At 38.7% G+C, this 72089-nt stretch overlaps 1 protein-coding gene across 3 annotated transcripts; it reads right to left on the bottom strand.

Moving 5' to 3' along the window:
• Positions 1–47553: 47553 nt before the first annotated feature.
• On the bottom strand, positions 47554–71717 carry CCDC34 (coiled-coil domain containing 34). Of its 3 annotated transcripts, none has more exons than XM_005578354.4 (6): positions 71355–71717; positions 66380–66518; positions 59079–59186; positions 50445–50603; positions 49735–49876; positions 47554–48077 (listed from the first exon to the last, which is right to left on the bottom strand). In XM_005578354.4, the coding sequence occupies exons 1-6, from the start codon at positions 71693–71695 to the stop codon at positions 47863–47865; spliced, it is 1104 nt and encodes a 367-aa protein (XP_005578411.4). In that variant the 5' UTR covers positions 71696–71717; the 3' UTR covers positions 47554–47862. The 3 variants fall into 3 exon arrangements, with proteins under 3 accessions (XP_005578411.4, XP_073870127.1, XP_073870126.1); XM_074014026.1 differs by having other exon boundaries at positions 69237–71401; XM_074014025.1 differs by lacking the exons at positions 47554–48077; positions 49735–49876; positions 50445–50603 and adding an exon at positions 50753–51208.
• Between the last annotated feature and the right edge of the window lie 372 nt (positions 71718–72089).

Below are 72089 nucleotides of genomic sequence, written 5' to 3'. Positions count from 1 at the left end.
GTCTAACTACATGTATTCCATCCAGTTATAAGGAATGTTTTCTTTTGTCCTGTGCCCAAGCACCGCTCTCCCTGTTGTGACAGCATGGCCACCAGATGTTGCCTTCTCTGTGGGTGGCCACCCTGGGAAACTCTATGAATTTTTGCACACTGATGTGTTTATCCTGAAAGCAGCATTTTGGCATCTTTTTATTCCCTCTGTCCCTCCAAAAAAGTTTCATGGGGATGCCCGTTAAGAAAAATGTGGCAAATCTAAGCACAGATACAAATGCACCAGTCCAAGGCTGACACTATAGAGCCTTGGTCATATAAAGGTGATGAACCCATCTTGCCTTCTGAGAAACAGCACAGAGATATCTCAGTCACCCAGCTCCCACGAAGTCATGCCATGCTTCCTGCACCAAAGAGCTAATGAAACTGTTCTTCTCCTGAAAAAAGAAAAACCACATATACTTGGAAACACAGTTCTTTTTAATTGGCCCCAGATGGGATTTGTTAGTATTCTCCCTCCCATTCCATAATAAATTCTTATTATTAAAAAACAAATATTTCTTATTCTTGTGCATGCAAAAGTCAGAAAAAGCCTTTCTCAGCATAGAAAACTGGGAGAGGTGAAAGCTGAGAGAACAGGGAAGAGCAAGGTGGTAGTTTTTTCACACTTAGATGAAGTAGGAAGGTTACATTCCAAGTGGACAAAGCAGGGCTTGTCTAAGGAATCTCACTAATCCTGGGTTTCTGTTCTTTGGGTGATCAGAGAAAAGATGGCCACATGGGGTTCAGTCAGACAGACCTTGGTGACCCTGTCTCTGCAATGTAGTAGCTATGTGATGATAAGCAAATTACCTAACCTCTCTGTCAGGTTCTAACTGAGGTCCAAGGGGAGTTGGTGGGCAAGTGGCAGGTAGCTGGAAAAACACTTGAGGAAGTGTAAACAGTTTTGACATGACTTTATTCTCTCTCTGGACATGAGCGAGCCTGGGCACAAGCTGTATGTACAGCATCAGCAGGGTAGTTATACCTTTCACATACAATAGTGGCTCTAAGCCAAGCAGGAACTCACGTGGGTGATCACCTAATGTGCTTCATGTGGTGTGGTTACATAATGTGCGGAGCTGTGCACCTGCACTCCAAACCTGCTGAGTCATGCTGCACCAGAAGGCCACCTCAGCCTACTCCTGACTAAAGCACAACCATTTCCTTATGCTCTCTGAACTTCAGTTTGCTGTAAAATAAGAATAATTCTTCGTACATGGCAGGATGTTGTGAACATAAAATGAGAAATCAGTTAAGCCCTGGACACAGTACCTGGAACATAGCAAGTAGCTGTAATTAATAATCACATGTAATAAGAGCTGTTATTGTTGTTTATAGAGACTACTATGATATAATGAGGGAAATGGATGATGTGAATTTGTACTGAGGGACACACAGACCAAAACATTTTCTCATCCATGACCTTATCATGATACCTATCCTTCCTCACTATAAAGCCATTCCATATGGGTCATCTGGAAACACATGTTTGACAGGATTAAGAGATTATGACACTGAGGTAGACAGATAAAGCAAGGGCTATCTTACACATTATGAAGGATTTGTTAAGGGGAGAAAAACCCATTGGCAAGCAAGGTCCCATTGCATAAAGCCAGCTGCTGAGAGAGTCAGACAGTGGAAACAGGTAAGTTTTGAGGAGGAAAGAGGAAATGTATGCTCTAAGGCATAGATGACACTGCAAGGGAGAATCCCTGGAGATCAGATCACCCATGGAGCATAAAACAGGAGGGGTGGAAAGGTTCCAAAAGAGGAATAGGAAAGGAGGACCAAAGTCCAACTTTGCCAGTTTTAAAATTTTGCATTAGGTAAGGACTAAAGAAAAAACAAATATTTTATAAATTGACACCATTTTAAAGATTCCTATTGAATGATCTGGTTGTGTGAAAATTCATGAGTAATCATGAATCTTCATCCTGCATTTGATTTAAGGCTTAAGTCAGGATGGGTGTAAGAAGGAAATGCAGGAAATGGTAAACCCCTGTAATCAAGCAGGGTAAAGTCCTTATGAGGAGTGACTATTTTACTTCACCCTGGCTCAGGCAATTTCTGGCAGTGCAGCTTTGGACTTTGCCCGGGTTTATTCCTCAGCTCGGGAGTTAAAGGCTACTCTGCTGCCTGAGGAACTGCCATAGGCACAGAGAACACCACATCCTGGGCCTGAACAAGTCATTATCCAACAATATGCATTAAGTGTCCACACTCTACTCAAGACAAAAGAATTGCCCTCAGTCAATAAAACTGGGCTAGTGGACAAAAGCCACAGGGAGACCACTCTAAATTCAATAATAGAAAAGCTTTCTCACACTCAGAGCTGTTCAAAAGTTAGGTATAAAGTAGTAAGATCTCCATCACCAACTATATTTCAAGCAAACGCTGGCTTGTAGAAATTCAAATATTAAAGAGAAAATGGGACACGATGAGTTTAAAGCTCACTTCCAATCTTCCAGTCCTATAAAGATAGAGGCATGACCTCCAACTACAATGAACTTACAGTTTCACCAAGATAAGACAAACTGTAAAAATAACAGCAGCTCCAAAGCAACATAAAATGGGCCAAATTAATGGTCTAAAAATTCAGCATAACAATTCCCAAATCCAGCTCTCCAGAGAATATTCAAGAAAAACCTGAAATTTCTCACCCCTTTGCATAAGCAATAATTGGATTGCTTCCTGGTAATAAGAGAAAGAAGAAGAAAACAGATAATTTAGGGCCAGAGGAATTGGTAGACTGAGTCTCATGCTGTCCTCCTGTGTTCCTGCATAAATGTGGTATAGAATGTGATGCCTGCCGATGAAAAACAACCTCAAATAGGCTGGGCATGGTGGCTTACGCCTGCAATCCCAGCACTTTGGGAGGCCGAGGCAGGCAGATTACTTGAGGTCAGGAGTTCGAGACCAGCATTGCCAACATGGAAAAGCCCTGTCTCTACTAAAAATACAAAAATCAGTCAGGTGTGGTGGCGTACACCTGTAATCCCAGCTACTCAGGAGGCTGAGACATGAAGATTGCTTAAACCCAGGAGGTGGAGGCTGCAGTGAGTGAGCTAGCCTGGGCAACAGAGTGAGATGAAAAGAAAGGAAAAAAGAAAAGAGAAGAAAAGAAAAGAGAAAAGAGAAGAGAAGAAAAAAGAAAAGAAAAGAAAAGAAAAGAGGGGGAGAAGGAGGGGAGGGGGAGGGGAAGGGAGGAGAAGGGAGGGAAGGGGAGGGGAGGAGAGGAGAAGGGTGGGGAAGGGAGGGGATGCTCAAATAAACAGTTGCTTTGCAATCTCATGAGAAAAACCAGATCTGCTTGAAGTGTTAATTCAGAAGACAGAATCTGTGACCTCATGATTTTTCATATGCTTTGCAATCATTATTTATTCATTCTTCATTTCTGACAGATAGGAGGATAGGTTATAAAATGTATTCTTCATCCTACTAACATCGTGCATCAGCTTGAAACAGGAAACACAAGACATAAAAATTATTTAAGGCCTTGCTGCTCAGTGTAGTCCAAAGACCAGCCGTACTGGATCACCTGGGAATGCCTTAGCAATGCTGAATCTCAGTTCTTCTACCCACTGACTTCACTCCCAGACCTATGGAAGCAGAATTTGCATTTTAACAAGAACTCCAGTGATTTCCATGTACACTAAAATTTGAGAAGTCCTAAACTGGGCAACAATGATTCTCTTGTCCACTTCCTGACCTTCCCCACCTGATATGGGTTGGATGCTTGTCCCCTCCAAATCACATGTTAAAATGTGGCCTCCAGTGTTGGAGGTGGGCCTAGTGGGAGGTGTTTGAGTCATGGAGGTGGATGCCTCATGAATGACTTGCTGCTGCTGTCCTCACAGTAATGAGTGAGTTTTCTCTGAGTTCACAAGAGAACTGGTTGTTTAAAAGAGCCTAGCACCTCCTCCCGCTCTCTCTTGCTTCCTCTCATGCTTCCATGTGACATGCTGCCTCTCTACCTCCTTCTTCATGATTATAAGCTTCTTGAGGCCCTCGCCAGAACAAATGCTGGCATTATGCTTCATGTATAGCTAGCAGAACAATGAGCCAAATAAATCTCTTTTCTTTGTAAGTTACCCAGTCTTGGGTATTCCTTTATAGCGGCAAAAAAGGACTTATACACCACTTGAAAGCTTTAAGAAGAAACAACCTGTGAAAAACAAAAAGAGGAGAAAATTACTTGGACTATAATCATGAATGGAATCATTGACCAATCCATTTGCCTTGTTCTAGAAAATTTCCTATTGCTAACATGGTACAGGCATGCTTTAAATGGGCTAGCAGAGCCTCTGGCTTGTTCTGACCCAAGTCAGCTGATTAGTCTCGGGTAATTATTACACTTCAGGGGAAAGGAGAGGAAAGCCTTAAACAAGTGCTTCGACAAAGAAAGGCAGCTGTTTCTCATAAACTTCAATGAACAAGCCTAGCAGGGCTTCATTCATCCTTTATAACCTTCAGTCTCCTGCCTTTGTCAACAGACAGAAATCCCTTCCTGCTGGGATGACTTTGGAGACACTAATAGCTGCAATGCAAGCTCGAGCTTAAATGTGGTAGTAAAGGAGAGCTTATTGAACCTCCACGTATGAGAAATATACAAAACAAATATCAAGTATTTCCAAAAACACTTGCTGAATTCAAAAAGGCCATTGACTGTAGGAAACACAATAGATTTAATAATAGCTCTTCAGGAGGGGTAGTCGATGCTTCCTTAAATGAGACACAGACATGTCCCTGTTTTTAAAAGAAGTTAAATTGAGGAGGGGAGGGTTTGTGGGAGTATGTCTTAGAATCAAGGAAACTTGGCAGATCAGTGCTTGACGATTTCATTGGCCAGTTTTGCTAACAAACATTAGCAATTAAGTTTTTACATTGCTTCTGTTAGGCAGGAATCTAGACCCAACATGGCGGCGTTACCTGGCGTAGCAGGCCTTTTGTTAAAGACTCCCTTCACCCTTGTACACACCTGCAGACTTACATGCGTCAGAGTTCTGGCTGGGCAACCACACTCCCCCATGACCTGCAGCTCACCTGCATTCCACAAGTTCGTAAACAGCAGTTTCGGTTAACAGTTTCCAAAGACCCCTTCCCGTGACCCTTACTCAACTCCCGCCCTAGTAGTTTCAAGACCCCCCAGGCCCTGTTTGCACAACCAGCTTCCCTACCTCTCAGGCTATAAGAAGCCCCTACCCTCCTCCCTCAGCGTGATTTCCTCGGCCCGCACCTTTGGACCAGGGAACCTCGCCCGTGAGTCCTAATAAAGGCTATTCTCACTGCCATTTGCCTTGTGTCTTGGTTCCTGGTTCGGCTCCAGCCTCAGTTTACCTTTACAGCTTCCTGCAAATGTATGTGAAAAAATGAAGTTCACTGTTTTTTGAAGATATTTGTTGTACTGCAGAATGAAAACACAATCTGAAGGGCCATAAAGAAAAATATTAAGACTCCACCTTCTCCAAATACATTTGGGTTGAAAATCAGATAAATCTAGGACCTTTGTGCCCCTGCAAGACACTGTCTTTCACAATCTGGGGCCTGAGTCTAATCACCTAATGTCCCGTACTTGATAAGGAATGCTCATCAGACCATGAGTATATACATGTGGAGTACATGGGATAGGGTATTGGTCAGAATCAGAGAGAAAAACTGAGGTCCCAAAGGGGGACAAATATTATCTTCAAAATACACAATGAGTCAGTGAAATTCTGATTCCCTGAAGTACAAGTTCAGTATCGTTTTGTAAAAAAAGATGGAGTCTCACCCTGTCACCCAGGCTGGAGTACAGTGACACGATCTCAGCTCACTGCAACTTCCACCTCCTGGGTTCAAGTAATTCTCCCACCTCAGCCTCTTAAGTAGCTGGGATTACACATGCATACCACCAGGCCCAGCTAATTTTTGTATTTTTAGTAGAGACAAGGTTTCACCATGTTGGCCAGGCTGGTCTCAAACTCCTGACCTAAAGTAATCCACCTGCCTTGGCCTCCCAAAGTGCTGGGATTATAGGTGTGAGCTGCCACGCCCAGTCTAAGTCCAGTATCTTTCATTATCTCATACCTCCTCCTTCAGACTGTCCCAGCGTCCTCTGATGTAACATTCAAGCTCTTTTTGAATGAGTAAGATTCCTCCCACTCTAGCACCAGCAGGAGGAAAACACACCAGTTAAGAAATTCAGAAGGTCTGAATAGGACATCAAAAGCCAAAGTTAGACAATGTACTTCCCCTGTCCTGCCTGGATACAAAAATCCTCTAACAGCATTGCCATGTGCCATGGAATTTACAATGGATTGATTTGCTAGTGGAAAAGTACTTTTTTCCTATGGCCTTCTGGAAAGTTGTGTTTTCTACTTTCTTTTTCTTGCGTTAAATTGATTCTACATAAATATTGCAATTTTCCACAAGCTAAATTTATCATAGAGAAAGTTAAAAGGAAGAATCCTGTGGGTTAATGGTGGGAAAATCTGTGTCCCAAGGAACTGTGGTCATATTTGCTTTTATAGACCTTTCTCTGAATTTTCTAAAAAATTGAAGTGGATATTTATAAAGCGCAAGTTTTTTAAAGAATTAATTCCTCATAGAGGCCTCAAGCTTTCAAGAATAAGTATCACTGGCTTATTCTTCCCCTGAATGCTAAAGCTCCCTCTAGTGACCAAGAACATACACCGACTACAGGTATGACAGTAAATGTGATCTAACTTCTCTTGCTTTTAGATAATGCCTTGAAGTTTCAATAGCATTTCCACATACATCTGATCATTTAAAACAAAGCCACATGAAGTATGGATTCCTCCATTTAAAAGATAGTCAAGCTGAGGCTGAAATGGGACCGACACTTATGCAAGGTCACATGGCTGGTAACTAGGAAACTAGAGCTAGAGATCAGGTCTGCTGATTCCTAGGCCCTATTGTTCTGTTGCACTGCCTCATATTCTATGACAGTTATATAAAGTCATGGTCATAGTCCATTTTCTGTGGCTTAAAACAGAATAACTGAAATTGGGTAATTTATAAAGAAAAATAATTTATTTCTTACAGTCATGAAGGCTAAGAATTCCAAGGTTGAGGGGCCATATCTGGTGAGAGCCTTCTTGCTGATGGGGACTCTCTGCAGAGTCCCAGGATGGCACAGGGCATCACATGACAGGGAGGGCTGAGAGAGCTAACTCCAGTCTCTATTCCTCTTCTTATAAAGTCACCAGTCCCACTCCCATGATAACCCATTAACCCACTAATTCATTAATTTACGAATGGATTAATTCATTCACGAGGACCAAGCCTTCATGATCCAATCACTTTTTAATGACCCTACTTCTCAATATTGCCACATCAGGGATCAAACTTCAACATGAGTTTTGGAGAGGATAAATATTCACACCATAGTGATTATCCATGAATACTCTCATAAATGCTACTATCATTTCTACCTTCATGAAATCACTTTCAGGGAATTTATAGAAGTGATTCTTGATTTTCAAGGGATCCCATTAGAAATCAGATGAGAGCTATGAGCCCATACTTACAAATGTTTCCATACAATATCAGGAAATTTGTGGACCACATTGAAAGGCGTCCACTTATCCTCCATGACTCCAAGGATCCCAAGTTAAGGACTCATCAACATCTACTGGTACAATCTTGAGATGTCAAGAACCTAAGGAAGATTAACTTTGTAGCTCTTACTCTTTCCCTTAATTATGGTGTTTTCCATGCTTATCCAGTAATCTCTTCAGCCCATTATTCAGAGTATTTTCAAAGAAGGAACAAATCAGTGTATATTTACTAACATTTAAGAAAAAGTCTGTGGATATTGCAATCAAGGAAGGCATTCTAGCATTTCCACAGGCATGCCTAAGATTAGTAGCAAATTGAGATGTTTCTAGGAAAGTAGCAATTTGGAAGCATTTTTTCAAATGTAGGAGCTCACCACAGTCTCACTGGCTAGCTCTGAGAAGAGCCTAAACAAGCAACACAGTGAATATAGGAAGGGCTTTTTTCAGTCAACAAAATCAAACACTGACTCTAAATTCTTAGCTCTTTTCATCCTGGCATTTCTAATGGCTTTGGAAAAGCATGAATGAACAGTGACTAATTCACTAATTAACATGAGTCTCTTCCAGGTAAGCTTCATGAGGGTAGGAAGCATGTTTATATTGTTCATTCAAATTCTGGACACCCAACACCACCCCTGGCACTAGTGCACACTCAACAAATACTTAATGAATGAATATGTGAATGGTCCTCATTGAGTCAGTCCTTCTGGGAACCCTCTCATTTCCCCCTAATCAATGGCCTCTGGTTATCTGGGATGTTCCCCTAGAATTCTACATACAGACTACCTCAGCCTCTGGATACTGGGCCACTCTTATGAAAAGTTCTGTTCTTTACCTCGTGATCCTCTCCTGCAGTCTAGTTTGGGTGACAAACCAACCTAAGTAATAATAACAGCTTCCTACCTTAAACCTCCCAGAAACGGTATCACAGTTTAAAAGGGATATTTTAAAATTTGAGTAAAAATGCAAGATTCTATTGACTAGAAGAACATTTCAGTATCAAGGCAGACTTCTAAGCATTCCTCTGAATTAGGAAGGCTTTTTTGGATCTTATTATGTACTACCTACTCATCATGCCTTTCCATGTGTCTGAGCTTCTATCATATAACTTTCCCGAGTTTCTCATAGACTCTGTCCACCTACTGAAATGTCACCTCAAAAATGTCTTTTCCAGCTCCTCTGGTTGGCAACTCCTGCTTGTTTCCATAGCAGAGTTCATACCTTTATGACTGTGCTATGATACTACCATGATTATATATATTTTTCCCCTTTTTCCCCATATGGCAGAAATCCAACAACAGGAGAGGGAGGTACTGAGTTCAAGAACGAACTATACCTCTCATTCTCCAGCTTATTTTGCTTATCTTGGTTGCAAATTCAATTTTTTATTTTGATTCTGACAAATCCAATTTTGTTTAGCAGTTACTGGCAACACTGTCATGAAGGCACAGACGCTTCTCAATGAAAAATTAAGGTCTAAGCCACTACAAGGCTGGGATTTTAAGTGCAGTTGGGTCCTAACCATCACTCACCAGACTTTTCACCCATAGTGCTTCTCTTTTCACAATCATTGGTTATCTTATTTAAATCACAATTTCCCAAATTTTAGGTGTTTGAGTTCCACCTTCAGGATTTTTGCCATATTAAAGTAGCACCTGAGCTAATATTTACTGAAAAGCTTTCTTTAACTCAACTTTTAAACATCATTTTTGCTTTGTAAGTACTGTAATATTCGTGAAATATGAGATTTGACACGCCATTTTTCATGAATACACATTAAACAAAAACTATTAAAATGAAAAAATGCATTAAAATAATCTCATAACTGTTAAAAGTTTAAAAACACCTATGTAGCCATGATAATCACCTCCAAGTATTATCCATGGCACACCTGCTCCACTTTGTGAAATACTCTTTAAAGCCCCCACTACTCACCTCATGCCTCCTACTCAAACTATCTCTTCATTCTCAGCAGACCACCCCACCTTCTTGAAAAAGAGAGTCCGTCAGATTTGAATTCCCTCAACTTGCTTCTCGCCATATCTTCCTACTCTATACACAGACCTGAAAGCATTCTTTCCTCTGGTTCCCATCCTTGCATCTACTTGCTCTCTCTCAGAAATTGTCCTTCTTTCTGTTCAAGAAATGTCCACTTGCTTGTGTTCTGAAGCTTATCCCAGTGGACTGCCTTAAGGACCTTACTCCATCAAATAACTTCTCTCTTGCTTGTAGTTATCTTAATTATTTTGAATTGTGAAATGTTATGCATAGAAATGAATATAAACATATTTGTTCAAATTAAATAATAATGAAAATACAGGCTGGGTGTGTTGGCTCATGCCTGTAATCCCAGCACTTTGGGAGGCTGAGGCAGGCAGATCACGAGGTCAGGAGATCAAGACCATCCTGGCTAACATGGTGAAGCGCCGTCTCTACTAAAAAATACAAAAAATTAGCCGGGCGTGGTGGCGGACTCCTGTAGTCCCAGCTACTTGGGAGGCTGAGGCAGTAGAATGGTGTGAACCCAGGAAGCAGAGCTTGCAGTGAGCCAAGATCGCACCACTGCACTCCAGCCTGGGCGACAGAGCAATACTGTGTCTCAAAAAAATAAATAAAATAAAATAAATAAAAAAGGAAATACAAGCACCCATATACCCATCACTCAGGTTAATAGAGCACTACTGATACCTTCAAACATGCTTTGTGCATGTCCTCATTGTATCTCTCCCCCTCCCATCCAAATGTAAGCTGGCCATTCTTTATAGGTTTACTACCTGTATATGTAGACTTAAGCAGTGTATCCTTTAGTTTTGCTTAGTTTTAAATTTTATGTAAATTGAATCATACTGATTATACTCTGACTCATTTCTTTTTCTCAACGTTATGCTCCAGAGGTTTATCCATGTGGGTGTGTATGGTGATAGTTTCCTTATTTTCACTTCTGTGGAGTATTTCATTTCATGACTGATCCACAAGGTTCTTTCATCTGTAGAATATTCCATTACATGGCTAATCCACAATATATTTATCATGTTACTGTTGTTGGGTATTTGAGCTGTTTTGAGCTTTTAGTTATTATAAGAAATACTATTATTTATGACATTCCTGTATTGTTTCCTGATGCATATGAAGATTTCTCTAGGGAGATGGCTTTCAAAACTTCTCGATCACAACTCACACTAAGAAACACATTCTATAACATAACCCAAAAAGATGAACAGAACAATACAAAACGTGACAATTAGCAACCCAAAAGATTAACAAAACACTGTAGTAATGCATTCTGATATTTTCTGTTTCTTTGTTTTTCTGTTTAACGCTATCATATCCTGTTCTAATTCAATTTTTTAAATGCTGGTTAACCCACCAGTGTGACCTGATCCCAATTAAGAAAAATTAGAAAGTGCCGCAGGACATACCTAGGAGTGACATTGCTGAGTTGTGAAGCACATGTATATTTTAACTTTTCGATGAATCATGTTCCAATGGCACACTCTCAATTTATACTACCATCAAGAGAAAACGTAAGTTACATTGTTTTATGGCCTTGCTAATTTTTTAATTTATACATTTTTTTCCATTTGTTGTTATTACATGATATTTCATTGTGGTTTTAATTTGCATTTTCACAGTTAGATAGAGCATATTTTCCTATATTATAGGCCATCTGTGTTTCCTCTTTCATGAAATGCCTGTTTATATTTTGGCCATTTTCCTATTAGGGTATCCACATCTGATATTTTCATAGAAGTCCTAAATATTTTCTGGGTGCTGATTGTTTTTTGGAAATAAATTGAAATATCATTTCCTACTTCATGGCTTGTCTTTTGATTTTATTGTGTTTCTTAATTAATTGCAGTTATGTAACATGGTCGAATGTAACAATCTTTTCTTCTATGATTTGCGTTTTTTGTCCTTGTTTAATGTCAAAAGGCCTCTTTCTGTATCAAAATATTATATTCTACTACCTAGTCTTGTAAAAACACTAAGCTTATGCTTTCACATTTAAATCTCTTATCCACCAAAATTGATTTTTATGTATGGTGCAAGGTTGAGATATTTATTTTATTAATACACACCTTTTATTTAATGGTTCATCTTTTCTTTAGTGATCTGCAGTGACTTCATCATGAATCAAGACTGCATGTGTGAGTAGTTTGTTTCTAGATCTTCTCTATTCTGATCCATGAATCCATTTGTCTACCTCTGGGGCAATACAATGTCTTCATCATTATAGCTGTCTAAGGAGACTTAAATCTTGGTAAAGCAATCCCCCCATAACTTGTTCTTCTTCACAAGTTTCTAGTCTGTTGTTGACTTTTTTCCTTCCATGTACATTTTAAAATCACTGTTTCAATTTGCTCACAAACCCATTTGGATTTTTATTGGAATCACATTTACTCTATTGGTGAATCTAGAGATGCTTGGCATCTTACAACACTGAGTTTTTCTACTCAAGATTATGGTATATATATAATTTAGATTATCTGGGTCAATTAATAATTTAATAATTTTCAATATGTTCATTAATAGTTAATAATTTTATTCATAAAGAGGTATAGTCCTTAGAACTTTGTATTTTGCATTGCTATTATAAAAAGGCAACTAACTGATTGCTACTGGTAAATAGAAATGCATCTAATTTTTCTATGTTGAGACTATATCGAGCTTTGCCCACTTCTCTCATTAGATAAAATGTTTTACCTGTAGGCTCTTTTAGAATTATTGGCATTAATGATGATCTTTTGTTTTTATTTTCTAGTCTTTATCATTTTATTTCTTTTACTTATCTTATTGTACTGGCCAGGATCCACAGTGCATTCAGATCCTAGCTGACCTCCCTGTTTTCCCTTGATCCTAAAGGGAATACTTCCAACATTTCATCATAAAACATATTTGCTGTAGGGTTTGGAGTTCCCTTATAAGTTAAGGAGGTTCCTTTCTATAGAAATAATTTTTATTATTTTATTTGTCATTTTCATGATCCTTACTTGTGGCTTCTTCTTTTCTTGTGATTTTTCTTAAAATTTTAATAACATCATTAAAATAGCATTATTGAGATATAATTGACATACAATGAACACATACAATGAACTAACTGTACATATTTAAGGTGTTCAGTCTGATAAATTTTGACATACGTATACATCTGTGAACCATCACCACAATCAAAATAATGGATAGAACCCAAATTTTCTCCTGGCCCTGTGTGAATCCTCCCTCAGCAGCTTCTCTGCCCATCCCCACACTTCTGTTTCTAAGAAACCAGTTTGTTATCAGAATAGACTAACTTGTAGTTAATGAACTATGATACATGAAATCATACAGTATGTATTCCTTTTAGTCTTCTTCTTTTACTCGGTACAATTATTCTGGGGTCTATTCATCTTGTGTGTCTACCGCACATTCTTTTTCACCGCTAAGTAGTATTCTAACACATGAGTAGGAGATTTTTGACTCTGGCTAGTGGAAGCAGAAACAATTACTAGTCTTGTGTGAGCATTGGAGTTTGTATCTTGTAATCCTTTCAGGTGGGTGGTTATTTCCTATCCTCAGGTAATTTCTTAGCCTGCATGCACTGAGCAGTACTGAGCTGAAAACATGAGGGGGACTCGCTGCAAATCTTCAGAGTCCTCCTTCTGTGCAGTTCTTCCCACGTCAGTAACAGTGCCCTGTGATGTCTAGTCATCTTGATCTTCCTAGACTTCCAGCTCCATCTCCTCAACTCAGGCCTACCACTGCTCTCAGCCTGGGGTACCCCTACCTGTACACAGGCAGGAAATTCTCTCCAGGCAGTAAGCTGAAACAATGTTAGGGATCACCTGGCTTGTTTCCCATCTCTCAGAGTCACTGTCTATTGTGGTCTGATGTCCAAAGTCTGAAAAACTGTTGTTTCATGTACTATCTTCTATTTTTTTGTGGTTTTTTTTTGGGGGGGGGTGGTGAGAGGATAAACCTGGTTCCTCTTACTCCATCATGGCTGGAGGTGAAAGTCCTGACTCGTATCCTTATGTACTTTGTGACATCTAACTAGGAGCTGCAGATTTTCCTTGGAACTTACCTTTTAGGATAATTCTTTGAGGCTCAATTTAGAGCTGATTTCCTTCAGAAGAGATTTGTGTTTGCTTCTGTCAATGACTTGGAAACATTATCAGTTAAGGACCACTTTAAAGTTAAATTCTTCACTTGAATTGTGTGAATGAGTGTATGGTTATCAATTCTCAGGCAGAATTCCCCCGAACCCTGACTCAGCACTACTGATACCAGCAGCAGCCCATCAGGAGTGGCTGCTGCAAAGACTTGGGCTGTAGTCCGGGAGGTGTGGCAGGGGCTGCACTCCATAGATCAAGCCGGAGCCAGGAACAGGCGGGAGCCCCGCCCCCTTCCAAGTTGGTGGGGCACGAGCCCCCGCTCCCAGGCACAACTGCAGCCACCCAGCCATGGCTACAGACCCTGGCATTCTGTGCTCTCTGGGGCCCAGGAATTCCCCCCTCCCCCTGCAGGCTTGGAAGTGTCTGCTCCCGCTGCCTGGCCTCTCCCTGCCCTTGGCGCCTGCTCTGATTTTGGAACAAAGTTGTGGCTGAGCCCAGGTGCTGTCATGATCCGGCCCGGTATCCACACCCTCCGGGTGGCACTGACACAGCAGCCCCCTGCCGCCTCGGCTCCCTCCAGACCTTGGGCACTGACAAGCATGAGAGGAAGGCCGAGGGGGTGCTGAGGGTGGCTTGGCGCAGGCCTGCAGGCACCCCTCAGCACGAACAGCCTGGCACCATGAATAGCAGTAGGAGGCAGGCAGGCTCCTGGGCTGAAAGGGGAAGGTCCCCAGTGAAATCCCACCTTCAAGTCAGGGACGGCCTGAAGCCTGGAGCCTTGGGCTTGGCTGCCAGTTCCACAAACTTTATGGTGCTTTCTCCAAGCCTGCTCGTGACTGCCCACTGACCAATCAGCAGGCACTTCCTCCCCTCTGAAGCCCATAAAACTCCAGGGGTCAGCCAGACTTGGGCGGATGGGCACAACCTGCCTGCAGAGAGGAGCTACCCACTGTGGGTCTCTTCTCCACTGAGGGCTGTACACTCATTGAGACAACTTGCCTGCAGAAAGGAGCTACCCACTCCAGGTCTCCTCTCCACTGAGGGCTGCACGGACACCAGGATGACCTACCTGAAGAAAGGAACTACCCACTCCAGGTCTCCTCTCCGCTGAGGGTTGCACAGACACCAGGATGATCTGCCTGCAGAAAGGAGCTACCTGCTCCTGATCTCCTCTCTGTTGAGGGCTGCACAGATGCTGGGATGACTTGCCTGTGGAAAGGAGCTACCCACTTCCAGTCTCCTGAGAGCTGTACTATCACTTAGTAAAGCACCCCTTCGCCTCGCTCACCCTCCAGATAGCTGCATACCTCATTTTTCCTGGACATGGGACAAGAACTCAGAACTCACCAAATGGCAGGACTGAAAGAGCTGTAACACAAACAAGGCTGAAACACGCCTGCCCCACTCCCCCCACCAGCTTGCCATGTTGTGATCAATGAAAAGGAGAGAGGAGAGAAGAGTGGTGGCCCTTTGGGGACCCCAGACCTAGGAGCTCCCTGAGCCAGGGCTGTGACACCCTCTTTGGGGCTCTGTGGTTCCTGGCACCTCCAAGCTTCTGGGCGCCACCACATTCCCCAGTGCCCACAGTGAAAGCCACTTGCAGTATGCCTGGTCCAGCCACAGCCTCATAGGGCACTGGCACACATGCGGGTGCCTGGAGCTGCCCACCCCACTGCAATCAGCATGTCTGGCTATGCACAGTGGCTGGACACTGCACTTGCTTGTTCACGTACCCCTTGCCACTCCACACTTGGCTCACCCTTGGCAGGCATGGGATCCCGGCCTGTAGCGCAACCCAAGTGCAGCCTGCCAGGCCGAGTGGGTGGAACAAGCCCAGCTGGCTTGAGCAAAACTCGGGCAAAGTCACCACTGGCCACAGAGGTTTCTGGCTGGTGAAGTGACACCCCAACAATCCTGTGACACTACTGTTGAGAGGGGAAAGTTTTCTTAATGCCACCTTCTGCAAGACAAGGCTTATTTCTTGTTCACCATTATACTGAGTTGTTAGCCTTTGGGATCCCAGCTTTATGCATGCTGCTTCTATTGGGAACGCAACATAGGGCCTAGGTGTTACGTCTTGTCCCCCACATGCCATGCAGCCATCAAAAGAGAAGCTCAGCATCTTCAGGGTTCAGAAATCCTCCGAACAAACCAAGGTTTACTTTTTCATATTGTTTTAAGTGTCTGTAGATTCCTTATTTTTATGGCATTTCAGCATTTTCCTTTTAAAATGTCACTTCTGAATTTTAGTTATTTTAATTTTACAATGCCTATTCTGTTATCATGACAGAATAAAGACTCTTGTTTGTATCTTTAGACCGTTTCTAGGGGCTCATTCTCATCAGCTGGTAACATACTCAAGTATCTACCATCCTTAAAAAATCCTTGCTTAACCCTGGATCCTCTCTTTTAACTGTAGCATTCTCTCACACTACCTCCCAGCCAAGTTTTAAAAAAGAATTGACTACAGTCATCTTGATTTTATAATCTTTAATTCATCTTTTAACCCGTTGTCATCTGCATCTGCCTCCACATCTCCAGTAAAACTGGTCTTTAGAAAACCAACAATGATTACCTCCACCTGCCAACTCCAATAAACAGTCCTATCTTTCTGGACTAATATGTAACATCTGGTACTTTGGATCACTCTCTCCAGTATGACATTCTCTCTTCTTTACATTCTTTTACATCATTCTAATTCTACTTCTCCCTCCCCAGTCATTTCTTCTCATTGGATCCTCTTTCTCTGCTCATTTCTTTTCAATACGTTGCAAAAGTTTTTCCTTGATTTTCTCTTTGTAGCATCATCTTTTACCAAATCTCACAAACCATATACTACTAGTTGCCATCTTCAAAGCCATTTTTTTTCCTTCCTCAGTAAAAATCCCCAGGGTGTTTTGTTTTGTTTTTTTGAGACATGGTCTTGCTGTGTTGCCCAGGCTAGAGTGCAGTGCCATGATCTTGACTCACTGCAGCCTTGACCACCTGGGCTCAGGTGATACTCCCACTTCAGCCTCCCAAATAGCTGGGACTACAGGCCCACACCACCACACCTGGCTAATTTTTCTGTAGAGACGAGGTTTGCTATGTGCCCAGAGTGGTCTTGAACTCCTAGATTCGAGTAATCCACTCACATCAGCCTCCCAAAGTTGCTGGGATTACAGGTGTGAGCCACTGCACCTGGTCAAAATTTGCAGATTTTATCTGGCATAATACTTCTCAGAATGACCCATTTCCCAACCTTCTTTGCATTTAAATAGAGCCCTGTGACTAAGTTATGGCCAATGGCATGGCAGTGTTGTATGGGATTTCCAGGAAGAAAGGAAGAGAGTTGGTTTGGCTAGGAGGGGCCCCTCTCTGTGCTTGTCTTCCCTCCAAATTCTGTCCTACAACATGACTGGAATGATTATGGACCTTCAGCATCCATCTTGGGACAAGAGGTGACTGTGAGGTTGGAAGCCATGTACTACGAGGATAAGGCATGAAAACAGGATAGGTCCTTACTGACCCCATGGAGCCATATTAGCCTGAACCATCAACCTCTGAACTTCTTTATGAGAGAGAAGTAAATCTCTTTGTGTGAGCTTCCATTATTTTGGAGGAGACAGGGAGTGTTATAAGCAGCAAGTCTAGGCCTAACTAGTACCTCTCCCAAATCTCAAACCTCAGTCATACTAGGTTATTTTCTTTTCCTTGCCACCCCCTCCTTGTCCCCTACCCTGCAACCGCATTAAACACATTTTGCTTATTTGGATTCCTAAATAGCTCTCAAATCTTCCCTTACTGCTCATTTTATACTGCTGGAATCTAAGTTCAGGACTTTAATATTTTTTGCTTAGACTAACACAGTAGCCATTGAAGTGGGTTTTTTAAAACATAAGCCTGTATTGTTTCTTTAAAGCCCTACACAAGTTAATCATTTATGGAATAGAGTCTCAGCACCTTAGCGTTGCTTTCTTGGCCCTTCACAACCAGATTCCTACCTTCTTTTCTTTCCCTTTCACTTCAAACATTATTGGCAATAATATACATAGTGAGTTTATAATTATCTAAACATACAAAGTGTTTTATGCCTTGTGCCTTTGCACATGTTCTTGCTCTTGCTTGCTCTTGTTCTTTCTTCTTTGTTCATCTGGTTAACTCTTCTTGTCCTTTAAACTCCAGTTCATGCATTAGGTCATCCAGCCAGTTTTCCTTGATGTCTTCCATACCTTCCCTACATTTCCTCCTAAAACCATGTACTGAATAAACAAAAATACATTTTAGGAAAATTAAGAAGAAATTATGTGAAGCATAATAATTAAAATGACTCTCAAGAAAAAAAAACATTTTATCTAAAATCTGAAGATTTAGGGAATGGTGTTTTAACAAATTGACAGACCAAATAAAATCATCAAGAAAATGAATATAATAATAGCACCTACCAAGTGGTGGTGTTGAATGAATTATGTGGGCTATGCATATAAATGACTTAGCAAGGTGCTTAGAACATAGCAAGCCCTCCCCCACACACTATCATCATAATAATCTATTAGTTATAATAATAATTAATATTCATTGTAATTGTGTTATGAAGAAAAAAAAAGTTGGTGAAGGTTACAGAAATCCTTGTGTGGTAGAAAGAAACCCAAGACACTTTTAAGATACTGCTGGGAAATTTGTTTCACAAATGTGAAAAATAGGTTTCCTTCCTAAAAGTGGGTTTACCACATAGCTTCCCTAAGCAGCACCATTGCTTGGGAGTGAAAGTTGTCCATTCATTTGCATGAGACCCTTTGGCTATTGAATTGGAGCCATAAAGCTATGTGACCTACCCTTTTTATGTGTATGAGGAGCCCAGACTCTGAATCTACTTCAAGAACTCAAACCATATTTTCCAAAAAGTTAAGCTTGGGTGTTTGCTTGCATTTTATATGAATATATGTATAAGCAAAGCAATGTTTGAGCAGGATATGGGAGGAGTGTGAATGGGAATTCAAACAACAGACACATTGTCTAGATTTTCTCTGGTAAGAGTGATTAAAGAAATGATCATAGCTTCACACATACTGCGTGTTTGTGCAGTAATCATGCTTTACAATTGGTTCTGCCATTAATGCCAAAGATTCTTTTTTAGAATGTGATAAACCCTTTTGGCTCCAACGTACCAGTTCCAAACATTCCTTGGCTTTTTTTGTGCTTAATGATGGAGTTTTAAAAGCCTAATTTGTATAGCTCTGTGTGTGTGTGTGTATGTATTGGAGCTGGGGATAGGGCTGGGGATAAAGGAGAAAAAAAGAGAAAATGCAGCTTGGAAGACTGACAGTATTTTAAAAGTGAACTCACATGGCAACCATTCATAGTCAAAAAAGATAGATAGCAAAATGTACAAAAGAAAAACAGTCCCAAAACATAATTTTAGGGTTCTCACTGACTAAATTCATTTAGGAGACAACAAAACCTAATTATACACGAACATGAGGATACATATCTAGATATGATTGTCAGTTACTCTTCATACTTTGCTTAGGTATATCCATTCGACTGGTCCCATTGATGAAAAAGTAGCAACTGTTGTTTTAATGTGTCATCTGTAACAGAGCTGAAATCGAATTTGCTAAAAATTATTTATTCCTTTCTGATTTCATCCTAATGCACAGGTTTAGGTAATCCTAAATAGAAACCATGAAACTGGATTTTTTGTTTGTTTGTTTGTTTTTTGTACCCTTGTCCTTCTCCAAGATATATTAGTAAAGCCTCAGGAGAAAAAGTAAGATTTGCTGTTATTCTGTTATTCCGATATATTACAAACATTTCCCTTTCTCTAGTTACCAATAATAGAGTTATTCTTTATCAAATGCTTATTATATGTCAGCTGTTATGCTAGATATTTTGAAACCCAGTTCTGCTGTTTATTAGTAATTTAGCTTCTCTACGTTTCCTTACTTGTAAAAACAAAGATAAAAGTACCTACATAATAGGGTTGCTGTAAAAATTACCATTAAGTGGTTAGAACAATGTGTGGTACATAGAAAACACTCAATAAGTGTCCAGTGCTATTATTACTTACTATAATTTAAGTTAATCCCCAAAACCACCCGTTAAAGGAGACATAATAATCCCATTTTACAGATGAGGATGTTGAGGTTCAGAGGCCAATAAACTTGCACACTCAGCTAATAAAAGCCACAGCTGGAATTTGAACCGATTTCTGCATGCCTTTGAAACCCATGCTTCCTATTATGCCACATTGCCTCCTCAATCTGATAATTTTTCAATCTTACCTTGAACATATGGTCTTAGTCTGTGTGCCTCAGTTTCCTCATCTGTAAAGTGGAGACAATAACAGTGCCTACATCCCAGGGTTGTTACAGTAAGCACTCAATAAATATTATTATTATTAGTCTGATGTTTGTCCTAATGATGACATTTCTTTTTGATATTTAGGGCTACCTTGAAACTTTCTATGCAAGTTTTTTTGTAATTGATTGTCTATACAGTAAAGTGATGACCAATTTTAACCTCATCTTTCACCCAGTGACATGATCATTATATTAAAGTTCCTCTTAATCTGCTTAACATTTTATTTCTAAATTCTCTTTGAACCTCTCTTGGAAGAACCTTAACATCTTTATGTAAGAATAACAGACTCAAACCACCTGAAATAACAAAAGTGGGGATTTTTTTTTTTTAGGGGATCTGTTTGTTCTGGAATACCATGAAAGAAGTCAGCTAATTCAGCAGATTACTAGCTTCAAAGCAGTTCAATTTGACCAACTTGGGAGCCAAAACAGTCTTCATGGTCAGCATACAAATGTGAATTTAATGACTGGACTAACAAGTGCATTATAAAAGTTGTAAGTAAGAGAAAAGAATACAGTGGGAGCCAACTGCTTCATTTTTGATGGAACTCTGGTTTATGATTGCCAACTTGTTATTTCAACAGTCATAGTTAATGCTTTATGATGTCCTACCTGGCTCAAGTTGTTATTCCCAGTTGGAGTCATTTTTTTTTTTTCTGAAACTTGACTTCGTTTTCCTTTTCTTTAATGGCTAAGAATTTCAAATGACATTCTAAAATCCAGAGGACTGAACAGTCAAAACTGGCAGAACTCTGAACTCCTACAAGGAATGAAGCATCAAGTCTTTCATCAAGGATTGCTGATCATACGTGGCATCATCACCTCCTGATGATACACATTAGTGAAGGGGACCAGTGACCCAGATAATCCAAACATTATTTATTCAATTTTGGAATGCGTTTTGTATTTACATTTGATCTTGGGCATGTCTTGAGTTCTTGGAATTGGAAACTGAAACAAAATAATGAAGTCACACTATTTGACCCAAAGAACCAGGAAAAGCAGCCCAGATTCTCTACCTTGAACTTGTCTTCAACCCCTTCTGCTTTCAGTTCCATCAGGAGTTGAGCTTTTATTTGCCAGATTAACAACCCAAGTGGAACTTTTCCTTTTTCAGCCTCTGGTCTTTGAGGCTTCCATCTTCCATTAAATAAGGGAGAAAATTGCATATGGAGTGGAAAACCCTTCTAGTGGCTATTAATAGGGCCACACAATGCATGAATAAGGATAAACAGATTTTGGATGATCTTAAGTAAGTTACTGTCTTCAGTTTCTTTTCCTTTACATATGAGCTGATTCTGGTGAGGGTTAAATGAGATGGTGTGGCAAATCATACTTAATTCTGTAAAAATGATAGCTCCATTATATTAGTTTTAGGTGGGAAGAAGCTCAACCTTAAGCTAAATCACGTGGTGAATTATCAATGTATGGATAAGAATTAAATATAATCCCACAAGAAAAATATATTTAAACGTCTGTGCAAAGTAAAGGAAAAACACCAATGCAACCCAATGAATACTTACATAAAGTGATATATTTAAGAAGTGAAAAATGTCAAAAGGTCAAGAGGGAGGAAAACATTTACAAGTAGATGAAACAGATTGCCAAAAAAACTACTGATCTTTCTAACAAAAAGCTCTAGTTTATTGCCTGCAACATGTCCAAAGTATAACAAACTTGTTTCATTTCAATTACTTGCTATTAGCAAGCAATGTACTGTGTCACTTTTGTTTTGTGATCATTTCATAATACTCCTGGATTACTTATTAATGGTTTGTTTATTTAATTCCTAGGACACAAAAGTGTGCGTTATCTGAATGCCATGCCTTTAAAAGCCTGTTCAGCCCTGTTCAGAGCTTCTTTCTAATAGCAATAACTAGTGCAGGATTTTTTAAAAATAATAGTGAATATTAACTATAACTTGTAAGGTGTTCTGTAGCAATTGTTTTCAACTACACCTTCAGCTTTTGGAAGAAAAACTAGCATTTCTTTATGTAATTATGTGGGAGTAACTTACGTGTTAATCATATACAGTGTTTTTCAATGGTTTTATTCTGTTTAACCTCAATAATGCTCAGGTTATTAGGGCTTCTTAAATTTTCATATTATATTTGTTAAATTTTAAAACCACAAGATCAGTAACATTTACTTGTAGACTCACACCAAAAAAAATTACTTCCCAAATATCAAGTTGAAATCATCATACATTAAACATACAATTTCATTGTTTATTTTCCCCCATACCAACTTAAGTAAAACCTCCAATCTACATGAGTTAGGCCAAACAATGGTATTAACTTCTCAAACAATCTCAGTGGTTCTCACAATTTAGAGTACATAAGACTCCAAGAGAACTTTTTTTAAAAATGCAGATTCTTGGGCTCAACCATTAGACTAGTGTGTAAATTCAAAGTTCGGTTTCAGGATCTCCATTTTTAACCAACACTACAGGCAATTCTGATGCAGGAGATTCCCAATACATGTCTTCAGAATCACCAACTTACACCAATACACTAATCAGACTTGAAAAGGGATTTAGTTGCAATAATGATAGCACAAAACTTATTTTTTCAATGTGCTGTTAATCCTGATTATAAGCATTATACTAAAACATGGAGTTGTTCAACATAATACTGAGAAGTTAGGTATACTGTAAAGAGTCATTTTTCTGGTTTGAGGAGTCACTAATTCAAACATTTATTGCACACTGATCACATTTGTTCTGCACTGTAACATTTAAAAACTAAACACAAAACTAGATTCTGCTTAGTAAGGATTTATAATCTAGTTAGAGAGGCAAAATATAACCATAGAGAAGTTAAGTCATGTTAGAGTAAATGAAAAACGGCAAATAAAGAGAAATCAGGGAGGCACTGATAGGGATTGAAGTGAAAAATAGGCCTTTGCAGGAGTGCATAGGCAGAAAGAGGGAGGTAAGACAGACCTTGAGGCTGAGTTTTAAAAAGCCAGAGGAGTGATTATACATTGGAGTGATTATACTCTTGGACTGCCAAAAACACATGACATCTCAGCAATGCATATTTTGCCTCAGAGTTCAGAGATGCCAACTATAATTAAACCCAGATGCATACATAAAGTCACTGCTTAGTATAAATGGGGCAAAGCTCTATCTCCAATTTAGATCTTCTCAAACTGTCCAATTTTTTAATGTTAAAAATAGAAGAAAATAAAAACAACCCTCATCCATCGTCAATATTTACCAGAGAGTAACCACAACTGTGGGAGAAAAAACAAAGAAATTTAGTGTAGCTGTATATTTTTAAGAAAAAAACAAGAAACAGTTTTATTAATTAGTTCAAGTTTTGTACTGAAAAAAAATGCAGAAATTGTGGAGAAACAAATACACTCATGCCCTTTACAAAGACCATAAAATGTAAATGCAAAGTTTATGGGGGCAGAATAATATAGCAAGTGGGTAGATCAGGCCAGGGTGTGGGAAAATAGGCACTTTGGGAGGCCGAGGCGGGCGGATCACCTGAGGTCAGGAGTTCAAGACCAGCCTGGTCAACGTGGTGAAACCCCATCTCTACTAAAAATACAAAAAAAAAAAATTAGGTGGGTGTGGTGGCACGCACTTGTAATCCTAGCTACTGAGGAGGCTGAGGCAGGAGAACTGCTTGAACCTGCGAGGTAGAGATTGCAGTGAGCCGAGATAGTGCCACTGCACTCCAGCCTGGGTGACAGAGCAAGACTCAGTCTCAAAACAAAAAACAAAAAAACAAAGAACTGTGGCTGAAATACCCCAACATGAATCAAAAATACCAAAAATGTGATATTCATTCCAACAAAATCTTGTACACAAGCATTCATAGCAGCACTATTCATAACAGTTAAAAGGTAGTAATAGCCAAATATCCGTCAACCTATAAATGAATAAACAAAACATGGTATATCCATATAGTGAAAGTGTTATTTGGCCATAAAAAGGAATGAAGTACTGACACATGCTACAATGTCGATGAACCTGGAAAACATTATGCTAAGTGGAAGAGCCACAGACGAAAGGTGACATATTGTATGACTGTGTTTATATGAAACATCTAGAATAGATAAACCCCTAGAAACAGAAAGCAGATTGGTGGTTGTCAGGAGAGGTGGAGGAAGTGAAGAATGATAAGTAACTGTTTAATTGGAATGCAGTTTTATTTTGGAGTGATGAAAAGTTTGGAACTGGATAGAGGTGGCGGTTGCACAGCTTTGTGAATGTCCTAAATGCCACTGAATTGTTCAATTTGAGAAGGTCAATTTTCTGTTATGTGAATTTCACCTCAGTTTAAAAGAAATCTATCTACAAAAACAACAAAAGAACTATGGTAAACCAGAAAGGGCATACCTTCCAATAGACACATCTACTACCCAGCCTCACCAAGTTCTGCCATATCAGAATGTGGGCTTGGTGTTGTCAGTTCTGATTGTTTAAGAGAAAATGGAAACTCAGATTTTAATGTGGATACTCCCTATTTTAAATATTGCCATTTAATTCAAAAAATTTATAACTATGCCAGTCAGTGAAAACAGAGGGCTAAGTGCATCCCATGGGCTACCAATTTGCAAACTTGGCATAGTCAATCCCAACTTAAATCAGAATATCTTTAATTGTCTATAAGCTTATTGTATTTTTTGTGATTTCAAATTCTTAGAGATGGATTAATTAAGATAACAATGTGTTTTACCTTAATATCTATAGCTATACACACATGCACTTTTTTTTAGATAGACAACGCCGTGATATAAAAAAGAAGCTACTTTCTCCTCCCAACAACACCATGAAATTACAGTTCCCTTTCATGTATTTAATCTGAAATAATGAATTTTTCTCTGTGGATAATGTTCTGTTGGAAATATTTTAAACACTAGCTCTCTGCTCAGCAAAAGCACTATGTTGAATGAAATGTAGCCATTCTTACACATTCATAACCTACCTTACCTTAGCTGTGATTATTATTCAGTTCGACTTTAGTTCTGTTTAAGACCTATAAATAAGTGGGGTGAAGATCTTACTTTAAATAAATCCCAGGTATTTATAAGTACGCTTAAATGCTCTCCTACCAAATGACAAGTTATCATGTTAAAATAGAAGAATAACAAGATATCTAACATTTTAAAGAATAAGTAAATAATAAACACACTTTGAATTTGTAAAATTTGCAGGGCAGCTTCTTTTTAACTTTCATATTAAAATAATTTTGGATTTACAAGAGTTGAAAGCATAGCATTGAGATGTCCTCTTCTTTCATCTTACTCTTAGCTATAACTATGGCTCATTAACATATAACCATTTATAAACATTTATATAACTATGATACATTTATCAAAACTAATAAATTTTCATTGGCACAATACCATTAACTACAAACTTTATTTGGATTTCTCCACTGTTTCCACTAATGGCCTTACTCTATTCCAGCCGCCAATCCAGGACACTGCATTGCATTTAGTTGCCTTCTGAAGTCTCTTTTAATCTGTTACAGTTACTTAAGTCTTTTCTTTTAGATCCTTACAATAGCATCTAGACAAAATATGGCTTTCCACAGTTATTTAGGTCAATTCCTTCCTTACCCCAGCCCCTTCAGAGAAGCTATATTTGTAATAAAGTTAAATTTATTCATCATAGTCTGCATTCCATCCTGGATTCTCCTAATATCTTCAGTTTTTTTGTTTTCGTTGTTTTGTGTTTTTTTGTTTTGTTTTGTTTTGTTTTCGTTTTTGCATACAGTAAAAGTCACTTTTGTGTTATACAATTCTGTGGGTTTTGGAAAATGCAGAGTAAGGCAATCCAATACCACAGCACTATATAGATCAGCTTCTCACCTTAAAAAAATCTCCTTGTGCAGTGGGGCAGCATTTTTATCTAGACCCATATTCCTTTAAAACTTAAATACACAGCCAGACATGGTAGCTCATGCCATTAATCCCAGCACTTTAGCAGGCTGAGGCAGAAGAACTGGTTGAGGCCAGGAGTTTGAGAACAGCCTAGACAACACGGTGAGAGCCTATTTCTATTTTAAAAAATACAAAAATTAGCCGGGCATGGTGGCACATGCCTGTAGTCCCAGCTACTCCGGAGGCTGAGGCAGGAGGATATCTTGAGCACAGGAGCTTGAGGTTACAGTGAGCTATGATTGTGCCAGCCTGGACAATGGAGCAAGACTCTGTCTCTAAAAAAATTAAAAAATTACAAACAAAAAAACTCATATATTTAATTGATCACCATAATTATTTCTAGACTAATATTCTTTCACATTTGCTTTTATTTTTTTTCACTCAAAGTTCATATTCCACATTAAGAAACTCCTATTGTTTACAGAACTCTAAAGTTCTCTCTTGAAGACATTTCAAGTCTCAATTACTAATGACATGTATGAATCAACCAAACACACTTTGATTTAGTAAAGTTCCCAACATGTCCTTGTCCATACGGCCATTGCAGAATCATTTCCATGCTCAACCAAAGAAATTAAAATCAGAAAAATAGGTACAAAAATAGCTTCACAATATAAATCACAATCAAATATAGCATTTTATTGTCTAGTGCTTGAATTTTCCACATCCTTGCTCTTTTCTGGGGCTGAGATTGACAAAAGTTAACTGACTCTACTACTTTTTCCCATAAAAATTTAAATAATCATTTTTTCTATTTGTGCAAGCTAAAAATGTTTTCATTGCTTTCCTAAATTATTTACTTTGAAAAAGGAAGAAATGAAGGAGAGCCATTTAAAAGAAGTGAAAGTCAAAAGCCAGACAGGTGGAAATGAGGTAAGTCGTGTTGCTGGTTAAAATTCTGAAGGAGGCCTTTTCAGAAACCAGGGCTTGGAGAAGTACAGTAGCCAGGAGTACTTAAGTTAGTGACTTGGTTAGTCAGTAGCCACAAATCCAGAAAATGTTCAATTGGCAAGCTGGGCAGTCTTGGAGGCACCAAGAAATACCTCTACTTAGCCTATTGCTCCTTAGGATAAAGCAAGACAGAGGATTTCTTCTAAGGCCTCCATGGGTTTAGACCGTCACCTGTCCTTGAGACCCCAGTAAGTTTTGGTATCTGACAGTGGAACTGTAAGTACTAATGTGGGAAACCATGGAGAGGTTCGAGGATTTTTGGGGTGGTGGTAGAGTGAGCCACGAGAAATTGCATGTAAAATTGTATGCATATGTGTGCTGATGTGCATTTTCCTGAGGATAGAGTCATTGGAATTCATCAGATTATCAAAAGGTCCTGAGTCCCAAAAAATGCCAAGAACTACTTCAGTTTAGGTTATGGCCGAGGCCTTAGGGTCTCCATGAATTTTCCAGTCTGACCCCTTAGAGGTACAGATTATCCCCCAGTGGATGCTCCCTCCCAGAGCATGAGTCACAGCAAAGAGACACTTTGCAGGAACACGTGCTGTCTGAGCCTCCCCTGGAGTACTGGCCTCACAGGCAATCCCTGCTTCATAAAACACCCCTTTCTCTGATTTTTGTGACACTGCACTGATTCCGTTTTGCAAATCTTCTGTCTTCTTAACTGGCATCTCTTAATCTCTTCAGGTTTCCTGAAGATGGGTGTTGTTTAATGATCAGTCTTCTGTGTTTTGTTCTTTTCTTCCCGTACTCTCTCCTTTGGAAGTTTCACATACATTTTCTATTAATTTCTCCAGCATGTACTATAATTTCATATTCTAAAATATGCTGGGGTATTTCCATTTGGATAGATAGCACTATCCTCAAATTCATTAATTATTTTAAAAAATCAACTTTGGAGATTGACCAAAATTACTTTTTTTTTTTTTTTTTTTTTTTTGAGACAGAGTCTGGCTCTGTTGCCCTGGCTGGAGTGCATTGGCGGGATCTCAGCTCACTGCAAGCCTCGCCTCCCGGGTTCCTGCCATTCTCCTGCCTCAGGCTCCCGAGTAGCTGGGAGTACAGGCGCCCGCCACCTCGCCCGGCTAATTTTTTTTGTATTTTAGTAGAGACGGGGTTTCACCGTGTTAGCCAGCATGGTCTCGATCTCCTGAACTCGTGATCCGCCCGTCTCGGCCTCCCAAAGTGCTGGGATTACAGGTTTGAGCCACCGCGCCTGGCCTGACCAAAATTACTTTTAAAAGTCCTTTCCAATTTTGATGTTTATGATTCTAGCTTCGTTAATCATAATGCCCTTCGCTGAATTACTTAGCTTCAAAACCTCAGAGTAAATAAAACCAAAGTATTATAAAATTTTTAAATCTGGAGAACTTAGAGAAAAACAAATCTAGACCCATTGCAACAGCTAATTACAGTACAACATAGCAAGATTAATGAGAAAAACACACAGAGACCTTGATAAAAAAAAAAAAGGGTCCTCAACCCAGCTGGAGTAGGGAGTCCAAGGCTTTATTCAAGGTAACCCCTGAATTGAGACTTATTGGTTACTTTCAAAATTTCAAGTTGATTTAAGCAACAGCATTGAAGGAGAAAGTAAATGGTGAGGCATTCCATAAAGAGAAGATATAAGGAAAGGCCTAAAGGATGGGAACAATATAGTTTATACTAGCAACTTTCAGAAGTTTGGAGTACATGAAGTAAAAGTAACAAGGTAAAGATTAGTAAAATAAAAGATGAGATTAGGGAGACAGGGCTAGATCAAAAGGTGGTGTGGTGCTGTACTCCATTTTAAAGGTTGGGCCCTTAGTGAGCAAAAACATATCAGAATGGGGAGAAGGGGACAGAGAGAAAAAGAGGTGGTGGAGAGAAAGTATTTTTAAAGTTGCACAGATTAAGTCCTTCTCCAATATTCTTACACTGTTCCCCCAGGGGCAACATGCCCAAATAGGTTGAAAATCGTCATGTACTATACTCACTGAAGGACATAAGGACATGTGTTATGCTGGTGAAAGCTACGGAGGCAGGAAGGAAAAGAGAAAGACTTGAGAAGCAATGCTGTATATGTGGGAGCCTTGGAAGAGTTGAAAGCACAGCAGTGAAGTGACATGGTCAGATTTGCGTTTCTGGAAGGTCACCAGGTTGCTGTAGAGAGGATAGATACGAGGGGGATAAGATTAGAAGCATCAAGACAAACAGAAAGTGGGTGAGTAATCCAAGTGAGAAATGACTAGGGCCTTGGTAGTAGGAATGCAGAGAGAATCAGACTTGAAAAACATTTCAGGCAGTGGTTTCCAAACTTGTCTGCACGTCATTTGGGAGGTCTTCAAAGAAGCTTGTGATTTAATTGATCTGGGTGTGGTCTGGCCTTTGGAATTTTGCCCAGATTATTTTTATGTGGAGGGAATGACTAAGGGTATAAAATCAGTAGAAATCAGTTACTGACTAGATGCAGGTGAGAACGTGGGACAGGAATCAAGGATAAATGAAACCCCAGGTTTCTAGCAAGGGTCACTTGGCAGAGTTGAACCAACAAACAAGTTATTCAGGACCCCACAGGGCCACTGGTCCATGGTGGACATCCAATACATATCAGTTGAATAGATGAGAAGATGACAGAGAGCAGGTTTTGGGAGAGAAGACAATAATTTCAGTTTCATATGCATTGAATTTGAGATATTGATGCTTCCTTCCTATCCCTTGGATCAGTTTCCAAACCCTCCTCCTCTACCCTAGTTCAGGCCCTTGTATCCTGATATTTAAGATGACTCTCCTAGGCTCTTCTAAATTAACATCCAACTAGCTCCATGCTGCACACCAATGTCAGATTCATTTTCCTAAAATAGAGCTTTCATTGGGTCATTTCCCTACTCAAAAATCTTCAATCATATCTATCTTTATAACTCCTTAGGCATTTAAAAACCTTAAAATTCTGGTTTTAATGTACTTTTCCATCTTATTTCCCACTCATACCCCGTAAGATGCTGGTTATTTTTGTCTATTCATAGTTTCCCAAATACATCCTATACTTCCCTGCCCCTTGAGCCCTTGGACACTCTCCCTGCAGCCTGCAAGCTCACTGTCTTCCTCTCTGCCAAGTCAAAATCTACCATCTTCCAGCATCCAATGTTGGTTCCTGGGGGCTTCCCTGACCACTCTTTAAGAAAGTAATTTCCTCCCCTTTTGAAGTCATGTGGCACTGTACATGAAAGCCCTCTGACATCTAGCATTCCCAAAGATTATCTGAAACACATTCATTTCAGTAATCTGAAGAATAAATGTGAATTTTTTGATCCACTTTTATGCCTGGAAATGCAAAAAAGGGAAAGGCAGCCTGGCAGTGGCACTGTGTTCCAGCTGAGGCCATCCTTCCCGTGTGTGCTCCCAGACAATGACTGAAGACAGCAGGGATTCTAAGGCTCATAACTGCATGAAGTAGACTTCTCTGATGGACAACTTTGGTTGGAGGACTCCCACATCAGCACTGCCGAACTGTTTTTAGAACTGCACTGCAATCTAAGACTCTTCCTACCCAACTTTTCTTCCTTCCCTCTCTCCTCCACAGGGGTTAGAGTTATATCATGGCCTTATGGCTCTCCTGGCCTCCTCTGGCTCCCTCCCCATTTTCCCTCACAGACTATTACCCAAATAATCTCCTGCATGACTAATACTGTCTTACTGTTTCTCAGAGGATCCAATATAACACACTAAGGTTTCAACTGTTTTAAAATTAATTTTTCTATTTGATTTTTATGAAATGTAGGGAACAATTCTCCATAATTTCAATCAAAGACAATTTAGTTTCCAAGAAATATATTAACAAAGCATAAAATTTGATATGGGGAGCTCTGTTCCAAGATGGCCAAAGAGGAACAGCTCCAGTTTGCAGCTCCCAGCATGATCGACGCAGAAGACAGGTGATTTCTGCATTTCCAATTGAAGTACCTGGTTCATCTCATTGGGACTGGTTGGACAGTGGGTGCAGCCCATGGAGGGCGAGCTGAAGCAGGGTAGAGCATCGCCTCATCTGGCAAGTGCAAGGGTTCGGGGGATTTCCCTTTCCTAGCCAAGGGAAGCTATGACGGAACTGTACCTGGAAAAACGGGACACTTCCACCCAAATACTGCACTTTTCCCAAGGTCTTAGCAACTGGCAGACAAGGAGATTCTCTCCCACACCTGGTTTAGTGGGTCCCCTGCCCACGAAGCCTTGCTCACTGCTAGCGCAGCAGTCTGAGATCGAACTGCAAGGTGGCAGCCTGGCTGGGGGAGGGGTGTCGCCATTGCTGAGGTTTGAGTAGGTAAACAAAGCAGCTTAGAAGCTCGAACTGGGTAGAGCCCACTGCAGCCCATCAAGGCCTGTCTCCATAGACTCCACATCTGTGTGCACAGGGCATAGCTGAACAAGAGGCAGCAGACAACTTCTGCTGATATAAGCATCCCTTTCTGACAGCTCTGAAAAGAGTAGTGGTTCTCCTAGCACAGTGTTTGAGCTCTGAGAATGGACAGACTGCCTCCTCAAGTGGGTCCCTGTCCCCTGTTTAGCCTAACTGGGAGACACCTCTCAGTAGGGGCTGACAGATACCTCATATAGGCGGGTACCCCTCTGGGACAAAGATTCTAGAGGAAGGATCAGGCAGCAATATTTGCTGTTCTGCAATGTTTGCTGTTCTGCAGCCTCTGCTGGTGATACCCAGGCAAACAGGGTCTGGAGTGGACCTCCAGCAAAGTCCAACAGACCTGAAGCTGAGAGACCTGACTGTTAGAAGGAAAACTAACAAACAGAAAGGAATAGCATCAACATAAACAAAAAGGACATGTACATCAAAACCCCATCTGTAGGTCACCAATATCAAAGACAAAAGGTAGATAAAACCACAAAGATAGGGAGAAACCAGAGCAGAAAAGCTAAAAATTCTAAAAACCAGAGCACCTCTTATCCTCCAAAGGATCACAGCTCCTCTCCAGCAACAGAACAAAGCTGGATGGAGAATGACTTTGCCAAGTTGACAGAAGTAGGCTTCAGAAGGACGATAATAACAAACTTCTCTGAGCTAAAGGAGCATGTTCAAACCCATCGCAAGGAAGCTAAAAACCATGAAAAAATGTTAGATGAATGGCTAACTAGAATAAACAGTGTAGAGAAGACCTTAAATGACCTGATGGAGCTGAAAACTATGGCACGAGAACTTCGTGACACATGCACAAGCTTCAATAGCTGATTCAATCAAGTGGAAGAAAGGATATCAGTGATTGAAGATCAAATTAATGAAATAAAGGGAGAAGACAAGGTTAGAGAAAAAAGAGTAAAAAGAAATGAACAAAACCTCCAAGAAATGTGGGACTATATGAAAAGACCAAATCTATGTTTGATTGGTGTAACTGAAATTGATGGGGAGAATAGAACCAAGTTGGAAAACACTTTTCAGTATATTATTCAGGAGAACTTCCCCAACCTAGCAAGGCAGGCCAACATTCAAATTCAGGAAATACAAAGAACACCACAAAGATACTCCTTGAGAAGGGCAACCCCAAGACACATAATTGTCAGATTCACCAAGGTTGAAATGAAGGAAAAAAATGTTAAGGGCAACCAGAGAGAAAGGTCAGGTTACCCACAAAGGGAAGCCCATCAGACTAACAGTGGATCTGTCTGCAGAAACCCTACAAGCCAGAAGAGAGTGGGGGCCAATATTCAACATTCTTAAAGAAAAGAATTTTCAACCCAGAATTTCATATCCAGCCAAACTAAGTTTCATAAGGGAAGGAGAATTAAAATCCTTTACAGACAAGCAAATGCTGAGAGATTCTGTCACCACCAGGCCTGCCTTACAAGAGCTCCTGAAGGAAGCACTGAACATGGAAAGAAACAACTGGTACCAGTCACTGCAAAAACATGCCAAATTGTAAAGAATATTGATGCTGTGAAGCAACTGTATCAACTAACGGGCAAAATAACCAGCTAACATCATAATGGCAGGATCAAATTCACATATAACAATATTAACCTTAAATGGAAATGGGCTAAATGCCCCAATTAAAAGACACAGACTGGCAAATTGGATAAAGAGTCAAGACCCATTGGTGTGCTGTATTCAGGAGACCCATCTCACATGCAAAGACACACATAGGCTCAAAATAAAGGGATGGAGGAAGATCTACCAAGCACATGGAAAGCAAAAAAAAAAAAAAAAAAAAACACAGAAGTTGCAATCCTAGTCTCTGATAAAACAGACTTTAAACTAACAATGATCAAAAGAGACAAAGAAAGCCATTACATAATCATAAAGGGATCAATTCAACAAGAAGAGCTAACTATCCTAAGTATATACGCACCAAATACAGGAGCACCCAGATTCATAAAGCAAGTCCTTAGAGACCTACAAAGAGACTTAGACTTCCACACAATAATAATGGTAGACTTTAACACCCCACTGTCAATATTAGACAGATCAACGAGACAGATTAACAAGGATATCCAGGACTTGAACTCAGCTCTGCAACAAGTGGAACTAATAGACATCTACAGAACTCTCCACTCCAAATCAACAGAATACACATTCTTCTCAGCACCACATCACACTTATTCTAAAATTGACCACATAATTGGAAATAAAGCACTCCTCAGTAAATGTAAAAGAATAGAAATCACAACAAACTGTCTCTCAGACCACAGTGAAATCAAATTAGAACTCAGGATTAAGAAACTGACTCAAAACCATACAACTACATGAAAACTGAACAACCTGCTCCTGAATGAATACTGGGTAAATAATGAAATGAAGGCAGAAATAAAGATGTTCTTTGAAACCAATGAGAACAAAGACACAAGGTACCAGAATCTCTGGGACATATTTAAAGCAGTGTGTAGAGGGAAATATATAGCACTAAATGCCCACAAGAGAAAGCAGGAACGATCTAAAATTGACACCCTAACATCACAATTTAAAGAACTAGAGAAGCAAGAGCAAACATATTCAAAACCCAGCAGAAGGCAAGAAATAACTAAGATCAGAGCAGAACTGAAAGAGATAGAGACACAAAAAACCCTTCAAAAAAATCAATGAATCCAGGAGCTGGTTTTTCGAAAAGATCAACAAAATTGATAGACTGCTAGCAAGACTAATAAAGAAGAAAAAAGACAAGAATCAAATAGATGCAATAAAAAATGATAAAGGGGATATCACCACTGATCCCACAGAAATACAAACTACCATCACAGAATACTATAAATGCCTCTATGCAAATAAACTAGAAAATCTAGAAGAAATGGAGAAATTCCTGGACACATACACCCTCCCAACACAAAACCAGGAAGAAGTTGAATCTCTGAATAGACCAATAGCAGGCTCTGAAATGGAGGCAATAATTAATAGCCTACCAACCAACAAAAAAAAGCCCAGGACCAGACAGATTCACAGTCAAATTCTACCAGAGGTACAAAGAGGAGATGCTACCATTCCTCCTAAAACTATTCCAATAAATAGAAAAAGAAGGAATCCTCCCTAACTCATTGTATGAGGCCAGCATCATCCTGATACCAAAGCCTGGTAAAGACATAAGAAAACGAGAATTTTAGACCAAAGTCCCTGATGAATATCGATGTGAAAATCCTCAATAAAATACTGGCAAACCGAATCCATCAGCTCATCAAAAAGCTTATCCACCACAATCAAGTTGGCTTCATCTCTGGGAACAAGGCTCGCTCAACATATGCAAATCGATAAACGTAATCCATCACATAAATAGAACCAATGACAAAAACCACACTATTATCTCAATAGATGCAGAAAAGGCCTTCAACAAAATTCAACAGCTTTCATGCTAAAAACTCTCAATAAACTAGGTATTGATGGAACTTATCTCAAAATAATAGGAGTGATTTATGACAAACCCACAGCCAATATCATATTTAATGGGCAAAAACTGGAAGCATTCCCTTTGAAAACTGGTGCAAGACAAGGATGCCCTCTCTCACCACTGCTATTCAAATAGTGTTGGAAGTTCTGGTCAGGGCAATCAGGCAAGAGAAAGAAATAAAGGGTATTCAATTAGGAACTGAGGAAGTCAAATTGTCCCTGTTTGCAGATGACCTGATTGTATATTTAGAAAACCCCATTGTCTCAGCCCGAAATCTCCTTAAGCTGATAAACAACTTCAGCAAAGTCTTAGGATACAAAATCAATGTGCAAAAATCACAAACATTCCTATACACTAATAACAGACAGAGAGCCAAATCATGAGTGAACTCCCATTCACAACTGGTTCAAAGAAAATAAAATACCTAGGAATCCAACTTACAAGGGATGTGAAGGACCTCTTCAATGAAAACTACAAACCACTGCTCAACAAAATAAAACAGGACACAAACAAATGGAATAACACTCCAAGCTCATAGATAGGAAGAATCAATATTTTGAAAATGGCCATACTGCCCAAGGTAATTTATAGATTCAATGCTATCCCCATTGAGCTACCAATGACTTTCTTCACAGAATTGGAAAAAAAATACTTTAAAATTCATCTAGAACCAAAAAAGAGCCTGCATTGCCAAGACATTCCTAAGCATAAAGAACAAAACTGGAGGCATCATGCTACCTGACTTCAAACTACACCACTAAGCTACAGTAACCAAAACAGCATGGTACTGGTACCAAAACAGATATATAGACCAATGGAACAGAACAGAGGTCTCAGAAATAACACCACACATCTACAACCAAATCTGACAAAAACAATAAATGGGGAAAGGATTCTCTATTTAATAAATGATACTGGGAAAAGTGGCTAGCCATATGTAGAAAGCTGAAACTGGATCCCTTTCTTACACCTTATACAAAATTAATTCAAGATGGATTAAAGACTTAAATGTTAGACCTAAAACCATAAAAATCCTACAAGAAAATCTGGGCAATACCACTCAGGATATAGGCATGAGCAAGGACTTCATGACTAAAACACCAAAGGCAATGGCAACAAAAGCCAAAATAGACAAATGGGATCTAATTAAACCAAAGAGCTTCTGCATGGCAAAAGAAACCACCATCAGAATGAACAGGCAACCTGCAGAATGGGACAAAATTTTTGCAATCTACCCATCTGAAGAAGTGCTAATATCCAGAATCTACAAAGAACTCAAACAAGTTTACAAGAAAAAAACAAACAATCCCATCAAAAAGTGGGCAAAGGATATGAACAGACACTTCTCAAAAGCAGACATCTATGTAGCCAATGGACACAGGAAAAAATGCTCATCATCACTGGCCATCAGGGAAATGCAAATCAAAACCACAATGAGATACCATCTCATGCCAGTTAGAATGACAATCATTAAAAAGTCAGGAAACAACAGATGCTGGAGAGGATGTAGAGAAATAGAAACACTTTTATACTGTTGGTGGGAGTGTATTAGTTCAACCATTGTGGAAGACAGTGTGGTGATTTCTCAAGGATCTAGAACTGGAAATACCATTTGACCCAGCAATTTCATTACTGGGTATATACCCAAAGGATTATAAATCATGCTACTATAAAGACACATCCACACGTATGTTTATTGTGGTACTATTCACAATAGTAAAGACTTGGAACCAACCCAAATGTCCATCAGTGATAGACTGGATTAAGAAAATGTGGCACATATACACCATGGAATATTATGCAGCCATAAAAAAGGATGAGTTCATGTCCTTTGCAGGGACATGCATGAAGCTGGAAACCATCATTCTCAGCAAACTATCAAAAGGACAGAAAACCAAACACCGCATGTTCTCACTCATAGGTGGGAACTGAACAATGAGAACACTTGGACACAGGGTGGGGAACATCACACACCAGGGCCTGTCATAGGGCTGGGGGCTGGGGGAGGGATAGCATCAGGAGAAATTCCTAATGTAAATGACGAGTTGTTGGGTGCAGCAAACCAACATAGCACATGTATACCTATGTATCAAACCTGCACGTTGTACCCTAGAACTTAAAGTATAATTTTTTAAAAAAAGAAAAAACAAAAGTATCAAATTGAATTAGGCAAACCAATCTAGCCAGAGAAAACCAAAATATGTCTGCATTTCCCTCAAGAATTCATATGGAAGATTTCTGCAAAATCATAACAAAGAAACTGATTGCATTAAAGCTTCTAAATCCCATAAAGAATCATGTATTGGAAAATGTGTAGCATCATATAATCTGTCAGTAGGCATATGCTACTGCTGTTATTAACAAGTACACAAAATGATTTATTAAGCATCTTCTATGTGTCAAATGTTGTATGAAGTACTTTATGTGGTTTGTTAATCTTTGCAATCACCTTATGAAGTGAGTATTATTAAGCGCATTTTTTAGAAGAGTAAACTGAGCCTTAGAGAGGTTAAGAGACTTGTCTAAGTTCCCACAGCGTAGGTAGTACACCATGTATTTTGTTTGTTTTTTGAGATGGAGTTTCACTGTTGTTGCCCAGGCTGGAGTGCAATGGCATGATCTTGGCTCACTGCAACCTTCACCTCCAGGGTTCAAGCGATTCTCCTGCCTCAGCCCCTCAAGTAGCTGGGATTATAGGCGCCCTCCACCACGGCCAGCTAATTTTTGTATTTTTAGTAGAGACAGGGGTTCATCATGTTTGTCAGGCTGGTCTCGAACTCCTGTCCTCAGGTGATCCACCAGGCTCGGCCTCCCAAAGTGCTGGGATTATAGGCATGAGGCACTGTGCCTGGCCTAGACCATGTTTTTAACCTCAGGTGAGTCCCTACAGCTCTCCTGAGCCAGGCTGCCTCCCAGCAGAAACTGGGCTTGGCCCATAGGAAGGCTTCCTGGAGTCAGTTGTTTATGAAACACCCACTCTTCTAAGATGGGAATGACATTGTCCTCACTGCCTTTACTAGAGATAAGCAGTGACCAATGTTCACATACTCAAAATACAAAAAATCAACCATACAAAATAGAATTTTTAGAATACAAAGGGGCCTTTGAGATCAGCCTAACATCTTCATTGAACCAATAAACTAGTGAGCATTTCCTCTATTTTACTGAGAGATATCTTTCAAGACTTACGTTTTAGATTTACCTATGTAAGCACTTTGCATCTCAGCCTATACCAAGGGAAGAAAACTCTTGGCCCAGGGAGAGGGAGTTGCAGACTGGTATGTACTGGATGGTTGTTTTGGTAAATTTTTTCAACTAAGAACACATTCCACTCCCACGCCACCCTGTGCTGCCACCACCAGAGAAACAATGATAGTTTCCATCTCCTGCTGCCCCTCAGGTGGTTCCCAGGGACATGAAACAAGGAGGGAGAGGTTCTTTCTTTTTCCAAGGTCATATGGGCATTCTATCAGCCAAGAGCCCAGGAACAGAAAAGGGAGAGGTAGCTCTGTTGTTTCTAGCAAAGAAAAGGGTAGTATTCCCTCTGACTTCTACGCATAAGGCATAGCTTTCTCCCAAATGACAGATAATTGAATATTTTCCCTTCTCAATTTTAAAAGGTAATTCAAGATACAATTGCTTTTTCTGAAAAATTTGCTCTCTTAGGCAGACTGCCATTATCAACAGTAGTAGGTAAATATTCACTGTAAAGTAACTGTGTTTTTTCCCTCAAGCCAACATATGAAGTTAATTTATGATATTAATGAACACAGTAAATACATGAATATCATTTACTATATTTTTTTAGAGAAAGAAAAATTAGTTTTTTGTCATAAAGTGTATTATTATTATTTTTTTTTAGAGCTTGAGAAAACACTCTTTTTTTTTCCTTTTCAGCTTTTATTTTAGACTCAGGGTACACGGGCAGGTTTGCTACCTGGGTATATTGCATGATGCTGAGGTTTGGGCTATAAATGACCCCCTCACTGAGGTACTGAGCATAGTAACCAACATTTAGTTTTTCAACTCTTGTCCCTCTCCCTCCCTTCCCTCTCTAGTCATCCCCAGTGTCTACCGTTCCCATCTTTATGTCCATGAGCACCCAGTGTTTAGCTCCCACTTATAAGTGAGAACATGCAGTATTTGGTTTTCTGTTCTTGTATTAATTCACTTAAGATAATGGCCTCCAGCTTCATCCACGTTGCTGCATGGATGAACATGACTTTGTTCTTTTTTATGGTTGTGTAGTATTATATGGTGTATATGTACCACATTTTCCTTATCCAATCCACTGCTGATGGGCACCCTCGGTTGATTCCATGTCTTTGCTATTGTGAATAGTGCTGTGATGAACATATACACATGCTTGTGTCTTTTTGGTAGAACAATTTGTTTTCTTTTGGGTATATATCCAGTAATGGGATTGCTGGTTCAAATGGTAGTTTGCTTTAAGTTCTTTGAGAAATCTCCAAGCTGCTTTCCACAATGGCTGAACTAATTTTATTCCCACCAACAGTGTATAAGCATTCCCTTTGCTCCACAGCCTCACCAACACCTGTTGTTTTTTCACTTTTTAATAACCATTCTGACTGGTGTGAGAACGGTATCTCATTGTGGTTTTGATTTGCATTTCTCTGATGATTAGTCATGATGAGCATTTTTCATGTTTCTTGGCTACTTGTATGCCTTCTTTTGAGAATTGTCTGTTCATGTCCTTTGCTCACTTTTTAGCGTGGCTGTTTTTTGCTTGTTCAATTGTTTCAGTTCCTTACAGATTCTGGATATTATACCTTTGTTGGATGCACAATTTGCAAATATTTTCTCCCATTCTGTAGGTTGTCTATTTACTCTGTTCATAGTTCCATTTGCTGTGCAGAAGCTCTTTAGTTTAATTAGGCCCCATCTGTCAGTTTTTGTTTTTGTTGCAATTGCTTTTTAGGACTTAGTCATAAATTCTTTCTCAACGTTGATGTCCAGAATGGTGTTTCTGAAGTTTTCTTCTAGGATTTTTATAGTTTGAGGTATTACATTTAAATCACAGTGTAATTTGTTAGTGTAACGTAACTACTGTATTCTTGATTCACCTGGGCCTTAGGTATCATAATAAGCAAGTCCATAAAAGAATACGCTTTGAATTGCTAATTAGATCATTAGCAATTTATTTTCAAACTAAGAAGCCCCAACTCTATTACTCTGAGGCCACAGATGGCCTATTTTTGTCATCAAACCTCAAAGTATATTTTCCCACGGAATGTTAAATATTTTCTTTACAAATGACCAGGATTTTAGAAATTTCCTTTGTAACTTTGTAGTAATACGTCAATATATAAAAGCGTCTGAGTCCCTCTGATATTCAAAAACTGTCATATCACCTATCCTTGGAATCTGAAAGTAAGGTTACATAGGGAACCACCAGTGTTCTAAGTCCATTCCTTACTCTCCGGCCTCCAAAATAATTAAATTCTAAATTTTGTTTATTCAGGTGCCTCAAGACTGAGTCTCAGCTTAATCACTTTCTCCCAGAAGCTTTTCCTGACTCCAACAAAGGTTAGCTACCTCCTCATATGCCCTCACAGCTTATGCTTTAAGGTAAGTACAGTTTTAACTGTAATCTCTGCTAGAATGTAAATGCTAAGATTCAGGATTAGTTCAGTCTTGTTTACCACTAGAATCCCCAGGTTCTAGCATAGTGCTAGGAATTCAATACATACTAGAATGCCTTGCTCATTCTACCTGACCCCTTTCGCAACATTTGTTATTCTAGAAGACTTCCTACTTCTCCTTCCTGAAAGCTCCCCTCTCTCACTGTGGCACACTCTCCTCTTGTGCGCCTCCCACCATTTTCATTGGTCTTCCAGTGGCTTCTTTCCTTCCACCTTACCTTTATACTCAACCTCTACATTCCATCCTAGTCTATCTTCTCTGGGCCAAACATGGCAGGCACTTAATATGGGTGGAATGAAGGAATAAAATAATGTCATGCTTCAGACTCTCCTTGAAAAATGCTACTCATCTCCATAGTTTCAATGATTATGTTAACCTGATAAGGTATAAATATCCCCAAAACTACACTTCTCATCTGGACAACAAACCTGTATCTCTAACAGCCCCCTTATGTCAATATGTTCATAACTAAATTTAGGATGTCCAATTAAACACAGCAGATTAATCATACAGAATTATCTCCTTTCCCACTCCAATCTCTGCTAAGATGATGGCAAAGAAATTTCTTTTAAGAAAAAAAGTACAAATCCACAAGGTCAAACAGAAGAGAATACAATGGTTAACCACAGATTCCTACAAGTTTTGGGATGGTGCAACGGTGCAAAGAGGATAGAGGTGAAACAACTGACTTTGGAGAGTACTGGAGTTAGGAGAGTATGGATGTAGTTTTTTTCCTCATCTTTAAGGACATTAATGATAGTTGCAATTTTTTTTTCTTTTTTCTTAATTGGCTCTGTTTCTTCTGAGTGACTTTTTGTTCTTTTTCTCTTTTGCTGTTTAAAGGTTTCTAAATGCTGAAATAAAAACAACAACAACAACTACAACAATTCAGCCTGTAGAATCCTGGAAGGGCTCAGCATAGCGGAGCACTAGACACTAAGGAGAATGAAGCTTATACACTAACTAGCTAGACTGAAAACATAGGAAGTGACAGTTTACCAAGAAATGAACTGTGATATACAGAACTACATTCCCAGCTTCCACTCAGGAATGCTGGAAGCTAGGCTTATATCTCTCCGGAAGATTAGAAGATCCTCCTCTGAGAAAATGAACAGCCTAAGGGGTAAAGACTTCCAGGTATTTGGAAGTCTACCCACAACAGTAAAAAAATCCACCATCAACAAGCCCTACCTATGCCCACATAGCTTCTATTCAGCCTTTTAATGCCCTATTCTTAAATAGGAACAGACAGGAATTCATATTACGAACATAAATGTCAGACAAAGATTAACAAACATTTGAGGAAAGCCTCTAATAAAATCTCAGAAAAAGAGAACATGAAGAAAAAAAAGGCATCTGGAAGAAACAGAGCCAATTAAGAAAAAAAATTGCAACTAACGTCCTTAGAGATGAGAAAAGATACTGCACCCATAAAGTAAGTATAGGAGGCTATGAAACAGGAATAAACAGAAAAGAATGTTTGGAATTTAAAATAAGGTAGCCATAAAAAATTATTCAAGAATTAGAAAATAACATCAAGGACATCTCACAGAAAGTGGTCCCCCTCACCAGGGTAGGGGGAAAAAAAGTAAGACAGGAGAAAAATATTTCCTTTTAAATTATTAGAGAATTAATTCAGGAAGACTAGTAATTGCCTAACAGGATTCTAGAAAAAAGGGACCACAGAATATTACGAGAGGAAATTATCAAAGAAATAATACAATAAAACATTCCCTTGGGAGCAAGACTGTGAGGCAGTGAGAAATAAAGCAAAATGCTCCTGTTTTCCATCAAACAACATTTGGTACTATTTGAATTTTAAACTATGTGCATATATTACTTTGATAAACAATTTGAAAGGGAAAAAAAACCCTCAGATTCTTACCCCCAAAGCTGTCATTCCTTTCTGTATTCCCTTTCTCTGCTAATATTATCACCCGTTAGCTCCAAAACAGCTCTTTACGTTCTACTTTTTTTTTTTTTTTTTTTTTTGAGACAAGGTCTTGCTCGTCACCCAGACTGGAGTGCAGTGGCATGATCACAGTTTACTGCAGCTTTGACTTCCTGAGCTCAAACAATACCCCCACCTCAGCCTCTTGAGTAGCTGAAACTATAGGCACAAGCCACTATGCCAAGCTAATTTTTAAATTTTTTGTAGAGATGGGGTCTCCCTGTGTTGTCCAGGCTGGTCTTAAACTCCTGGGCTCAAGTGATCCACCTCAGCCTCCCAAAGGGCTGGGATTATAGGCAAGAGCAACCACACCTGGTGTAAGTTCTACTTCTGATGGATCTTTCACACATTTCTTCTCTTCAACCCTACTACCCTCATTGGATCCTCAATTACCTCTTCCTGGAATGTTCCATAATGTCATTACTGGTGGCTCTGTCTTTGGTCTCTGTCCCTCAAAACCATCTTGCTATGGCCATGCTTTTAAAAGTTTTTCATGTCTGCAATGGACTCCTGAGAACAGTTTTTTATCCCTTTGTAGCCTCCAACCTCCAGGGGCTTGGAGTTGGTATGTAGGAAGGCGTTTTCCCTACCCATCCTGTTCCCCACTGGCACCTCCAAACCACTTCATCTCTTTCCTCCTTCAAAACTTCCCACTCTTCTGAAGATTTTTCCATCTGACCATATTAGCCAATATTGCTCCTTTTGACTATCATCTGGCTAGCCAGTTACTCTGGTTTGCTGAAATTCTAGCACCCAGCTTGCCATCTTCCTCTACCACAACTTCGATCACAACCTTGGCTATTTCAATATCCACATTAAAAAGTTACTTCCATACTTTTTGTTTTTTTAGAGCAGGGTCTCACTGTGTTGCTAGGGTGGAGCGCAGTGGCTATTCATAGGTGCAATCACAGTGCACGGCAACTCCAGCTCCTGGCCTCAAGTGATCCTCCTGCCTCAGCCTCCTGAGTAGCTGGGACTATAAGTGCCGGCCACTGTACCTGGCTCTGGCCTCTAACGTTCTTAATTTCTTCAACTTTGCCGTTATGTTCCATCTGGGCCACTCACTGCCATGGTCATACTCTGGTTCTTGTCATCAACATCCTGACCAAACGCCCCTATCTCTCTAGCTTCCCTCAAGCACCCCCTACTCAACCTCAAAACAGCACAGGAAATCTACAGAAGACCCCTTCCTCACCACCTGTGTTAAGTAATAGGTTTCAGTACTATAATCACTCCCTTGAGAACACTTTAACTGCTTTGTTCCTTTTTCCCTCCATCCTACTTGTCCAACCCCAATTATAAGTGAATCTGGGTCTACATCTAATTAGCCAAATTTTTCTCCAGAAATAAAGAGAAACATGACAGAACTTCACTAATTGGCCTTTATGGCCAAAAATATCAAACGGCAAACAACATTGCCCATCAGTCTCAGTAATCTCTCTGGCAAATTTTTCTTTCTCCAAAATGCTTACTTTTCTATTACCTTTTCCTTTTCCTCAAACTTGGAACATCCTATTCTATCCCTCTGCTGATGACCTTGCCTTCCCTTCACACCTCACTGAGAAACAAGAAGTGATTTGACAAGAACTGTCTGTCTTGTCTTCCTGCCACCAAAACTATCAATCCAGCCACATCAGAACCTATATGTACAATTTGTTCTCCCTGTGAATAGAAATTTCCTTGCTTCTATATAAACCGGCATTTTTGCTATTTAAGAACTGCATTCCTAAAATCACCCCTAATCTCTCCTAAATCTTCAGGTCCCCTCTTTCAATTGGATCATTACCAGCCTCAGAGAGGCATATTCAGTATCACCCAGCTTAAGCAAAACAAACAGAAAATGTCCTTGACCCTTATGTTCTCTTTCAGCTCCTATCCCACCTTTTTTTTTTTTTTTGAGACAGAGTTTTGCTCTGTCGCTTGGGCTGCAGTGCAGTGGTGTGATCTCAGCTCACTGCAACCTCCACCTCCCAGGGTCGAGCAATTCTCCTGCCTCAACCTCCCAACTAGCTGGGATTACAGGCTCCTGCCACCACGCCCAGCTAATTTTTGTATTTTTAGTAGAGACAGGGTTTCGCCATGTTGGCCAGGTTGGTCTAACTCCTGACTTCAGATGATTCTCTCATCTTGGCCTCCCAAAGTGCTGGGATTACAGGCATGAGCCACTGTGTCTGGCCCCTATCCCACTGTTCTTCTCTTCTTCACTATAAAACATTTCCAGAATGTCTTTAGGTATGGGCTCTTTCTCACCTTCCATTCTCTCCAGCCTATTTGATTGTAGTTTTATACCTGTTTTTCTTATCATATATATATATATATAGGAGAGGAAAAACAGTTATTAAGTTTGGGCTTTGACCTCATGGGTTCTAATCCATGTTCTGTGATTTACTAGGTATAAAAGCAATGTAACTTCTTTGTGCCTCAGTTTCCCCAATTATAAAATGAGGATAATAAAAGTAACTATCTCATAGGGCTGTTGTGAGGATTAAAATAACACATATAAAAGCACAAGAATACCAGTTGTATAGAAATTGTTCAAGACATGCTTGCCATTGTAGTCAACAATGACCCTGCTTCATCTTATGAAATCCAACAATGAAGGTTCCTCTCTCTCAAGCAGCACTGGACAAAGTCCACACCTCACTTCTACTCATGAATTCTGTGACATCCTACTCTGTTGGGTTTCCTTCTACTTCACTGGCTGCATACTTTCAGTATCCTTGCTGGCCGCTTAATCTGTAAATATTGGAATACTCAGCTTTCCCTTTTTACTATCTAAACTCTTCCGAGGTAACCTGATCAAGTCCCGTGCTTTTAAATACCATGTATGTGCTGATGTTGCTCAAATTTGTATCTCCTATCCTGGCTCTCCTCAGAGCATCATATATTTAACCATCTCTACCAGGTTATTAAGTTGGTATCGCAAACCTAACAAATTTAGGAAAGAATTCTTAAAGACTTTCCTCTCCCCATCTCGGCCCATACACCTGCTCTTCTCAATCTTCATATTTCTGGTATAGTATCATCATTCACTTAGTATTCAGGCCAAAACACTAGTCATATCTGATTTTTCCTCCTTCTCTCAATCTGACATCCCAATGTTAGTGGTCCTGTTTGTTCCACCTCCAAAATAAATCCCACATTTATCTCTACTTCTTACCATGTCACTGCTGCCATTTTAATCCAAGCTATCATGACTTCTCTGCTGGATACTGCAAAGTCGTCCTAATGGGTCTCATTGCTGCCGTTCTTTGCCCCCAACAGGCCAGCTTCCTCAGAGCAGCCATAGTAATCTCAAAGGATAAACCAGATTTTATCAATTGCCTGCTTAAAATCTTCCAGACACTTCCTATTATGATTAGAATAAAATTCAAACTAGTGAACTCAGTATACATATGAATAATGACTGAATGACTGTAAAGACTTATTAGGATTATAGTTATAGCTGAAAGTTAATCTACTCTGTAGAATTGGTTTGTAAGATATAACAACTGTATCTAAAACCCTCACAAATTCAGGAATATGTATACCATATGTTTCTTATAAACAAGATTATTGCTACCCAGGCAAACTCTGTTCTCTCTATATAGGTGAATTTGCTCAAGTAGAATGATCATCTGGAAGTTTTACTGTATCTGACAGGTTCTGAGAAGTATGCTCATGCCTCTAAATCTCAGCAACATTTGGACCCATTGAACCCTACTGATTCTCAATAAACTGTTCTCTGCTTAGAAGTAAGTAAATTTTCCTAGACTTCTGATGACATGAATACCCTTCAGAGTGTGTTGCTGTTTTCTTGCATTGACCAACACCACTGCAGATCACCAGAAACTTGGCAGATGACTCATCTGACAGAAACATGGAATATATTCTAAATAGAAGTCACTTTTAAATGAACTGGTTGAGTCTTATACTGCTGCAATAAATTTTCATGTCTTGATCATCCTCTAAAAAAGATAAAAGACTTTTAAATTTAATAAAAAATGCTAGGCATTGTTTTGGTAATCATTTGAACCATTATTCTTAACATTTAGCATTTTTAATATTAAAAAATAATGCAATAATCCTAATTTTGAAATTAGCAACCTAATTATAATTAATATTTACGTATTCTTACAGTGTGGCAAAATATTATCAGTGTCTCAAGATTACTACACATTAATCTAAGATAAGAGTACAAAACAATGGTTTTGTCTTTTGTTTTTTTCCTTTTTGTGGAGAATGGGGTCTCACTATATGGCTCAGGCAGGTCTTGAATTCCCCAGCTCAAGCTATGCTCCCGCCTCGGCCTCCCTAAGAGTTGAGAGTACAGGCATGAACTACCGTGCCCAGCCAGCATATAAAACAATGTTTTAAAATTTTCCTTTAGAGGCCGGCGCAGTGGCTCACGCCTGTAATCCCAGCACTTTGGGAGGCCAAGGTGGGCGGATCACAAGATCAAGAGATCAAGACCATCCTGGCCAAGGCAGTGAAAGCCTGTCTCTACTAAAAATACAAAAATTGGCTGGGTGTGGTGGCGTGCGCCTGTAGTCCCAGTTACTTAGAAGGCTGGGGCAGGAGAATCACTTGAACCTGAGAGGCAGAGATTGCGGTGAGCCGAGATCACGCCACTGCACTCCAGCCTGTGCAACAGAGCGAGACTCCATAAAAAAAAAAAAAATTTTCCTTTGGAAATCCCAACCCTGATTTATTTGTAACAAAACATGCCTTCAGTTAGTTAAAAATATCCCAGGCTGGGCAACATAGGAAGACCCTATCTCTGCCAAAAAAAAAAAAGAAAAGAAAAATTGCTGTACATGGTGGCATGCTCCTGTGATTTCAGCTACTCAGGAGGCTGAGGTAAGAGGATCATTTGAGCCCATGAGTTCAAGGTTACAGTAAGTCACTATCACCCTGGGCAACAGAGCCAGAGGGAGACCCTGCCTCAAAATAAATAAATAAATTAATATAATAGAAATAAAATTAAAATATCTACACAGGGAAAAATATGCCAAAACCCATCAGCAAAGACTGTTTTTGATTACTCTAGGGTGCTAACCCACTTAAATTCTAAACCACCATCCCTTAAACTTCTTTTTCTATTTCCTTTTTTTTTGCTTTAAATTCTTCTAAGGCTTACTCAAGCATGCAGTTTAGAGGTGCTTGTTTTGAACAAATTAATCTTATGTTCATAAATGTAAACTAGTAACAGAGTATAAAACACTACAAGAAAAACTGTTAATTTTATTGGTATTACAGTATATTTTTAATACAAGCTAAATATAAACACAATTCTTACATATTCAGCCACTTATTCTGCAAAACAACATGACAAGATCAACCTTGAAAAGTTCATAAAAACCAAAATCCAGAAAATATCTTCCTCAACTCTAAGGACTCCATATACAAGTGCAAAAATTGCTGTTTGTCAATAATCACATTAAGTGTTGAGTTATTGACTGAGCAGTAAAAAACAATTTCTGACTTTTAAATTAAATAGCTCCAGATAAAAGCATGTTATTTTCCACATATGCTATCTTTGTATTCTGCACAGAGTTCCAAGGCAAAGATTGCTTCTGGCTTTATGAATTACCAGAGATGATGATTTGTGTGGCTGACTTATCACAGGTCTTTTACTCTTCCTTCCTGAGAGATCCTTAGCTTCTTTGGGAGGTGGCATATGAATTGGTTTCCACGGAATTGGATTATAAAAGGCTGGTTCTGGATAGGAATTTCCACTGTAAAAACCTAAAATTATTGAAAAATCAGATCAAAACAAGGAAAAACTTCTTGACATCAAAGAAGCCACTTAAAACTTCTAGAAAAATGTTAAAATGTCAAGTGGACAAATTATCACTAATAAGCCAATGTGATTTATTTAAAACTTAAACTCCTTGATATTTTCAAAGAAGTAACACTTTCCAAATACAGTAAATATTACAGTTAAAATTAAAACATAAATGATAATTTTAAGAATCCAAATAACATTAGTGTTAAAACCTATGTAAATGCAAACTCCTAGAAAATTTTTACTAAGAAATTAATTTTACAATCCTTAAATTGAACAAAACTTTCATTTTCTTAACTCAGTCTGGGAAACTACTGATTGTGTACTAGCTTCCTCTTGTCAGATACTGAAGTTTACAGAAAAACATTTATTTTTCATATGAAGTTATAGTAAATCAAGATTCTTGTTTAGAATCACAGAAATTCTGAATCAGTGTCAATAAGATTTCACAATATCACTGTAATTGTGTTATGAGTTATGGAGCATTCTTTTGCTAATGTATATGAAATGTTTAAAGTATTGTGATGTCTGACATCTAATAAGCACATTTGAAGGAAGAACATTTTACAAATCATCTCCACATCCTTCAGTCACTACTGGCACAAAAATTCCTTTATTTCATAATTTATAAAAATGATATCAGCATAAAGAATAAAGAAACTTAAGTACAACATTTGCAGACAAATATGCTGCTTGTTAGAATTAAACTCATTAAAAATGCCAAAAATTAATAAAACAATCCATTATTTTAGTAATTAACTTCTAGTCAATATGTTTAGTATTCCCACCTAAACTTTTAACTTTACTACTCAATTACTGGGTTAAAGCCACTGCTTATTACTCTTTTTTTCAAGCAAGAAACAAAAAGGAGCAGGCCATGCTCAGTAGCTAAAACAGATGACCTTCGTGACATATGAGAGAGGCCTAATCCTGACAGCAGGAATGTGTCTTTCAGACACTGGCAACCCACTTTGCATAGATATGTCAACACTCACTTCACCAAGATGGTCAAAACAAAGTCTGGAATATGTTCTATTGTGTGAACAAAACAGAATGGGAGTATTTTAATAATAAATCACTTAAACAAGTGAAGGCAGCTGTCAGCAAGGTATGAACTTCCAACATGAAGCACAAAGAAAAACATGCACTGCCCTTTATAATCAGACCAAGACTAAAGGCCAGTCGGTTTTGTGTCTGGTTCATGTGCTGTCTAGTATTCTACCTAACACAAAGAATGTGCCAAGGACATGGGAGGCTCTGCCTTAGAGAGAGTTAGAAAGAGAGGAGGCAAAACGACCCCTTAAAATATATCCTGATTAAGGCTTTATCATTGAAAAAGTATAAGAGAACATTATTTATTTCTTAATGTTAGGAATCATTACTTTAAAGCATAAGTTTGCAGTTTTGTAACTATTGCTTTTAAGAAATACAAATGTGGAGAATGACAGTACATTTGTAGCATCTCCATAGGAACATGGTATGTTAATAATATAATCTTCCAGAAAATAGTAATTTGAAAGAAAAATAATTTTTACACATTTCTATTTCTGTCAAAAAGAGTATAATATTTGCTTCTGCAAACCATATTTATGTAAGCCACACAACATAAAAACCAACCTGTAAGTTTTCCATTGGCATAACCATAGCTCTTTGCAGCTGGACGAGGTTTATGTTTCGCATTTTCTAACCATTCCTGAAACTTTTTTTCTGCTATTTCCTTTTTCTCCTGTAATTCAGCTTGCTGTTGTTTTTCTTTTTCCTTAAAATGACAAGACCAAAATATTTCCAGGGATATTCTGTAACTGTATATTCCATTCAAATTCTACTGATTTTTTTTTTTTCTCCAGTAGCTTCCTACCTCCAATGGCTTACTGGCCATAATACTGAATCATATTTTTATAATATGAGTAGAATATTGAACATGATCAGGGATATACATTAAGGTGTCCAGCTCTGAAAAACAATAAGACATCAAACCCACAAAGAAAAAACTATTTGCTGTTTTCAAAGAATAGTAATTTATAAAATGGTAGTAAGACTTCCCATAAAGTGCATTGAAAAATATTCAAAAGGAATAACAGCAATAAGTTTTAAACTTGACTAAAATAATATCAACAGGCTTACTATTTCTCAACTTAAGAAAACTACAAATGCATATTCATTTTTGAAACTTAAACACAGCATAACAGGATAAACTGGGATAGCTTCACGCATTTATTTTATGCTAAGCTAGTGCCAATTTTCTATTAGATACTTTTTCTAAGATGTAGTTGACACATATGAACACCAAAGTTATGTATTCTAACTGGTCACTTTAATAAAAATACCTTTTCTTTCTTCTTCCTCTCACATTCTTCAGCATTTTTTTTCTTTAACCATTCTTGATATTTTTCTTTTGCTTTTTCTTGTAAGTATTCTTTCTCCAGTTCCTTTGCTGTTTTTTCTTCCATTTCTTTATTAATTTTTTGTTCTCTTTCTTTTCTTTTCTTAAATAAAAATAGATAAATGTTAATTGTAATACCAGTAATGATCCTCATCTAAGGAAAAACTGTTGTATCCAGCAATTTTCTAAACTAAAATAGACATGGTATCATGACAGCTGGCACAACATGGTTTATAAAAATATATAACATACCTGCAATTAACAGTTCAATGTCAGTCTCCCTGCTGAGCTATCAGTTTCATGAGGTCAGTGACAAAGATCTTGCTCACCAATATCCACTCAGAGCCTGGGGCAGTACTGAGTGAACAGCAGGTGTTTGATATGGTTTGGCTGTGTCTCCACCCAAATATCATCTTTGAGGGACCTGGTGGGAGGTAACTGAATCATAGGGGCAATTCTTTCCCATGCTGTTCTCACGATGGTGAATAAGTCTCATAAGATCTGATGGTTTTAAAAAAAGGAGTTCCCCCGCACAAGCTCTCTCTGTTTGCCTGCTGCCATCCATGTAAGACGTGACTTGCTCCTCCTTGCCTTCTGCCATGATTATGAGGCTTCCCCAGCCACACGGAATTGTAAGTCCAATTAAACTTCTTTCTTTTGTAAATTTCCCAGTCTCAGGTATGTCTTTATCAGCAGCATGAAAACAGACTAATACAGTGTTCAATCAAAATTTGTTGAATAAATAACAGTGAATAAAAATTACAATCTGTTAGACTGTCTGAATCTTAGCATTTTTTAATGGATATTTACTCTCATTCTAAAACAGGGGCTATATATATACACACACAATTTATATATGTGTCAAAAAATCAAAATATATGTATATATACATATATTTATATAATATACATATACATATAAATTTTTATATATATAAATACACACACACACATATTTCCAGGACAGTTTGTCAGTATTAATATTTGCATAAATCTTTGCCATCGGTGAATTAAGAGAGGAGAAATGAATAATGCTCATTAAACACTGTATGTAAGGGCACATCCAGACAAATCTCTGGCTATATAATTCTTCCATAGACCAGAGGGTGGCAAACTAAGGACTGCCAGTCACATCTGGTCCACCATCCACCTGTATTCCTAAATGAAGTTTTATAGGAATGTGGCCACACTCATTTGTTTACATATTTATTGTTTATAGTTGCTTTTGCACTATCATAGCAAAGCTGAATGGCTGCAACAGAGATTGCAGGACCCCAAAAGTTTAAAATATTAATTAACTGGCCCTTTATAGAAAAAAAAATATTGATCCTTGATACAGATTATAACTCAGTATTTTTTCCTCCTTATTTAAAAGATAATCTGCCAACACAGCTAAATTCTAAATAACCAATGACATAGCTAGTCTTCTTTATCAAAGGTTTGGAAACAAATCTGCAAGGCATAAAAAGTATATGCAAAATAAATGCCATACATATCTCCCAGGCAAATAATTATGAGCCAAGAAAAGAAATTTTTCCCTTGAAAGCAGCTAATAGAATACATTAATATAAACAATTCAATTAAGACTCAACCAACAAACATCAGTTATAGACAAGGTATGTCTAGGGCTGTGCAGGAAAAGACAAGTCTTAAAAATCAAAGCTCAGGACGGGCGCGGTGGCTCATGCCTGTAATCCCAGCACTTTGGGAGGCCAAGACATGTGGAACACCTAAGGCCAGGAGTTCGAGCCCAGGCTGGCTAACATGGTGAAATCCCATCTCTACTAAAAATACAAAAAATTAGCTCAGCGTGGTGGCGCACACCTATAATCTCAGCTACTTGGGAGGCTGAGGCAGGAGAATTGCTTGAACCCAGGAGGCTGAGGTTGCACTTAGCCGAGATCGTGCCATTGAACTCCAGCCTGGGAGACAGAGCATGACTCCATCTCAAAAAAAAAAAAAAAAATCTCAAGTAATTCCCCCAAGTAGTATCAAAGCTGCTGTATTTCCTTCTTGCTGGGCAGCCAATAGCTGTGAAACAGAATCTTTTCATGCTGAGAACTCAATAGCCATTGGAACAATACTGGATTATAACTACTTCAAACTGTCAGAAGATCTACAAATTGAAAAGGACCTTAGAGCATATCTTGCTTAATTTCCATGTGACTCATGACTGTCCTCCACAACTTTACCTACAAGGAATCAACCAGTTCTTACATTGTTTTTAATTATAGCAGCTGACATTTATTGAGTGCTAACTATGCCTGTTACCATTCTACGTACTTTATTTGTACACACTCTCAATTAATTCTTACAATAATGATGTGAGGTAGATACTATTATTATCCCATTTTACAAAGGAGGAAACTAAGGCACATGGAGGGTAATTTGCCTAAGGTCATAGAGATGGTGAGTGGCAGATCACTACAGACATCATACAGAAATCAAAATGGGAGAATCCTAAAAACAATTTTATGCCAATAAATTCAATATTTTAAATGAAATGTCAAAATTCCTTAAAATATGTCACTTCCCAAAACTAATTTGAGAAAAAGTAGTGTCTGAATAATCCTCTACTTATAAAAACAATTCAAAATTTAAAACTTTCCTACAAAAATTCCAGTCACTGAAAGCTTCACTAGTAGATTCTATTACACAGTTAAAGATATTCCATATTTTAATATAAAATATTATTGTGGCATATCTTAATAGTATCAAATCCTAAAAAAATGATTTTAGAATATAGAGAAAAAGTAAACACATTAAAGCTCATTTTAAGAGTCCAGCATTATTCTGATATCAAAACCAGGCACGGAAATTACAAGGTAATATCAGAAACGTTCCATAGGAGTGTGGCTAGAAAAAAAAAATATGTTATAAACATACATGTTATAAACATATGTATGTTACATACATGTTATAAACATATGTATGTTAATGTTATAGACATGTATGTTAATGTTATAAACGTATGTATGTTATATATAGTATATATAAAAAATATATATTATATATCAGGGACAAGGCAAGGTAACTGCCCTCATCAGTAAAAACATGAAATATTGAGAAATATATTAACAAAAGATAATACTGCTATACATTGAAAACTAAAAAACACTGCTGAGAGAAATTAAAGAAGACATAAATAACTGGAAAGAAAAACCATGTTTATAGATTTAAACTTTGATATTATTAAGATAGCAATTTTCTCCAAAATGATCTATGTATTTATATTTAGCAGAATCCCAATAGTGTCAAGCACTATTAGAACAGGCATTATTAGGGAAATTGATAAGCTGATTCTAAACTGTATATGGAAAGATGCAGGGCAACTAAAACAAGTTTGAAAAAGAATTAAAGACCTGGAGGATTTACACTATCTGATTTCAACAATAATAAAATCAGAACTATAAAACTATAGTAACAAGTTAGTGTGGTACTGCACAGGATATAAATCAATAGAATAGAATAGAATCCAGAAACAGACCTATAAATATATGGTCAACTGATTTTAGACAAAGGTGCCAAAGTACTTTAATAGGGAAAAGATTATCTTGTCAATATTGTTAGGACAATTGGATATCCACATGCAAATAAATGAATCTTGACGTTTAATGCATACCATACATTAAAATTAAACTGAAATAGACATATAGGTAAAGCTAAAGCTATAAAGCTTCTGGAAGGAAATAGTGGAGAGTATTTTTACCCTCTTATGGTGGGCAAACATTTCTTAAATAGAACGCAAAAAACCACCAACTATTTTAAAAACTGAAATACGGAAATTCATCAAAATTTAAAACTGCTCTTTAAAAAATACCATTAATCGCCGGGCGCGGTGGCTCACGCTTGTAATCCCAGCACTTTGGGAGGCCGAGGCAGGTGGATCACCTGAGGTCGGGAGCTCAAGACCAGCCTGACCAACATGGAGAAACCCCATCTCTACTAAAAATACAAAATTAGCCGGGGTGGTGGCACATGCCTGTAATCCCAGCTACTCAGGAGGCTGAGGCAGGAGAATCGCTTGAACCCAGGAGGCGGAGGATGCAGTGAGCCGAGCAGCCTGGGCAAGAGTGAAACTGTGTCTCAAAAAAAAAAAAAAAAAAAAAAAAAAAAATACCATTAATCAGTGCTTCTTCTTGTTAGTGGAAAAAAAAAAAAATACCATTAAGAAAAATTAAATGGGGAGTTCATAACCAGCCTGGCCAACATGGCAAAACTCATCTCTACTAAAAATACAAAAATTAGCCAGGTGTGGTGGTGCACTCCTATAATCCCAGCTACTCAGGAGGCTGAGGCTGGAGAATCACTTGTGCCTGGGAGGCAGAGGCGCAGTGAGCCAAGACCATGCCACTGTACTCCAGTCTGGGCAACCAGAGTGAGACCCTGACTCAAAAAAAAAAAAAAAAAAAAGAGAGAGAGAAGAGAGGGGAAGGGGAGGGGAGGGGAGGGAAATGGAAGGGAGGGAGGGGAGGGAAGATGGATGGATGGATGGAAGGAAGGAAGGAAGGAAGGGAAGGAAGGATTAAATGGGAAGAAATATTTGCATCACATATATCTGAAAAGGGACTTATAGTCTGAATATACAAAGAATTCTCATATAAGTCATACAACCCCTTCAAAAAATGGGCAAATGACTTAAATCAACACAACACAAAACAAGCCCACAACAAGAGATGTAGAAATGGTCAATATGTGTTATGGACTGAATTGTATTCCTGCCCCTCTCCCAAATTCCTATGTTAAATCCCTAATCCCCAATGTGACTGTAATTGGAGACAGGATCTTTAAAGAGGTAATCAAGTTTAAATGAGGTCATAAGGGTAGGACCCTAATCCAACAGGACTGGTGTCCTTACAAGAAGAAGAAGAGACACCAGGGATATGTGTGCACAGAGAAAGCACTGTGGGGACATAAAAAGACAGCCGTGGAGAGAGGCTTCAGGAGAAACCAAACCTGCAGACGCCTTTATCTTGATTTCCAGTCTCCAGAACTGTGGGTAAAGATATATTTCTGTTGTTTAAACCACCCAATTTATGGTATTTTGTCATGAAAGCTCTAGAAGACTAATCCAATAAGCTTATGAAAATATGCTAAACATCATTAGATCTCAGGGCCATGAAAATTAAAACAATGGCATACCACTCCACACTCACTAGAAGGACTTAAAATGAAAAAGATTGGCCATATCAAATTTGTCAAAGATGTGGAACAATTGGAACTTTCTTATAACAGTAGTGGAGATGTAAAATGGTACAAGTACTTTAAACAAATGTTTGGCAATTTCTTGTAAGTTAAACACATAATTACCATATAGCCCAGTTATTTTGGTGGCATTCTCTTGGGTGGCATTCACCCAAGAGAAATGAAAACAAGTGTACACAAAAAGACTTGTACATGAGTGGTCACAGAATTTTATTCATAATATCCCAAACTGAAAACTCAATTGTCTATCAACTAGTGAACAGATAAACAATTTCTATGAAATTGAATGAAACAGATAAACATACTCTATGAAATGTATTTCATAGAATACTATAGTCAGCAATAAAAAGGAATAAGACATGAAATAGGGTAAGTTTTAAAACAAAAGACCAACACAAAAGAGTATATATTCTATCATTCCATTTATATGAAATTACAGAAAAGGCAACTCTAATCTACAGGTACAGAAAGCAGATTAACGGTTTCCTTGGAGCTGAGGCTGGCTGGGGGCAGGGAGTGGGGGTGAATGCAAAGGGGCACAAGGGAACTTTCTGGGGTGATGAAAATGTTCTATATCTTTACTGGTGCTGGTTACATGGGTACCTAAATTTGCCAAAGTCATCAAATTTAAAATAGTTGTATTTTATTGTATGCAAACTATAGCTCAAGAGAATTAATTCTGAAAAAAAATCAGACAGACTTCTGTAGGATTTAAACTAAAGAAGAGTGAACAGAATGCCTTTAGTTAGCAAGAGGAGGACACAGCAGGCACTCAGAGTAGTCACTACTACTGAGAGAGGAAGCAGCCACTAACTGGCTTCAGATTTTCTGGCATGTTAGTTCTACACCACACAGAGCACAACAATAAATCTTCCTTCTTTAAAGACGCTGCACTGAGAGAACCTTTGTTTCACACAACTAAAGGAAACTAATATAACAATTGGCTACTTTAAGTTTCTGGATTTCTATTTTGCTTTATCCAATAGTGCTTTGCACATAGTAAAAGCTGAGTAAATATTTGTTGAAAGCATGAATAATGTGATAACAGTGTTATCAATCAGACACCTTGTTGATCTGAATTAATGTCTTACATTAGAAAATCAGTTGTGTTTTGAGAATTAGAAAGTGTTTTATTTTTAAATGATTTTTTAAAACATTAAAAGTAAAAGCCCTTATATAAAATATGTGATAACACTGTCATAAACACTTCCAGAAAATAAATTACCACGGTAACACAAATGTTAGGAGTACCAGATGAGATAGAACATTTATTTTAAAAGCACTTAAGAATTTACAGTCATATTATAAGAAACTAGCTTTGCTAATGAATGCATAAATTCTTTTTGTCTGATTTTTTGATAGAACACAGTGAAAATGACTTAGAGAAAATAGCAGCCACAGATACAGCTAAAATGTGAATGAAGCTGGAGGCAGCTGAAGACCACACACCATGAAATGTAAACAGAGGAGAAAAAAGCTAGATGCCAGACAGGAAGAGAAGAACCAGGAGAGCAGTCTTTACAAATAGAGGTAAATGTAACTATGTCTGAAAGAAGAAATCTGATAGGTCTTAAAGAAAAAAAAAAAATTTAGAATAATCAATTATTCCTTAACATGAACAAAAGTTCTGCAGAACAGGTAAATATAACTTCTCAGTTTTATTTTTAAATAATTCTCAACATTATGGAATTTTGCCTTCAATAACTAGTGATTCATGTCAGGGCAAGCCACTTCCCTCCAAAAGAAATAATTTTTTTTCTTCAAATAATTGGATTAGGTCTACTGCCACTAATTAAAACAGTGAATATATTGTCTCCCAGCAGTATCTCACATTCTTAGACAAACAACAACTAGGTTTGACTGGCATGGTAAAATTAGCTTAATGGAGTTAGAAGATAAGAGGGACTTTTAGAGGAAAGAGCAAACTATTCTGCATGTATAAAATAATTGTGTTTTATAGTTACAAATTTCAAAAAGATACTACCCAAACTTTTATAACAGTCACAGAGACTTATTTTTGAATTTATTCACAAAGATCTCTTTCGTGTTATATCATGGGATGAAGCAACCTTTTTTAAAAAACCAAAGTAATTGACTTCTAAACAAATATGGTTATAACACACACATACATCTAACCAATTTCCTTCTTGTAATACTCGGATGAAGAAGGTTATATCATCTTCAATTTACTGAAATTATTTACATAGTACTCTTATTAACACCACTGGGCATTAGATCAACAATAAAAAGTTAGAATTAAAATTTAAAATATTGCCGGGCGTGGTGGCTCACGCCTGTAATCCCAGCACTTTGGGAGGCCGAGGCGGGCGGATCACAAGGTCAGGAGATCGAGACCACGGTGAAACCCCGTCTCTACTAAAAATACAAAAAATTAGCCGGGCGCGGTTGTGGGCGCCTGTAGTCCCAGCTACTCGGGAGGCTGAGGCAGGAGAATGGCGTGAACCCGGGAGGCGGAGCTTGCAGTGAGCCGAGATCGCGCCACTGCACTCCAGCCTGGGCGACAGAGCGAGACTCCATCTCAAAAAAAAAAAAAAAAAAATATTGTCCTGCAATTTAAACATTTTCCAAATCTGTAAGATTGGATTACAATAATAAAAGCAATACCATTCTAAATATGTAAAAATCACAACAGAAGACAAATTGGCCACAGAATAAGTATTTTTAGAATTTCTAATATGTGTGATGTATACAAGAATATATTAAAATTAAAAGGAAAAAATGCATCCATTCAATGAACATCTTCACTCAACTATTTTTGTACATTTATTATGTGCAGGTACTCATCTAGCTCCTGGCAAACTGAACAAAAGAGGCAAAAATCCCTGCCCTTATGTAGCTTACAATCCAGTATAAGAAGTAAACAATAAATTGAAAGATGTAATGGAAAGAGATCACAAACCGGGAAGTAGTAATTGTAAAGAAAAGGAGGAGACAATTAGGAACAACAGAAGAATTCTAATTAAGCCTTGGTGACCGAGAAGACAGCTGAATGAAACAGAGAAATGGCAGAATGGTTTTATGAAGGAGGAATGGGCAAAATGGGTTGTTTTAGATTTGCAGACTTGGAGGCACTTGCCATAAGGATTCAGAAGGTCAGGCCTAGAGATACAGACTTGGTGACTTCCTGCAGGCAAATATTAGTGCAAGCCACAGGAGGGAAAAAGGAGAAAAGTAGAGGGCAAAGGGCAGAAGACAGAGACTTGATAAATGTCTACCAGGATAGAAAAATAAAAGAAGCCAGAGAAGAAAGACTCTAAGAGAAATATTTTTTAAAACCTAGGTAATGAAGTGTAATACGAAGAAAGATTTTGCGAAAGAGATACCAACGTGTGTATGCATTTTTCCCTCCTTACCTCCTCATTCTTTTTCTGAACCCATTCTTTGTGCTTTTCTTCAGCAATTATCTTTCTTTTTTCACGTTCTTCCATTTCTTTTCTTTTTTCTAGTTGTTGATTTAATTCCTGTGGATTTTATTTAGACAAAAGGCAACATTTAATAGAAGTACACAAATAATGTATATTTTAAAAGTCTGAGGTTATTAACTAAATTAAACAAGAATATAGTCTCCTTTATACAGTATATGCCACTAGTGGCAATAACTTACTTAAGTAACCAGTTTATGATGAAAAAAAGCATTGGTAAAAGTATAAGTCATTTTTTAGAAATGTGCAAATAATTGCTTGGCAGCAAAACACTAGTTTCCTAGACTAAACTTCAGCTAAATTACCCTCATTGAAATCAACTTTCCCACACATAAATTTTGGCATCACTCTAAGCTACTGGCAGAAGCTCAAGAGAATTGCAACCTTTTTTTTTTTTTTTAGTTATAAGAAGCTTCTGGATTTCTGATGAAAGATAAAGCATAGGAATTAAATAATCCCTATATTAAAAATTTAATTCAGAGTTACACAAAAGAAATACAAAGAAACCATTCAATTTTCCTTAGGGAAAAAAAGAGCCCAGAGTTTTCTTCACTGATTTTATAGCTGCTAAAGTGTAAAACAAAACCACATTCATATCCCAGATTATTTAACTGCCTTGCTGTCACTCGAATCTACACGTTTGGGCATTTCCTCAGGAAAAAGAATGTGAAAGGTATGGCCAAATAAAACTACAAGTTGAATGCCACCACTCTGTCACTCATCAGTTAAATTACTCCATTGGTTGAGAATGCTGTTCAAACTAGACTTCACTAGGGCTCCACAACCATAATTACTGGTTATTTTTCTTCTCTGTCTTTAGATACTAATAGTCAGATACCTTACGTATCTTCTATTGGTCTCCACTCTCCTCCCCAAGCCCCTGTTTCCCAAAGACCTACCTACCTGGGCATGGATGGTAGTGGGAAAGACAATTTTCCAACCCTCAGACTAATTCCAGTGTCTTAAATGAAGATAAAACTTGACACCAAGAACATCTCTTTTGCATTTTAAACAACTGGTCACAGGAAATCTGTCTTCCATAACCTCTCATCCTAAAATTCTGCTGCATAGAAGATAGCTACCCTCACTCAGGAAGTCTTCCAACTTTTAAACACTATACCCCTAAAAGCAAATATCCATCTTTATTTTAAGGATTTTTCATCACTTCAGCAACTATTGTTCTTTCATTACTTACTCAGTATACTTTTATGGTACAGCTACTATGAACCTAGCAAGAACTGATATAAAGATGAAATCCCAGAAGTCTCTGATCTAATGTGATTCTCTATACACCAAAGAAGTAAGTGCTACATTGTGAGTTATTGCATATTATAAAAGTTCAGAGAAAGGAAGGGAAGATGAGGAGAAACATCTTCCCTTCCCCCTAGCCTAGTATACCAGGCTAGTAAGAAATGAGCACCATATGAGGAATAGTGAAAAGATGGCTTCAAAAGGAGAGAGACTGAGAGGTGGGAGGGGTTAGAAAATTTAAGTGTGGTACTAGCTAGGTGGGGAAGGTCTTTTGAGACAGGCAAAGTAAAGTGAATGTTGTGAAACAAGAATACCTGGCAAAAGGGAAAATTCAGAGCTCTTAATGACAAAGGCTGAAGATTGCATTTGAAGGGATGAGAACTATTCTGAGGAAGACTGAGTTTGCCATAGTATATGGGTTATAAGAAAAAGAAGGTCTGGGCCTCTGGGCCAGGCACAGTGGCTCATGCCAGTAATCCCAGCACTCTGGGAAGCTGAAGCAGGTGGATCAATTGAGGTCAAGGGTTTGAGACCAGCCTGGGCAATACGGTAAAACCCTGTCTCTACTAAAAATACAAAAATTAGCCAGGTGTGGTGGCAGGCACCTGTAATCCTAGCTACTAGGGAGGCTGAGGCAGGAGCATTGCTTGAATCTGGGAGGTGGAGGTTTCAGTGAGCCAAAATCACGCCACTGTACTCCAGCCTGGATGACAAAGTGAGACTCCATCTCAAAAAAAAAAAAAAGAAAAGGAGAAGACGGTTTGGACTTATGTCAGGAAACAAAAGGGGGGAAAAATTATGCATATATATATATATATACACACACACACGTACACAAATATGTGTGTATATATGTATGTCTATATATGTATATATACAAATATATAAATATGAAAGACATTAATTGATTAATTGGCTAGATATAGACCTGACAACTATATATCAAAACTTTTCCAAAATAGTCCTAAATTTTATTTTCAAGAAAAGTAATTATTGGCTGGGCGCGGTGGCTCAAGCCTGTAATCCCAGCACTTTGGGAGGCCAAGACGGGCGGATCACGAGGTGAGGAGATCGAGACCATCCCGGCTAACACGGTGAAACCCCGTCTCTACTAAAAAATACAAAAAAAACTAGCCAGGCGAGGTGGCGGGCGCCTGTAGTCCCAGCTACTCAGGAGGCTGAGGCAGGAGAATGGCGTAAACCCGGGAGGCGGAGCTTGCAGTGAGCTGAGATCTGGCCACTGCACTCCAGCCTGGGCGATGGAGCGAGACTCCGTCTCAAAAAAAAAAAAAAAAAAGAAAAGTAATTATTTAAATGTATAAAGACATGATTTACTATATATTTATGTGCCTTTTTAAGATTCTTCATTTAACTAAAATAAAAAATCAGAAAAAAATAAGCCCTGTACTCCTATTTGATGGTTAACAAATTTTAGTTAAAGTTGATTGAGGGGTTAAAGAAAAAGGGTCAAAATGTACCTAGAAAATGCTACCAATAACCCAAACAGTGTTCAAATCTCAGGATGTCTGTTCAAGTAATTTGCCAAACCAGAATATACATCATATTTTGAGACAGAACCCTCCCTTCCAAGGCTGGCCCTACTTAGAATTTCCCACCCTGAATGACTCCATGTTTACCACAAAGGCCAATCTCCTTCTGGACACAGCTGGAGTCTTCCTTCAAAAGGTCCCTACATGGTCTTCTGGTATACCACTGAATTTCAACAGGATTAGAGATAGCTATTAATATTTTCTCATGGAATACAACACTTGATTATGGAAAACCAAAATCCAAAGAAGATCTTAAACATGCATTTGTATTTCAATAGATTTTGCCTACTTTCAAATAATTTTTTACCACTGAAGGTAATATTAGAAAAACTGACAGTTTTGAGTTTCTCCAACAGCTCTATATCCTACCCTATTCCTTCATTAAGGACTGATGAATAAAATGGGGAAAGGCAAGATGGTTTAAAAAAAGAAAAAAGAAGGCACCAGGACTATTCACAAACTAGGTAATTTTTATAATTTACAACTGATTATAATAATATGTTAAAGCAAATATTAAAAATTAGAATCAGCCAAAGACCACAGGGAACTTGGAGCAGTTGGCTAAAGGATTATTTTTAATAATTAAAGAGTAAACAAAAATTAAATGACCTACAAAACCAATATACTAGTTTTTCATAATGCTTGGTAACTGATTCAATGTTTACCATATTTATCATCTCAACAAAAGTTACAAATGTATAACATTCTGTAAGTGGGTAATTTTTATGAATTAAAATAATTTCTTAACCTGAGTCCCACAGAGATGTCTGAAACAAACCTAAATGTCTGATGCTCAAATCAAATTTATGAGTGTGGATGATCTTTTTAATGATTAAACTATCCTATAAATGTTCTCTTCAATCTTAAAGGAAGAAAATTAGAAAACCAGAGTTCATTAAAAAATAAATACTAAGTCTGACTCACTTATTTCTAAAATACATCTTGATATTATGGGAAAAGCATTTTAATGGAAGTCAAAGAATTAGGTGCCAGTCCCAGTTCTGCCACGAATGAAGCCTTGGCAAAATTACGTTTCTGCCTTTCATGCTTTTTAGTTTTAATAGGGATGTGAGATGACTATTCCTTATGGTTAAAAATTTGATATGGTTTATAAACAAATTAGGGAACACAGTAAATAAAGACAGAAAAATAAGGAAAACATGAGATAAAAACAAAATAAAGGAAAAGGCAGTGAAAGAATGTGAATAACACAAAAGCTCAACATGAGTTTACAGCAAGCTTAGTTGGCCTATATGTTAGGATATCCCTGGCATAACTGATACGTAAGAGTCATGCTAAAATGGAATCACTTCAGAGTTAAGTAATAAAGTAGCCATAAGAAATGTCAAACTACTAAATACATAAAAAGGTTTTAATCTTTCAGTCAAATTACAAATAATTATACCCTGCTACATGCTTATCATTGTGGTAGGGTTTATATTTATTATTTTAATCTTTTCTCAAAACAAATCTTCATAGCAGTTATTATGATCTCCTTTCACATATAATAACTTTATTGAGTGCTTTGTACATATCCTAATGTTCATTTAGTCCTCATAACAACACTATGATGTAAATACTATTCTCCCCCTTTCACTGATAAGGAAATTGAGACACAGAAAGGTTAAGGATTTGCTCAAAGTCCAAATTTTCAATGCAGGAAGTATGGCTCAAGAATTTACACTTTTAAACCAGGCACCGTGGCTCACACCTGTAACCCCAGCACTTTAGGAGGTGTCGCTAGAGCCCAGGAGTTAGAGGCCAGCCTGGGCAACATGGCAAAACCCCCCTCTCTAAAAAACAATAACAAAAACAAAAATTAGCCAGGCGTGGTAGTGTGTGCCTACAGTCCCAGCTACTCAGGAAGCTGAGGTGGAAGAGGAGGGGAGGTCAAAGCTGCAGTGAGCTGTGATCGCGCCACTATATACCAGCATGGGTGACAGAGTGAGACCCTATCTCAAAAAAACAAAACAAAACCCAGAATTTAGACTTTTAACTACTCCACTATTGCCTCTCTAACATCTGGCTTATAGATGAAGAAACTGAGGCTCAGAGAAGTTAATTAACTTTTCTAATGTCACAGAATTAGAATGGCAAGGCTAAACTTTCAGCCTTGTTCTGTGCGACTACCAAGCCCAGGCTTTCTTACTATCTCTGAAATTTGATTAACTTTTCTCTGTATACTGACTAAAAATGACTTGAAGTGACCTGCCTTTTCTTAATATAGCAAGTAACTTCTTGTGAGACTACAGATAAAGCCCAAAACCAGAAATTGAACTTTGTTCTACCATTAACTCACTGGATCAGTATTTTCCAAATTGTAAGTTTAAAACCAATTTAATGAATTATGACCAGCCTTTTGAAAAAAGAACACCAGGTTTTGCACAAAATTAAGATGCTATTTCACATACATATGTATAAATACATATATATAGATATATATGTAGGTACGTGTTTTTATAACGTAAAAAAATAGAGTGCTCACTGTGAACAAATATTCTTAAAAGCTACTAACTAAATAATGGAATTAGTCACTGAGGTAAGAGAAGTAAGTCTGGGAATTCAAAAATACACCCTAATTCTGAAAATAAATGAAAAAGCTTTAAGAAGGCTATGAATAGTAATGATATAAATAACAATACAAATAAAAACAAAGCCAGGCATCTTTATACTTTGTTACACTTAATCCTCACAAAACCCCTGTGACACAGGTATTATTTTATTCCTCTTAAGCAGATGAGAAAATGGAAACATAAAAGTTTAAATAACTTGCTTACACCCAGCAAATAAAAAGAACCAGGTTTTTATTATTCTTGCCTAACATCAACCGTAAGGTCTTTCTCAAGCCCTGTGTACTGCCAAGAGGAAATAAGTGCCACTCTCACAGCGCCCTTTTCCAGGAATAAATTTGTAATCTAGAATACAAAGTGTCATACAATAGGAAGATAGCAGAATGTACTAGTTTTCATAATCATTTGAATTATGCCAAGCCTCTGAAACATGTGACTGCCTGCCTGGTTAGAAACTTATCAAATAATAACTGGTTTCAAAACTAACAGAAAAGTTATTCTAAGGAAGATCATGAAGCTTTTGTTCCCATGATTTTGTGTGTGTGTGTGTGTGTGTTTTTTTTTTTTTTTTTCGACGGAGTTTCACTCTTGTTGTCCAGGCTGGAGTGCAATGGTGTGATCTCGGCTCACCGCAACCTCCGCCTCCTGGGTTCAAGCGATTCTCCTGCCTCAGCCTCCCGAGTAGCTGGGATTACAGGCATGCACCACCATGCCCAGATAATTTTGTATTTTTAGTAGAGATGGTTTCACCCTGTTGGTCAGGCTGGTCTCAAACTCCCAACCTCAGGTGATCCACCTGCCTTGGCCTCCCAAAGTGCTGGGATTACAGGTGTGAGCCACCATGCCTGGCCAATTCCCAGGATTTTTTTCAGCAACAGTTACTAATAGACTGAAATATCCAACAAGAGTGAACCAGTTAACTATATTTTAACAAATATGTAATACATTTTAAATACATTTTAAAATGTATTTTATTAAATATTAGAGAGCCATTTTAAAATGTTATAAAAATGTTTAATGATAGAGAAAAATAATTTTATCCTGTTTCATTAAAAACAGGAAGTGTCCCTCATCATCCAAATCTATTTGGCTTCAGTGTTTGGATAGGAAGAATTCAGATAGTGAGTCTGGGATAGTGAGTTTAGGGGATGCCAATTTATGCAAATCTATTTGGTTGCCATGTTCTGAAACAGTAAGAGTTCAAAAAAATACATCTAAAACTATTTGTTTTTTGAGTTCATATAGTAAAAGTTCAAAAGAGACTCAAGCATGGAAATGTCCAAAAGTGAGGGAGGCACAGAGAAACTGAAACACCCTGAAAGACTAGCAAGCAGTTTCCCATCGCCCAGCACACAGGGCACATGCTCACTGAGTGACACACGGTGGGATGGGGTGGGCAGGGAGGGGCAGGTAGATTCCTGCCTCTATTTTGTTTCAGTAAAGTTAAAAATTTTACTGAGCGTATACAGCTGAATTTACCTTAGTTAAATGTACATATGTTGATGCTCCAGTGTATGTAGACATACAACATATATATACATTTGTACATATTTATTTCAAAATAATTTACATTGAAAATCTGGAAAGCTATGTCATAATACTAACAATGATTATCTTCAGACAGTGAAATTAGAGGAGATTTTAATTTTCTTAATTATGCTTAGAGTATTTTCCAAACGCTCTAACAATGAACATATTTCTATTATTATATTATAACTTAGTTATTAAATGTCATATAGTAAACTAACATACATGCAAAGACTTTGCTTTCAGGAATAATAACATTAACATTTTAATTTACAACTGCAGCTCTACTTTGTGAGCTCACAGATTAAATAAAAAGAACACTGTCTAGTTTTACCTCCAGAGCTTTCTGTTGCAGCCGGTCACGTTCTTCTTTTTCTTTGCCAATAAACCACACCTCCCATGGTGTCAGGCGGCTTTCTGGTAAGCACACCTGTTTCTGTTGTTCTTGGTTATCTTCTGATTCAACCTCAGTGCTACAAAAGAGAGGCTACTATAGTACTTGTGCAAGAACCTCTTTTGCTTCCTAGTCCAAATCACTTAACTGTACAGTAAAAGCAAAATTTAATACTGCATTTACAATACTGTGATTTTTACAGACATACACGAATTATACATAAGCATACATTTAAGAAATCACGAAAAGAAATTCTAATATTTGAATTAGTTTATCCAACAAACTGCCTTTGAATTCCTTCATTTCTAAAACCACATTATTTAAAACCCCATTGGGATAATCCACACCCTATCCATTTGCCTCAATGCCAACACTTTTTTATTTCTAAAAATCTTACCTGGATAACTAATTACTCATTACAACATATAATCCTAAGCAGATCCTGAAGCGGGCTCTTCCCTTTCCCTCCCTTAAGTAGTTTAGGAAAAAAAGATTATGTAGTACACATAAAGAGAATGATAAAGCAAACATGTTAACAATTAGGGACTGTGGGTAAAGGGTAAATGAAAGTTCTTTATATCATTTCACCTTTTTTATAAGTTTGAAATTGTTTTGAAACAAGAAGCCACAAAACATTCTTTAACATTTTGGTTGAATCCCTTTTGCCAATCCTTAGATAGGGTGTATATGACTCTCCAGTCTGGTTACCTCCTACCACAGTCTCCATCTCCACCATACACCTCTGTCAGTCTGTCTCTTCTGGGTATAAGGAAAAATAACAACTCAGGGTAAAGAGAAGAGGGGCAGGGAAATAAGTACATACATAAATAAAGAACACAAGGACTTGGCCAGATCCACAAACCTCATGAAACTTAGAAAAAGCTTAACCATCAAGCCATAGAAAGCAAGGTTGTTCAGGACATAAGGTAGCTCTAAAGACTAGTTTTATAGACTCAGTTCTTCGTCTCTTTCACATTCCTGCTTCTAGCAACCAATTGCTTCACCCACTGCTTTGCACAACTTTTCTACTTCATAGATTCAGCTTACTCATTATATTCTGCTACTATTATTTCTTAATTCATTCATGCCCTTATGGAATTTGTATTCTAGTGGGAAAGAGACACTGTTGATATGTTATTTCTTACATAAGTCTTTCCTTCTCAGTCTCGCAGAAGGAACCCATCTGCCCCCACTGTAGTGCAGTTTCAACTACCACTACATGATGATGCCTAGATCAAGAATTCCAGGCCAGATCGTCATCTTGAGTTCCAGATCTTGATTTCCAACTACGTGATACATAACTCAACTTAAATATCAATCAGTTGAAAACAAATCTAATCATCCTCTACCATCCACCCACCACCCTTCCCACCAAGAAAGGTACTCCTCTTACAATCCTACATCAGTGAATGGTATCACCCTCCAGCCAGTTACTCAAGCCAGAAGCCCTAGCTCTCTGAGTCCACCTGCTCCTTGTCAACATCTAGACCGCCCACCTCCCATACCCACATGATCACCTAGTCATGTTCATTCCTCTTTCCATTTTTGAAAGCCATTCTTGTTTCCTCCAACCTTACAACCACCATCCGGACAAAACTGGCCTCCCTTTCTCCCTTTCAAACGATTATCCACACCTTTTGCCAGATTCATCCCTCAAATGTATCCTTCTATCATATCACTCTTCATCTTAAAGTTCTTCAATGGCATCTTTACCCATAGGATAAAATCCAAATTCCTTAGCCTGACACCCGTGAATCGGCCCTTTGCCTAACTTCCAGCCTCTTCTTTCACCAATAGCTGATCCAGACTCTACATTTCACTTACTAGGAACTCCTGCAGGTTGATGAATGTGCCACACCCCATGCCCTGTAACTTTCACCTAAATCTGAAATTCCTTTCTTCCACCTCCGCATAGGGTCAGATTAAGAGCTTAGATTTGGGCGTAAAACAGCCTGGGGTGAAATCCTATCTGCTTCTTCCTAGCTACGTACATTTTAAAAAAAAACTTCTTTAAGCTTCTGTTTTCTTGTCTACAAAATGGAGATGACAGTTGTGGCTGGCTCCCTTACAGGTAGTATTGCATGAAACTATCCATGCTAAAGCACTTAATATAGTTCCAGGCACTCACTAAGCACTTAGTAAGTCATTTACTATTATTACTATGACGAACTCCTACTGTCCCTTCAAAATTCAACTCCAGCACTGCCAGTAAAACTCTTGGGCTTCCTGTCACTTGTTCATCTCTGCCACAGGCCACGAGTTCCTTAAAGAAAACATATCTTAACTCATTTTTTTTAATTTCAAGAGCCTGGCTTTACGGTCTAGAATATAGTAGTGTCCTAGGAAACATTTGTTGAAAGACAATCAGATCAGTGGGTTTTTCTTTTAAGAAATGACACTTTAAATGTTAAATTTTCTGCCTTAATATTTGTAACAAATGTGTTCAAACTGCGTGGTGCACACATTACAGCTCTACTTATAATCAAGAAAGGCTTGACAAGCGGCTATCTGTGAACAAGATATTAATTACAGCATGGTTTTCCTAATGGATAGTGGTAGAAAAACCAGGATAAAGCTGAATAGATAAACAGCAAGCCCAGAGCACATTATAAAATATTCCAGAAAAACGCTTCTCATTATCTTCTCTGAAGCTAACTTTGAGCTTAATCTCAGTTCTGACCAATACCCTTGAAGGTCAATGCATCTTCTAAACATGGCACTATTTATACCAAAAATACCTTGAGGTAATATCCATTATGTGCAGCTGATGCTTGAGTCTAGCTCAAAGAAGCCTTACCCGATTCGTTTTGCCAGTCAGATCAATGTGGCAGGTGAGGCATGGAGAAAAGGCATAAAATCCCACACAGCTCTAGGTTGCTGTCTGCTCCACAGAATACTCGCAGCTCAGAATAATGAAAGGGCTATGACTAGGTTGCCTGCTCTCTTCATCCTGTCACCCACAAGCTGTCCAGGGCACCAAACAGAGGTCAGCATAGTAAGGAGGAGGAATGAGGAAATTTTCTAAACACCTACCTTTCCTGAAAGGAAGTGCTAAGTTTCTAAAGCATTTGACAATGATCATTGCATGTATCTGTTCTTTAGGAAGTGGGAAATGGGCATGCAGTCAGCACATTTATGGAGCACCTAATAAGCGTCTGATACTTGCCACACACAACGCTTGATAACTTCAGCATTCTCTTTTCAAACCCACGTCCCAGCTACTCCTTTGATTCATAGGGACTGAAATGTGATAAGGAAGGCAGCCTTAGCCCTATGGTGCTAACCAGTTGATTCTGGCTTTGCGTAAGTGAGACATACATACATCTGCCTCCTCCCCTGGCAGGCTCCATTTAGTCAGGGCTTTGGCTCTTGGAAACTAATGCAAGGTTTCAGTAGCTGAGCGATAGTTCTGATGGTCATTTATTCTGCAGGTCACTAACTTTGTGTCCAGATTGCTTAGTCCAGTTGATTATGCTCAGAAAGTATTTCCCAAAGCCTTCAAATTTACTTTAAATACCTTTGAGACCCATTCAGTCCTGAAGAATACCTACAAAGGCCCAGAGGAAAACCGATTACTGAAACCCTAACTCCACCATTAAATTTTACTATCAGGTTGATCAGAGGAGGCCTGTTTCTTGTTGCTACAACCAGCCTGGATGAGTGGCTTACTTGGTTACTCTTTCTGATCTCCATTCCCACCAATGTAGTTACTTTCACTTCTCATCCGTAACTAATTCACTCCTGTAACCATGTATATGGGTTACTTCATACGGGTTCCATATTCCATTCACTCATGCTAGATATGAACACCCTATACTGAAGGGGGTATCTTGCTATTTACACATAAAGCATGAGTTCTCTGGCCTGTATTTCTCAGACCTCCTGTACTGTGCCTTCTTACACAGCCTGACAATCAGAAACTTGTAAATGATTTCTGAAGAAAACGCAGTAAGTCTATCCCAGAATGGAGCTGCATTACTGGGCCCGTCTCAGAAATATTCCTACAGGGATAGGCCCTTTGTTCCATTTCTATATACTCAGTACTAGGCACGCAGTTTAGGAAAGAGAACATCATCGGTCTATCTTCGTAGTAGACCCAGGTCTGCTAATAACTAGGGGCACGCCTTTGAGTCACTTTTAGCATTCTGAGCCATGGTTTTATTATCTGTAAAATAAGTGGACTGATTCAGGATTCAATTCCATGAGAGTAGAGACCAGTATCTTGTTTATGGTTTCCAGTACCTAGACTAATATGTGGCACACAATGTTTGCTGAGTAAATAACAGTAGAAATAAACAAATTAAAGTAGTTTTAATAACCCCATTGATCCTAACATTCTTTGATACAATGACATCCATTCCTCTGTGCGTACTCAGATCCTATCTAACCACGTCGCCACATGCTGAGGTTGACATTGCTAATCTCTGTGCTTCAGCACTCTGTGTTATAAAAAGTGACCTGTTTACTACAACCTCCTTCACTAGCCATCAGTATGTTTTCAGAATAACCAACCACAGGTACTACTAAGGTGCAGTAAACCACGTTCTGGTGTTCAGGTTTGGGATAAGAGTTCTGGAGTTCACAATCTGGCTTTTAAGGATTCATAGAACGCTTGAAATGGTAGCAAAGTTTTGTGTGTTTGAGACTATGTGAGTTTTTCTGGGAACTGAGACCGCAGCAATCACATGTCAGGAAAAAAGGATTAAGAGCCGTAGGAAATCTACCGTCATTTGCAAGAATTTGCACAGGGCTCTTTATGTGCAAAAAAACCAAAAAACAAAAAACACGGCACCTCAGTCTGCAAGTGCCTGCTCTGCCTTTGGGTCGGAGGGCAGGAGGGTGTTAGAAGGGGGTACTTAAGAGGGTCTAAGGAATCTTGAAAAAGGCTGAATCTGCCGGGCAGTCTCGGGTTTACCTGGCGCACTCCTGTAACTCCATTCCTCTCAGACTCGTCACTTTGGCCTCTGAATCATGGGCATCTTCATCCACGTCTTCCTCATCCTCCCGGTCACCGTCGTCCTCGTCAAACTGGAAGCTCTGGTGGCCAAGGGGAGACAACAGTGACCTGGTGGAATTGCTGCAGCTCAGCGGCAGCGGCGGCGACGGCGAGCGCACCACCTCCAACCCCTGCCCACGAGCGCCCGTCATAGGGACGGAGAAGGAACCCGAGGAGGGCCGTGACCTGGGTCTGCAGTCACCCGTGAAACCAGCGTAGGAAGAAGGAGAAGTAGGCCCCCAGCACCCCGCCGCCCACATCTGGCCCGCCAAGTTCAAACTGGCAGAGCCGCGGCGGGGACGCGCTTTCCCAGCAGGCACTGCGCGCGCCAGACCAGCCAATCCCGGCCGGCACAGACCCTGCGTTGCCATGGCGACGCGTGGAGGCCGGGAGGGCTTTGTCTGGGCCTGCAGAGCTTGCCTTCCTCCGCCCCGGCCTCTCTTGGCCAGCCTTTCCGCCTCTGTAGCAGGAAGGTGCCTGCTGTTTGCAAGCTTGTTTAGCACGGTACCTCCCCACGCCACGGGCGGGGTCCTGGCTCCCTACCGACAACTTTGAGGGCCTGTCCCTTGTTTGCCGTGGTGTTGCAGTTCATTTGGTACATGAAATATGTTACCTGTCACTGAATCAGGGAAAGTAGCAGAAACCAAAACTACC

The sequence above is a fragment of the Macaca fascicularis genome, chromosome 14, assembly GCF_037993035.2.
Source record: "Macaca fascicularis isolate 582-1 chromosome 14, T2T-MFA8v1.1".
In the NCBI taxonomy this organism is placed as follows: Eukaryota; Metazoa; Chordata; class Mammalia; order Primates; family Cercopithecidae; genus Macaca; species Macaca fascicularis.
Note: the sequence above shows the minus strand (reverse complement) of the source record. Positions and strands in the feature narration are given on the sequence as shown.

Coding starts and splice junctions, on each gene's coding strand:
- CCDC34 (XM_005578354.4), bottom strand. CDS start 71,695: ATGTGGGCGGCGGGGTGCTGGGGGCCTACTTCTCCTTCTTCCTACGCT. Junction 66,519..71,354: donor GAGTTACAGGAGTGCGCCAG/GTAAACCCGAGA, acceptor TCTCTTTTGTAG/CACTGAGGTTGAATCAGAAG. Junction 59,187..66,379: donor TGCAACAGAAAGCTCTGGAG/GTAAAACTAGAC, acceptor TAAAATCCACAG/GAATTAAATCAACAACTAGA.